The sequence below is a fragment of the Coregonus lavaretus genome, assembly GCF_964263955.1.
Source record: "Coregonus lavaretus genome assembly, chromosome: 14".
Taxonomy (NCBI): Eukaryota; Metazoa; Chordata; class Actinopteri; order Salmoniformes; family Salmonidae; genus Coregonus; species Coregonus lavaretus.
In genome coordinates, this window is record NC_140001.1 from 29,993,461 (window position 1) to 30,046,983 (window position 53,523).

Below are 53,523 nucleotides of genomic sequence, written 5' to 3' on the forward strand. Positions count from 1 at the left end.
TTTTCAGTCCTTGGAATGTCAATCAGTTTGAAGGGAAGGGAAGTGAAAAGTGATTAAGTAAGAGGAAGAGAAAGAGAAGAGGGGAGGAGGAGGGAGGAGATGAAAAGAGGGGAGGGAAGAGAGAGACCTGATGGAGGGAGGAGAGAGATGATGGAGAGAGGGGAGGGTGAACGGGAGAAGAGTGACCTTAGGAAGACAGTGCTCTACTGGCAGGCCTCATATAGATGAGTCAGCTTCTGTACATTTAACATTTAGGATGTTATTACATTGTACTGGTGTGTGTAAGAGCGTGAGCAAGACAGAGATCTCAACCATTTCCAGGTCCATCGACATGTCCTAGTCTTTGGTGACCTAAACACCAGAACTGGACAAGAACCTGACACCCTCAGCACACAGGGGGACAAGCACCTACCTGGAGGGGACAGCATTCCCTCCCAAATATGCCCCCCTAGACAAAACTACGACAAAACAACCAAGAAAAAGTATTATTATTATTATTATTATAGCTCATCTCTTGGCCGTAGTACTGTAGACTACTTTATCACCGACCTCAACCTAGAGTCTCTCAGCGCGTTCACAGTCAGCCAACTAACACCCTTATCAGACCACAGCAAAATCACAATCTTGAACAGATCAATACTCAACCATGATGTAGCAAAGCCGAACAAACTGCATGCTATTAAGAAATGCTATAGATGGAAGGAGGGTAGTGTTGAAACGTATCAAAAAACAATTGGCCAACAACAAATCCCTCCTAGACAACTTCCTGGACAAAATGTTTCTCTTCAATAGTGAAGATGTAAACTTAGCAGTAGGAAACCTGAACAGTAAATTTGATCTATCAGCTAACATATCATCGAGAGCATCCTGACCGGTTGCATCACCGCCTGGTATGGCAACTGCTCGGCAACTGACCGTAAGGCGCTACAGAGGGTAGTGCGTACGGCCCAGTACATCACTGGGGCCAAGCTTCCTGCCATCCAGGACATACACTACCATTCAAAAGTTTGGGGTCACTTAGAAATGTCCTTGTTTTCGAAAGAAAATCAATTTTTTTGTCCATTAAAATAACATCAAATTGATCAAAAATGCAGTGTAGACATTGTTAATGTTGTAAATGGCTTTTGTAGCTGGAAACGGCTGATTTTTAATGGAATATCTACATAGGCGTACAGAGGCCCATTATAAGCAACCATCAGTCCTGTGTTCCAATGGCACGTAGTGTATTTTTTTAAATCTTATTTTATTTTATATTTTTTTTAGGGGTAGATCAGCTTAATATTGCAGATAGATTGTAACTTCCATCAATGTAATTGTCTGCATCACTTCCAATCCCCCATGTTTATATATATATATATATATCATACATACATACATACATACATACATACATACATACATACACATACATATCCTTTTTTTAAAAATTATTTTTTACCCTTTATTACTTTCCAACCCCACCACCCTTTCCCTAATTGGAGTAAACTAGTGAACAACAATGCTTAGGCCTCTACTTCCAGCTTATGCTTACTACACTGCTAAAAAAAATAAAGGGAACACTAAAATAACACATCCTAGATCTGAATGAATTAAATAATCTTATTAAATACTTGTTTCTTTACATAGTTGAATGTGCTGACAACAAAATCACACAAAAATTATCAATGGAAATCAAATTTATCAACCCATGGAGGTCTGGATTTGGAGTCACCCTCAAAATTAAAGTGGAAAACCACACTACAGGCTGATCCAACTTTGATGTAATGTCCTTAAAACAAGTCAAAATGAGGCTCAGTAGTGTGTGTGGCCTCCACGTGCCTGTATGACCTCCCTACAACGCCTGGGCATGCTCCTGATGAGGTGGCGGATGGTCTCCTGAGGGATCTCCTCCCAGACCTGGACTAAAGCATCCGCCAACTCCTGGACAGTCTGTGGTGCAACGTGGCATTGGTGGATGGAGCGAGACATGATGTCCCAGATGTGCTCAATTGGATTCAGGTCTGGGGAACGGGCGGGCCAGTCCATAGCATCAATGCCTTCCTCTTGCAGGAACTGCTGACACACTCCAACCACATGAGGTCTAGCATTGTCTTGCATTAGGAGGAACCCAGGGCCAACCGCACCAGCATATGGTCTCACAAGGGGTCTGAGGATCTCATCTCGGTACCTAATGGCAGTCAGGCTACCTCTGGCGAGCACATGGTGGGCTGTGCGGCCCCCCAAAGAAATGCCACCCCACACCATGACTGACCCACCGCCAAACCGGTCATGCTGGAGGATGTTGCAGGCAGCAGAACGTTCTCCACGGCGTCTCCAGACTCTGTCACGTCTGTCACATGTGCTCAGTGTGAACCTGCTTTAATCTGTGAAGAGCACAGGGCGCCAGTGGCGAATTTGCCAATCTTGGTGTTCTCTGGCAAATGCCAAACGTCCTGCACGGTGTTGGGCTGTAAGCACAACCCCCACCTGTGGACGTCGGGCCCTCATACCACCCTCATGGAGTCTGTTTCTGACCGTTTGAGCAGACACATGCACATTTGTGGCCTGCTGGAGGTCATTTTGCAGGGCTCTGGCAGTGCTCCTCCTGCTCCTCCTTGCACAAAGGCAGAGGTAGCGGTCCTGCTGCTGGGTTGTTGCCCTCCTACAGCCTCCTCCACGTCTCCTGATGTACTGGCCTGTCTCCTGATAGCGCCTCCATGCTCTGGACACTACGCTGACAGACACAGCAAACCTTCTTGCCACAGCTCGCATTAATGTGCCATCCTGGATGAGCTGCACTACCTGAGCCACTTGTGTGGGTTGTAGACTCCGTCTCATGCTACCACTAGAGTGAAAGCACCGCCAGCATTCAAAAGTGACCAAAACACAGGCCAGGAAGCATAGGAACTGAGAAGTGGTCTGTGGTCACCACCTGCAAAACCAGTCCTTTATTGGGGGTGTCTTGCTAATTGCCTATAATTTCCACCTGTTGTCTATTCCATTTGCACAACAGCATATGAAATGTATTGTCAATCAGTGTTGCTTCCTAAGTGGACAGTTTGATTTCACAGAAGTGTGATTGACTTGGAGTTACATTGTGTTGTTTAAGTGTTCCCTTTATTTTTTTGAGCAGTGTATATACATTTTATGGACACAGTCAATTTTACAATAATTATATTTTGTTTGTTTTTTCTCCTGAACTTCTTCTACTCTCAACCTTTATGAAAATTAGTATTTGTGTCATTCTCAAAACTTTTGACCATGACTGTACTGTATTCTAGTCAAGGCTCATCCTATATATCTACTGCTGTACACACCTTTTCTATTCATACTGTATACTGTCCATACAGTCTATATAAACCATTTTACACACACACACACACACATATATATATATTTACAGTATATTCTGGACTCTGACGTTGCTCGTTCTGATATTTCTTAATTTTAATTGGGGGATTTATCCTTTTGAAACCTTTGAGTGCAATGTTTACTGTACACGTATGTTTTTTTGTTGATGTTGTTTTGGTTTCTTCTCACTTGTTTATTTCACTTGTTTTGGTAATGTAAACATATGTTTCACATGCCAATAAAGCCCCTTTGAATGGAGTCGAGAGAGAACTTCATAACGTATCAGTTATGGTCAGTTGCCTGCTTTATCCAGTAGGCGGCAGTAGAGCAACATGGACGCCTGACAGAACATTCTTCCCTGACAAATAGCTTCCTCTTTGACTCCAGGGAGGGAAAGTTCGAAACAACAACAACAAGACATGAGTGGTTGTATTTGTTGTATTCTGAATGATTTGTAAAGGATTTGTGACAACGATGTCTCACGTATCGGCTCCATGTTTGCTGGACAGATGGATTGAAGAAAATAACGCTATCGTAGACAAGTGGAAGGTGAGCTACTATAGCTAGCTAGCTACTGTTAGCTAGCTAGACAACAAAATAATGGTAATGTCTAGATGTATCGAACTTTTGTCAAATTTTCCTAACCTTAACCTAATTCCCCTAACCTGCAGCGTAAATTCTCCTAAACCTGCTACGAAAAGTCAATTCTGCCAAAAGCTGGATCCTTTCTAGCCTTGTCCACGAAGTGTTGCTCTCTATCAACTGAATTTCTACAGCTATACTGAACAAAAATATAAACACAACATGTAAAATGTTGGTGCCATGTTTCATGAGCTGAAGTAAAATATCCCGCAAATTTTCCATATGCACAAAAAGCTTATTTCTCTAAAATGTTCTGCACAAAGGCGTTTACATCCCAGTTAGTGAGCATTTCTCCTTTGCCAAGATAATCCATCCACCTGACAGGTGTGGCATATGAAGAAGCTGATTAAACAGCATGATCTTTACACAGGTGCACCTTGTGCTGGGGACAATAAAAGGCCACTCTAAAATGTGCAGTTTTGTCACACAACACAATGCCACATGTCTCAAGTTTTGAGGGAGTGTGCAATTGGCATGCTGACTGCAGGAATGTCCACCAGAGCTGTTGCCAGAGAATTGAATGTTCAATGGGCAAATGCTCACCTTTGATGGCCACTGGCACGCTTGAGAAGTGTGCTCTTCACAGATGAATCCCAGTTTCAATTGTACTGGGTAGTTGGCGGCGTGGGGGTGAGCGGTTTGCTGATGTCAACATTGTGAACAGACTGCCCCATGGTGGTGATGTGGTTATGGTAAGGGCAGGCATAAGCGACAGACAACAAACGCAATTCGATTTATCGATTGCAATTTGAATGCACAGAGATACCCTGATGAGATTCTTAGGCCCGTTGTCATGCCATTCATCCACTACCATCACCTCATGTTTTAGCATGATAATGCACAGCCCCATCTCGCAAGGATCTGTACACAATTCCTGGAAGCTGAAAATGTCCCAGTTCTTCCATGGCCTGCATACTCCCCAGACATGTCACCCATTGAGCATGTTTGGGATGCTCTGGATCGACGTGTACAACAGTGTGTTCCAGTTCCTGCCAATATCCAGCAACTTCGCACAGCCATTGTAGAGGTGTGGGACAACATTCCACAGGCCACAATCAACAGCCTGATCAACTCTATGCGAAGGAGATGTGTCGCGCTGCATGAGGCAAATGGTGGTCACACCAGATACTGACTGGTTTTCTGATCCACGCCCCTACTTTTTTTTAAAGGTATATGTGACCAACAGATGGATATCTGTATTTCAAGTCATGTGAAATCCATAGATTAGGGCCTAATGAATTTATTTCAATTGACTGATTTCCTTATATGAACTGTAACTCAGTAAAATCTTTGAAGTTGTTGCATGTTGCGTTTTATATTTTTGTTCAGTGTAAATGCTTCCGTAGCCCTCATGTCTAAGGGTTTTTTCTCATATAGTCTTATTTAAAGTGAACTCTGGGGTAAAAAAAAAGCAAAATAACTGTTCTCTTTGTATTCACACCTTTGCCTTTGAATGAGGACTCAGCTCTTTTGCCAGTTTACTTCACCTATTTTGTGGTCTGAGTTCTCTTTGCTTTCACATTTATTGCTGTGTTTAGAAAGTAACCAAGATCTTTTTCCAACATTAACTCAATGCACTCTGGGTTTTTATAAAGTGCAGGACAAGCTATTCCATCAGCATGTGTTTTCGGACAGCTAGCCCAATAATGCACTAAAGGAGCCTAACGTTACTCCTTAGTCCAAGGACCTTACATGTTCTGTTTAAAGGGAGAATTGGCTCTGGAAGCCAAAACAGCCAAATACTCCATCTAAACGTGAATCGATTCTCAATTGCGGTACGGTTCTAGAAACATAAATCCCTCTACTTTCATATCACATCAAAATAATTTCACAAATGCCGCCAACAGTATTTTTCAGTGATAACACGTTTGTGATGTCGGTCTTCTGTTTACACACAGATGTTCGGAGATGCAGAGAGCTAATTAGCACATCAGTCTGTTTTCCGTAAACAAGTACCCATAACATGGAAATACGGCTGTGTGGGAACCCTACCCCTTACCCTATAAAGGTGTATCAATTTAACCTTTTTAAAATTTATTTTTATGTATTTCTCAATGATATGAAAGATAAGTCCTTATGCTTCCAAAACCGTACCGCAAGCGATGCGTGTTAATGTTCAGACCGAGCGCCACGGCTCGTAACAAAACTCCCCTCTACAGAAGACGCCTTCGTCCAATGACTCTTGTGTAATGTAATGGATCTGAGAGTCATTATCAAGGGCTATCAGATAGCTAGATATATAGTGCATTCGGAAAGTTTTCAGACCCCTTCACTTTTTCCACATTTTGTTTTGTTACAGCCTTATTCTAAAATGGATTTAAAAAAAAGAATAATCCTCATCAATCTACACAAAATATCCCATAATGAAAAACCGAAAACAGGTTTTTAGAAATGTTTGGCAAATGTATTACAAATCAAAAACTAAAATACCTTACATAAGTATTCAGACCCTTTGCTATGAGACCCGAAATTGAGCTCAGGTGCATCCTGTTTGCATTGATCATCCTTGAGATGTTTCTACAACTTGATTGGAGTCCACCTGTGGTAAATTCAATTGATCGGACATGATTTGAAAAGGCACACACCTGTCTGTATAAGGTCCCACAGTTGAAAGTGCATGTCATAGCAAAAACCAAGCCATGAGGTTGAAGGAATTGTCCGTAGAGCTCCGAGACAGGATTGTGTCGAGGCACAGATCTGGGGAAGGGTACCAAAACATTTCTGCAACATTGAATATCCCCAAGAACACAGTGGCCTCCATCATTCTTAAATGGAAGATGTTTGGAACCACCAAGACACTTCCTAAAGCTGGCCGCCCGGCCAAACTGAGCAATCGGGGGTGAAGGGCCTTAATCAGGGAGGTGACCAAGAACCCGATGATCACTCTTGACAGAGCTCCAGAGTTCCTCTGTGGAGATGGGAGAACCTTCCAGAAGGACAACCATCTCTGCAGCACTCCACCAATCAGGTCTTTATGGTAGAGTGGCCAGACGGAAGCCACTCCTTAGTAAAAGGCACATGACAGCCCGCTTGGAGTTTACCAAAAGGCACCTAAAGGACTCTCAGACCATGAGAAACAAGATTCTCTGGTCTGATGAAACTAAGATTGAACTCTTTGGCCTGAATGCCAAGCGTCACGTCTGGAGGAAACCTGTCACCACCATGGGTATGTTCTTTCAGTGGCAGGGACTCGGAGACGAGGGAAAGATGAACGGAGCAAAGTACAGAGAGATCATTGATGAAAACTTGCTCCAGAGCACTCAGGACCTCAGACTGGGGCGAAGGTTCACTGTCCAATAGGACAACGACCCTAAGCACAGAGCCAAGACAATGCAGGAGTGGCTTCGGGACAAGTCTCTGAATGTCCTTGAGTGGCCCAGCCAGAGCCCGGACTTGAACCCGATTGAACATCTCTGGAGAGACCTGAAAATAGCTGTGCAGCGACGCTCCCCATCCAACCTGACAGAGCTTGAGAGGATCTGCAGAGAAGAATGGGAGAAACTCCCCAAATACAGGTGTGCCAAGCTTGTAGCGTCATACCCAAGAAGACTCGAGGCTGTAGTCGCTGCCAAAGGTGCTTCAACAAAGTACTAAGTAAAGGGTCTGAATACATATGTAAATGTGATATTTCCATTTTTGTATTTATTATAACTTTCAAAAAAATTATAAAAACCTAAAAAAGGAAACCAGACCGCGGAATTCAAGCATACCAAACTCAGACCACCTCTCGAGATGGTCTCAGTTCTGTTCGCTTCGGGGCTCTTTTGGAGGGGTCTGAGTTCCATTGGAGTATTCACGCTGCTCAAAAAATTAAGCGAACAGCACTGTTCACAAAAATTGGCTGAAATGGACCATGTGTGAAAACATACTAACAAGCGTGTCTTTTCAGCAACATAGTGACAGAGGAGACGCAGTAACTCGGGAACAGGGTCTGACACTACTGAAATGGTGCTACGTGGAGAGTCACAAGCTACTACAGAAAATACAAGGTGCAATATCTAAGATGGCATTTAATTTAAGCTAGCACCCCCAAAAAATGTCATACAGATAATAAAGTCTCACTGTGGTCCTCTGTAGCTCAGCTGGTAGAGCACGGCGCTTGTAACGCCAAGGTAGTGGGTTCGATCCCCGGGACCACCCATACACAAAAATGTATGCACGCATGACTGTAAGTCGCTTTGGATAAAAGCGTCTGCTAAATGGCATTTTTTTTTTTTTTTTTTTCTCATCCCCCCTCTCTCCTCCCCTCCTCTCTCTCCACCCACCCCATATTCCCTCACCTCCTCTCCATCCCTTTCCACCCCCTCACCTCCCTTTCTCTGCAGGTGTACCTGCGGTGCCGGCCCATGTCCAATTGGAGTTGACAGTGGTGTATAACTGCTGTCTGTTCTCCTTCAGTCAGACACAATTCACTGAGGCAGAGCATCTCCTCACACACAGCCTGGAGAGAGGTACGAAACACATGCACGCACACGCGCACACACCCACACTCACTCACACAGGTAGGAAACACACACATCTATCATTGCCCTCTCCCCCATCTGTCTCACCTCACCCCCTACCCTTTGTGCAGCTCTAGGGGCTGTAGGTTGTGATCGTCCTCCTCCCGAACCCCGAGTGTTCTGGTGTACGGTTCTAAAGTCCCTGGGTTCCACATCTTCCCTGCGCTCCTGCACTCTGCAGCTGCTCTGTCTGCACTGGGCTCTCTGGCTGTCTACCTGCAGACTGGGGCACATACAGGAGTTGCAGGTAGTGTGTGTGTGACCAACCTGTTACTGGATTTCTCTGTGTGTGAAACACTAGTATTAGCGTATTAGGTCATGATGAAGTAATCAGAAATGAGGTCTTGAAACAATAACTCTTTGACAGTTACACACTGACCTCACATCACAAATGTTCATGTTGTTTTTCTGGTTCTCTCTGTCTGCAGGAAGAGCTGCGATCTCTCTCTGAGGGACTGGGGGCAGGAGAAAGGGATGACAGGAGGGCGGCAGGAGAGGTGGCTGTGGAGATGAGTGCAGTGAGGCCAGCGGTGCTAGTGCACCCCAGGGATCTAAAGGATCTCCTTCTCATCTGCACTGTCATCGCTCAAGGTCTGAACCATTCAGCGCTTCCCATGCTGGTTAGTTTAACCCTTACCTGTCCAAGGTCAGAGAGGTTAACCGTTACCTGTCCTTACCTTTGCAGGTGCTGAGCTGCTGTGTGAGGGGCAGTGTTCAGAGGCCCTGACTGTTCTTCAGAGAGACCCCTCCCCGTTGGCCCCCAGAGACCTGCTGGCCCAGATACACACTCTCACAGGCCTCTGCCTCAGCCGCACGGTAAAAACACACACACACACACACACACACACACACCTCACAAGCCCTTCAGACGCATGGTGAGAGAGCGAGTGATGACCACGGAGATGTGTGTGTTTATGTGCAGGGTCGTCCCCACAGTGCTGTGCAGTGTTATAGGAAGGCGTTGGAGACCGACGTGAGGTGTGTGTGTGCGCTGCACCAGAGCATCCTGGTCTACAGGCAGCTGGGAAACACACAAGCAGAGATCCAGGCTCTACGTCTGCTACACTCAGTGAGTGACACACACAGAATAAAGGCATCTGTCTGAGGCAGTACTTGACTGAGATGTGATGGGTCTTGTGTCTGTACCAGGTTCTGATGATGCCACCTGCCACCCAGCCTGCAGTGGCCCCACCTCCTATCGTCTGCCCCGCCTCTCTGCTCCCTGGCCAATCCCTGTCCAGCCTGCTTTCAGTCCCTTCCCCGCTCAGCGTACTACACAGTCTGGCTCAGAAGTGTGTGCTCCACGGAAGGCAAGTTCCCTGACAGCCAACATTGTTGCTCAATTCCATAACGACACACCTCCTAGGAATTTCTTCAGATCTGAGAGGGTTACATTTGTACCACTATGTTGTTTATCTTGTAGTGTGCTACCCTATTGTTGTGTGTTTGTGTTGTAGTGTGTCAGAGGGAGTAGAGCACTACCTGGACCTCCTAGCTTTTCTTCAGTCAGACCACCAGCTGTCTCAGGGGTTCTCTGAGGCCCCTCCCCTCCCCAGGTTACCTGAGCTCTACCTGGAGGCTGGCTCCTCCCTGCTGACGGCCCAGCGGCCTGCCGACTGCCTGGCGCTATGTGATGAGGTCATCAGTACGACTCTGGAGCTGGTCCCAGAGAGGCTGTTGCTGGAGGAGCCCATGGAGGCGTCTGTGCATGGGTCTCCAGACAAGCTGGGGTTAGGCCAGGACAGGCTGGGTGTGGTGCTGTGGTCTGGGGCTGCCTACCTTCTCCAGGCCCACTGCTACTCCCACCTCAAGGACTGGAAGCAGGCTGTCACCCACTACACCAGGTGAGTCTCATATCACATCACACTTCTTCCACTGCACCAGGTGAGTCTCACATCGCATCATCAAAATTCACCCACTACACCATGTGACATCACATCGATGTTCCCATTAGACTGGTCGGGTTACCGACTCCACCAGGTGATCATCAGTCCTTACACCTGAGTGCTGAAACTGTGTCTTCTAGTTCTGAGGGAGTGTGTTGTGGGTTCCAGTTCTGAAGGAGTGTGTTGTGGGTTCCAGTTCTGAAGGAGTGTGTTGTAACGTGTGGGTTCCAGTTCTGAAGGAGTGTGTTGTAACTTGTGTGTTCCAGTTCTGAAGGAGTGTGTTGTAACTTGTGTGTTCCAGTTCTGAATGAGTGTGTTGTAACTTGTGTGTTCCAGTTCTGAAGGAGTGTGTTGTAACTTGTGTGTTCCAGTTCTGAAGGAGTGTGTTGTAACTTGTGTGTTCCAGTTCTGAAGGAGTGTGTTGTAACTTGTGTGTTCCAGTTCTGAAGTAGTATGTGTGTTGTGTTTCAGGTGCATCAACCTGCTGATGAAGGTGTGTATTAAACAGAAAGGTGAGTATTCAGACTGGCCGCTTGGACATGTATCAATTCATGTTGTGTGTGTGTGCATATATATATATATATATATATATATATATATATATATATATATATATATATATATATATATAGTTTGTTGATTTGTGTATCTGGAGGTTGTCTTGACGTGGGATGGTGTTGTATTGATGTTGGGTTGCAGGCTGTGTGAAGCAGGAGCTAGGTGTTAGGACCCTGCAGAGGCTGAAAGGGCTGGCTCTGGCAGGGAGAGGAATCAGCTTCACACACAGAGACCAGAAGAGGGAATCCCTGAGAGACCTACAGCTCAGCCTGCAGGCTGCACCAGGTAACTACAGGGTTAAATTGTCTTTATGTAGACTTGTATCTAGTAGTCTAGTAAGTAATACATTATTGTAATCCAGCCCCTGGGTGTGCATACATACATACATGCATGCATGTGGCTGTCTGTCTGTGTCTTCAGGGTGTGTGAGCGCTGGGCAGTGGCTGACCGAGGTGCTATGGAGGCTGGGGAGGAAACAGGAGGCTGCAGCCTGTTGGGAGAAGACCCAGAGCTCCAGCACAGCTCCATCATTAGAGTAAGACGACATCCGTGGTCAATGGTTCACTACAGATGTTCACCTGGATTTACTCGCAATACAAATGGAAAAACATGTAGAAAAACGTTGTTTTGAGTATAAGATTGAGAGTTATAGGTGTCATTTGAGACACATCCTAACCCTCTGCTTGTCTGCATTCTCTCCTTCAAGAGGTGTTCCCCTGTACCTGCTGGACCGCCAGACTGGCCCCTCCCTGGACCTCACTGACCTCCGACGCAGAGTGGAGGAGTTCACCAACACTCAGCACAGCTAGGGGGTGTCTCCAGAAACACTGGCGTGTCCTCATAAACTCTGGGATGTCCTCATAAGGCTTAGTAAGCCCTGTACCTGGGACAAGCAGGTTTTACCCACCCAACATAGTGTGAGGTTCATACCCTGGATGAATTGGAGTTCCAATTAAGTGGAGTTTAAACTCTGTTAACCTCTGAAGCCCAGCCGAGATTTGGGAGGATGGCCACTCGAGACTAGAACTCTGTAGACCAACTGTGCCACTGTGAGCCATAGCCATACTGCCTGGTGAGGTGAATTGAGTTCACTCATACAGAAGGAACAGGACAGGCAACTCTTTGGGAATGCCACAGTGCTCTGTCTGAGTGACTTGTGTAATAATGTGTCAGTAGTACATTATTGTGATATGACAAATATGATACTGTGTTGCCTAATTTCTGTAAATATGTAATATTTTTGTTTGAATTTATTTCATATTTAGTCAGCAGCATAAAGAGTGTGGTTTATCTCTACTCTGTTGGTTATTGTTTTAATGAATGTTCAGCGTGGGAGATTTGGAGCTTGCAAGCTACTGTTACCGGTAAAAAAAAAACATTGTGAGATGTCTCTCTATTTGGATATTAGGATGAACTTGTGCTATAAGGTTAGATCTAGAGAGATAATGTTATAAAGCAATACAGTGATGATATAAAGTCGGCGTGAAATGGAGGATTGCACTTGTTTTACGCCCCAGCAAACCGAGGCAGGAGTCGAGGTATGGACCATAGAATGGACCGATTATGCACCTCTAAGCCGGTTTGAATAAATCGAGTGCATCTGCTGGGTCGCTATAACCTCAACGCGGTGCACTCTGATTGGAATATAGCAGTTTAATGACAGGCGCCTTAGCCAATGGGTCTGAGCACATGGACGTCCCCACTGACTGTCTGAATCCAATTGGTCGTGAATTTCACTATGTTCTCTAGAACATCCAATGTGTTTGGTTTCTCGTATGCAGGAGGTTTGTCCTTTTATGCATCGCTTTGAGAGCGAACTGTGTTTGTGAGCTCAAATCGAGTCGATAACAGTAGCAATAGGAACTGAAGAGAACGGGTGTGAAGTTACTTTGCCAGTGACGCTTCACAAATAGCTAGCTACTTTTTATTTATACATACTATTTCAGAATACCATGGCCTCGGGAGGAGAGTAAGTAGAAATGTGTTACTAGTTGGCTAACTAACGTTAGCTAAAAAGCCAACATATCTAGAAAAGTGTATTTTCACAAACGAATTACTAAACTCGGGTATTTTACCTCAGACATCGTTAGCTAGCTAACGTTAGCATAGTACATGTCATAACGTTACGGTTTATTTAAGAATTTACTTGGCTAACTAACGTATAAGCTAATATACAGTGTTATTGGGAACAGTTATTGGAATGACCCAAACTACTGTTCGTGATTGACAAACGTTTGTAGGTAGGTAACTTAGTTAGCTTACTTAGCTTGACAAAGCGTAGTTAGCTGGGCCTACCGGCACATTTTAGTATGTTAGCTAACTAGCCCGTGACTCGCTGGCCTGCTGGCTTGACAAACTCATCCAACGACCATGATGATAAATTAGAGGCAGGAAATGTCTAAGTCACTGCCAACTCAATTCGTTAACGTTAGTTAGCTAACTAGCTGGCTAGCTACCTAACGTTAGGTAACGTAAGTAGCAAGCTAACTCAAAGCTGGGTGTAAATGTCGGCCTTGTCACTGGCTTAGCTAACATACTAGCCTAACGTTACCAGCCTAGCTAACTAATAAACTGCTCTTTCAAAGTGGTATGATGGTTTAGGTAATTTAGGAATATGGCATATTGCGAAAATGTAAACTAGATATCTAGCTAATACAATAAGGTTACCATACCGAACTAACTAACGTTAGTTACATCAATCTTTAGCTGGTTTAAATATCCGTAGCTTGCCAGCTCGGGATCCCAAAAGTTGTCCTTTTGCTGTGTCATCTGCTCGCCGCTGCTGGGATAACGGTAGCTAGTTAGCCAACATTAGCTAGCTGGCGATGAAATAACAGCATTGATGCTAGCTATTATGGCTAGCTGATTATGAAACTGAAAATGACGTTGCTGGATCAATATTAGGAATAGGACATGTACTGAATGTGTATGGAGTAACAACTGCGAATTATCCGACGGTCAAGTTTGAGTTTTAACTTGTCGCTTTTGTTTCTGTGTTTGAACTAGATCCAAAAATGATGACCTTTCCACTGCGATTCTGAAACAGAAGACCAGACCAAACAGATTGATTGTCGATGAATCCATCAATGAGGACAACAGTGTGGTCTCTCTCTCTCAGGTAGGCCTAAATTACAGGTAATTGGGTGGATTTGTGTTCACATTTAGAATCCCAGAATTTGATTATTCTGGTTCAAAGAAACCATGTGTTATTTTGATACTGCTTCTTGTGTGGAAAAGATCTGGTCCTGCAGTCTACGTATTTAGTACACTTAGTGAAATTAATGTAATTCATGCTCTGTTTTTAGGCAAAGATGGATGAGCTGCAGCTGTTCCGTGGAGACACAGTGCTGATGAAGGGGAAGAAGCGCAGGGAGTCTGTGTGTATCGTCCTGTCTGACGACACCTGCTCTGATGAGAAGGTCCGCATGAACCGTGTGGTCCGCAACAATCTCCGTGTCCGTCTGGGGGATGTCATCAGGTACACACACACACACCTGTATATGTACATAATATGCCCAAAGCAAATTGAGATGAGTGATGTGTCTCTATTTATCCTGCTACAGTATCCAGCCGTGTCCTGATGTGAAGTATGGGAAGAGGATTCATGTTCTGCCTATTGATGACACAGTGGAGGGGATCACTGGCAACCTGTTTGAGGTCTACCTCAAACCCTACTTCCTAGAGGCCTACAGGCCCATCCGCAAGGGTCAGTACACACACACCTGTTACCAATCATTTGGTTTCAAAACTGAGACCGTGAACAGTAGTGTTTTTTCCGTATTTAATTCTGTAATATGTAATTGTGTGTAGGTGATATCTTCCTGGTTCGGGGGGGTATGCGTGCGGTGGAGTTCAAGGTGGTAGAGACAGACCCCAACCCCTACTGCATCGTCGCCCCAGATACAGTCATCCACTGTGAGGGAGAGCCTATCAGGAGAGAGGTGGGTCACAACCTACACCATCACTTGTGGGCAGAGCACACTTCATTTAGCCTATGGAAATCTAGGAGTTGTGCTTTTAGCCAATTGGCATTGCTTTCCCGAAGTCCACAGCACCAGGCTTGGGGGGGGGAGAATCTGTATTGAATCGGGACCTATGCATCCTGAAGTCCCTGCCAATACATTTTTTGTCATTTAGCAGACGCTCTTATCCAGAGCGACTTACAGGAGCATTTAGGGTTAAGTGCCTTGCTCAAAGGCACATCGACAGATTTTTCACCTAGTCGGCTCGGGGATTAGAACCAGCGACCTTTCGGTTACTGGCACAACGCTCTTAACCACTAAGCTACCTGCTGCCCAATACCCGGCAAACGGTAAGCAAACCTACTCTCAAACCTCAGACTTACTTCTGTGTGTGTTTCCTGTGTGTGTAGGATGAGGAGGAGTCCCTGAATGAGGTGGGCTATGATGATATCGGAGGAGTGAGGAAGCAGCTGGCTCAGATCAAGGAGATGGTTGAGCTGCCTCTAAGACACCCTGCACTGTTCAAGGCTATAGGAGTCAAGGTAAAACACACACAGAGCTCCTATCTTCTAGGCCAGGCGTATTCAACTCTTATCCTACGAGGTCTGGAGCCTGCTGGTTTTTGGTTCTACCCGATAATTAATTCCACCCACCTGGTGTCCCAAGTCTAAATCAGTACCTGATTAGAGGGGAACAATGGAAAAAATAAGTGGATCTGGCTTCGAGGTCCAGAATAGAGTTTGACAGAAGGCCTAGAACCGTCAGCCTCTACCCACTGTTTCTTGAATAGTAGAGTTTAAATCATGCTTTCTAAAGTCAAGGAATTCAATTGGCTTAAGCATAGGAAGCATTTTGTTGTATTGGAAACGTGTTCTAATGTCCCCTGTCAACAACACTAAGGAGATTGACATGTACCTCTACTCTCCTCCAGCCCCCCCGTGGTATCCTGCTGTACGGACCTCCCGGTACAGGAAAGACCCTGATTGCCAGAGCTGTCGCTAACGAGACCGGAGCCTTCTTCTTCCTCATCAACGGTGAGATGCTAAACCTTACCCTTTCCCTGGTAGAGGATCACTGTCCATGAATTACAATTTAGTCATTTAGCAGACGCTCTTATCCAGAGCGACTTACAGTTAGTGAGTGCATATATATTTCTTCATGATGTCACTACTCTTTTGTCATTTTGTGGTAGCTGTTTTGATGTTGCTCTGTTTGACCCTTTTCTCGCTGTCTCTGTGTCTGTCCGTGTGTGCGTAGGTCCTGAGATCATGAGTAAGCTGGCTGGAGAGAGTGAGAGCAACCTGAGGAAGGCCTTTGAGGAGGCTGAGAAGAACTCTCCTGCCATCATCTTCATTGATGAACTGGATGCTATCGCTCCCAAGAGAGAGAAGGTGAGGAGAGGGGGAATGGGTATTAACGGTGTGTGTCGGTTGATGTGCAGAACAGAATAATCAAAATGGAATACAAAGGAACCTGAAATCCCCTCTAAAGGACCATAATAGGTCACCCAACAATGACATTGTATCACTTTTCAAAAATGACCCAAGTGTAGCAGCTATAAACAGTGATCTGACATTTTCTGTAGACCCACGGTTAGATGGAGTGGCATATCATGCTTTTATGTTAACCGTGTGTGTTTGTAGACTCATGGAGAAGTGGAGAGGCGTATCGTGTCTCAGCTGCTGACCCTGATGGACGGGCTAAAGCAGAGGGCTCATGTCATCGTCATGGCAGCCACCAACAGACCTAACAGCATAGACGCTGCACTTAGAAGATTTGGTACGTATACACACTTTATCTGTTGGTTACAAGGTGTTTTGATGTTTTATTGGTCAGACGTTGTATACTGGTTGCAATAATATGTGTGTGTCCAGGGCGTTTTGACAAGGAGGTGGACATTGGAATCCCTGATGCTACAGGCAGACTGGAGATCCTGCAGATCCACACCAAGAACATGAAACTGAATGATGATGTTGACCTTGAGCAGGTGTGTGCTGACTATTTTGGCTGTGTCTCAAATGGCACCCTATTCCCCACAGCCCTGGTCAAAAGTAGAGCACTATTTAGGGAATAGGGTGCCATTTGGGACGCCGTCTTGTTAGGTGGCTGACACACATTCGCCTAGGGCTGGGCGATATGGGCCAAATATCATATCACTGTATTTCTCTCGGTATTTGATGTTTCTGAATAATCGTTATATAATGTATGCTTTGAGTAGTTCATGGCAACAAATTAATTCTAAGTAGTTTTAAAGGGTTTTCTCCTTTCTGATTTGCTTTATACCGTTCAACCAAACTTCTACCAAATATAGAGGCCAAACTGACAAAGTATTCCTATTTGTACAACCTTGCATATGAATCAAAATCATTTTTTTTGGCCTCAAACTGGTACTCGACCAATGGTGGCTGTTTGCATTATTATTTGTTCAATTCCAGCATTTTCATCATTTTGAATTTCATGTGCTAATTTATCATTTACAGTGTCACATTTATTTTGTCTTATTTGTCTATTTCTTAAACTCTTTTCCTTTATGAGAATAATTATTCTCCTCTGACTATTTTCGGCTTCAATTGCAGTTGTTACTTTAGCTTCTAGTCGGCCCATTTCTCGGGATCTATTTGGCAAGCTAGAAAGTTAGCTAGCAGTTCTTACTGCCGATTTAAAAACGTATGATTATGGTGATCTTTGAAACATTACTGAACTTTAATGTAACAAATCGAACATAAAAATACTGTTATAGAAGGTAAAGTAAAAATCCAAACCGGTCCGTGATGGATACTAGTATCGTTTTTACGGTTTCTGCCCAGCCCTGCATTTGCCAAACCCATTTAACTGGCAGCATTGTGTTCTGAGGGAGGCCTGCATGTGTTAACTCCCAGTCTTGTGTGTAGGTGGCTAATGAGACCCACGGCCACGTGGGTGCTGACCTGGCTGCCCTATGCTCAGAGGCTGCGCTCCAGGCCATCAGGAAGAAGATGGACCTCATCGACCTGGAGGACGAGACCATCGATGCGGAGGTCATGAACTCCCTTGCCGTTACCATGGACGACTTCAGGGTAAGAAACACACTACCAAGTGTAAACTACGTCACTACGTAGGGTAGACTACACACAATATCACAACCCTGTATATGCTAATTATACATCTACCTGTTATATATAATTAATTAAATGTGTGTTTGTCTTTCAGTGGGCTCTGAGCCAGAGTAACCCATCAGCTCTGAGGGAGACCGTGGTGGAGGTTCCTAACATCACCTGGGGGGACATCGGAGGACTGGAAGACGTCAAGAGGGAGCTGCAGGAGCTGGTGCAGGTAAGACGCGCGCGCGCGCACACACACACAGTTTAACCTTACACACATTGTCATACCTAATTACCTCTATCTTTCTTTTCCCTGTAGTACCCAGTGGAGCACCCAGATAAGTTCCTGAAGTTCGGTATGACCCCTTCAAAGGGAGTGTTGTTCTACGGGCCCCCGGGTTGCGGTAAGACCCTGCTGGCCAAGGCCATTGCCAACGAGTGCCAGGCCAACTTCATCTCCATCAAAGGACCTGAGCTTCTCACCATGTGGTTTGGAGAGTCAGAGGCTAACGTCAGGGAGATCTTTGACAAGGTATGACTTAGAAGTGACTCACCAAAAATAAGTGAACATTTTGTATTAGTGCACTATGGTAGATTCTAAATCAACATGGAGAAAAACTGTGGTCTTAGCATTGAACCCTGCGGCACACCACTACACCCTTTTCAATACTATATGGTTTAATCTCCTGTGTGTTTCTCTGTGTGCAGGCTCGCCAGGCAGCCCCATGTGTGTTGTTCTTTGACGAGCTGGACTCCATAGCGAAGGCCCGTGGCGGTAATGTGGGAGACGGTGGCGGAGCGGCCGACCGTGTCATCAACCAGATCCTGACTGAGATGGACGGCATGTCCAGCAAGAAGAACGTCTTCATCATTGGAGCCACCAATCGCCCTGACATCATCGACCCTGCCATCCTCCGACCCGGCCGTCTGGACCAGCTCATATACATCCCTCTGCCTGACGAGAAGAGCAGGATCAATATTCTCAAGGCTAACCTCCGCAAGAGCCCCATTAGCAAGGTAAAACACAGTTCATAAACGGTACACCCTCCTACGCCTGTCATCATGCCAATGTAGCAAGGGCTGATGATGCAGTTATAATATAAATGTAACAAGATTTAGTGGCTCACACCAATATGTAAGATGTTTCAGGTGCTATAGATCTGTCATATAACCTTGAAGGTCAGTTGTTAAACCCTGTCTCTTCCGTCTGTCCTGTAGGATGTTGATCTGGACTTCCTGGCTAAGATGACCAATGGGTTCTCGGGTGCTGACCTTACAGAGATCTGCCAGCGGGCCTGTAAGCTGGCTATCAGAGAGTGCATTGAGAACGAGATTCGCAGAGAGAGGGAGAGGCAGACCAACCCCTCTGCCATGGTCAGCTCACACACCTCAGTCCTTCACTCAATCTTTCTCTCTCGCTCTCCTTTTCTCTTTTTCAATGAACCTTTCTCCTCCTCGTCTCCAGGAGGTGGAGGAGGACGACCCTGTGCCTGAGATCAGGAAGGACCACTTTGAGGAGGCCATGCGATTCGCCCGCCGCTCCGTCAGCGACAACGACATCCGCAAATACGAGATGTTTGCCCAGACACTGCAGCAGAGCCGAGGATTTGGCAGCTTCAGGTACGTGTGTGACTGCAGGGGTTTGTGTGACTGCAGGTGTGTGTAACCGTGTTTAATGGTTAATATTGTTTTTCTCCCAGGTTCCCCTCCAACGCTGCAGGAGGCAGCGGTCCCAGCCAGGGTACCGGGGGCACTGGCGGGGGGCCAGTGTTTAACGAGGATAACGATGACGACCTGTATGGATAGATGGACAAACAGACGGATGGATGGTGCCACATGGTGGCCAGCTCTGTTATCATACCTGTACAAACACTCAAACCCAATTGACCATTTTTAGGACTCTGTGCTTCTTTCATGTGTTTCTTTTTGTATGATGATTGCTCTCTGGTGGAGAAAACATGTAGCCTGGTTTGATCTGGAAGGGGGGCAGTGGATATAGGTGAAAAGTTAAAGGTGAAAAGTTAAAGGTGATTGGTTGACTGATGTGGGGGGGTAGGGGGGCTTGAGTGGCCTCATTCTGAGTTTATTTCAATCCCATGTGACTGCCTTTAGTGGTGGGATTCTATGCGAGACTATAAGAAAGGGGGGAAAAAAGATAGCTAATGACTTAATTTTTTATGAGTAGTAGCATATAATGTATGACAAGTTTGAAAATGTTGAAAATAAAATCTCACGAAATGACAATGTAGTTTGACGTTATTGATATCTGTTCCCATTCCTTGTTTGACACTTGGTTCACTATAACAGTTGTCTAACCAGTTTCTCATTCCTTTAGATGAGATGTCAGGGAGGGGGGGGGGGGGGCATCAATGTAAATAGTCTGGGTGGCCATTTGATTAATTGTTCAGCAGTCTTAGGGGTAGAAGCTGTTAAGGAGCCTTTTGGACCTAGACTTGGCACTCTGGTACCACTTGCCGTGGGGTAACAGAAGAGTATGACTGGAGTCTTTTGACAATTTTTTTGGGCCTTCCTCTGACACCGCCTAGTATAGAGGTCCTGGATGGCAGGAAGCTTGGCCCCAGTGATGTACTGGGCTGTACGCACTACTCTCTGCAGCGCCTTACGGTCGGATGCCGAGCAGTTGCCATAACAGGCGGTGATGCAACTGGTCAGGATGCTTTCGATGGTGCAGCTGTAGAACTTTCTGGGGACCCATGCCAAATCTTTTCAGTCTCCTGAGGGGGAAAATATGTCTGCCCTCTTCACGACTGTCTTGGTGTGTTTGGACCATGATAGTTTGGCTTGTTGAGTAGGAGTGTCAACCCTAGTGTCCTTCCAAACCTGGTCACCGTACCACCATGGCCACCTACTCATCCCTGGCTTCCAATGGCCTCGTAGCGTTAAATACCTGTAAATTACAATGGACAGGAGTTGAATGCACGAGCTGTCGTTAACATGTATATCCAAAATGGTGGCCATTGTTTCAATGTCTGCAATCCCTTATCTGACCACACTGTGTCACACTTACCTGAACAGACCATCCCAGGGTGCAAATAAAAAACACCATTTAAACTTTGACCACATGAAATTGATGTTGACTGTCTATATTCAAGTGTATTTAATGAGACTATGAGTGCGTTCTTCTGTCTACAAGTGTAAATGGGTTATTTGCATGTGGGCTGTTTCGGGCCCCGTTGTTCCTCTGTAGATGCGTAAAGTCCGTTTTGCATGTTTTCCAACAGTTTGGGTTACAGATCAACAGATCCAGCCAGACTTTGAACTTTGTCTAAAACCAGCGTGACTCCTGAGCATCACACACTCTGGCTGACAGACATCTGATAAGAACTATCACTCCTTACTGTTCCTTACTCTAGCATGTTATACACGGACATAACTTCTCACATTACAGAGAACCTTTACTCTTTCCACAGGTGGAAAGGCGCCAGGATGTTTGTGACTGAGCTGCACTATGGTGTCTTTAATTCTTTCATCACTATTTGCTCACAATGCGGTTCAGCGCAATGTTGAAAGGGTAGCAATCTACTGGAACAAACTCAATTGAAGCTGAAACAAGTAGCGGCAGGGGGTAGGGGGGATTCTGACTTCATGACCTCAGACCACTCAACCTATTTTGGGCATTGTACTTTAATACAATTCTATATCACGTGACATACTGTAGTACAGGATTATAATACTATGATGTTACTTAGTAATGTGCGCTCATCAAGCCAGCCTGTGACTGCTGTCATAGTTGGATCAACTATTTAGCTATAGAAGATAAGTTCATATACTTATATTATGATGGGTTCAGAGAGAGTGTTTGAAAGAGAGACAGAGAAAAGGGAGGATTTGGCTGTTTTAACTGTACTATGGGGTATCATATCCCTGTCTCAGACAGATATATGCGAAAGAAATGAGAAAGCATGTGCATGCTCGCAACTGAAGAAAAAAAATCTAGTGAAATTGCAAAAAAAAGTGTCTGGACACCTATAATATGCCATTGGCATAAGAAATTGAGATTGTCCTTTAATGCTTATTCAAAAACCTTAACCTGTGTGTATGGTTTGATTATCTGCGTCTCTCTGTAGGTGAAGCAGGAGGTGCTGGCGGCTCTAGACTGTGGCTACAAACACATTGATTGTGCTGCAGCTACAGTAACGAGCAGGAGGTGGGTGTGGCACTGGCTCTGAGGCTGGGACCAGGAAAAGTGAACCACACACACACTACGTTTCCAGGGCTGTTCTACGCTTCCGGGACCATTCCGGGACCATTCTGACACAAACACAATAATCAGGTAAAGGAAAAGTAGAAGTTTGATCGAAGAGCATTAGGAAAACTCTTTTGAAAAGCTGTGCATGTACACAACATCACCAAAAGTATGTGGACACCTGCTCGTCGAACATCTCATTCCAAAATCATGGGCATTCATATGGAGTTGGTCCCCCCTTTGCTGCTATAACAGCCTCCACTCTTCTGGGAAGGCTTTCCACTAGATGTTGGAACATTGCTGCGGGGACTTGCTTCCATTCAGCCACAAGAGCATTAGTGAGGTCGGGCACTGATGTTGGGCGATTAGGCCTGGCTCGCAGTCGGCGTTCCAATTCATCTCAAAGGTGTTAGATGGGGTTGAGGTCAGGGCTGTATGCAGGCCAGTCAAGTTTCTGTATTGACCTCGCTTTGTGCACAGGGGCATTGTCACGCTGAAACAGGAAAGAGCCTTCCCCAAACTGTTGCCACTAAGTTGGAAGCACAGAATCGTCTAGAATGTCATTGTTTGCTGGAACTAAGGGGCCTAGCCTGAACCATGAAAAACAGTTCCAGAACTTTATTCCTTCTCCACCAAACTTTACAGTTAGCAATATGCATTGGGGCAGGTAGCTTTCTCCTGGCATCCGCCAAACCCAGATTCGTCCGTCGGACTGCCAGATGGTGAAGCGTGATTCATCACTGCAGAGAACGCGTTTCCACTGCTCCAGAGTCCAATGGCGGCGAGCTTTACACCACTCCAGCCGACGCTTGGCATTGCGCATGGTGATCTTAGGCTTGTGTGCGGCTGCTCGGCCATGGAAACCCACTTCATGAAGCTCCCAACGAACAGTTCTTGTGCAGACGTTGCTTCCAGAGGCAGTTTGGAACTCTGTAGTGAGTGTTCCAACCGAGGACAGACGATTTTTACGTGCTTCAGCACTCAGCGGTCCCATTCTGTGAGCTTGTGTGGCCTACCAATTTGCGGCTGAGCCGTTGTTGCTCCTAGACGTTTCCACTTCATAATAACATCACTTACAGTTGACTGGGGCAACTCTAGCAGAGCAGAAATTTGACGGTGCCACATTGAAAGTCACTGAGCTCTTCAGTAAGGCCATTCTACTGCCAATGTTTGTCTATGGAGATTGCATGGCGGTGTGCTCGATTTTATACACCTGTCAGCAACGGTGTGGCTGAAATAGCCGAATCCACTAATTTGAAGGGGTGTCCACATACTTTTGTGTATATAGTGTATGTGTGTCACGTATTACATGCGCGTGTTGATCCCCTGTGGTGTCCCCCAGGCCCTGCGTCATGAGGATGTGTTTCTGACCTCTAAGCTGTGGAACACCCAGCATCACCGTGACTATGTAGAGACAGCCTGTAGGAAGAGTCTAATACACCTGGGACTGGACTACCTGGACCTCTACCTCATGCACTGGCCCATGGCCTTCCAGTGAGCAATACACCTAATCACACCTCGAATTTGACTTTCCTCACCTCAACAAACACACTTGTACTAGAAACCCTTCCCACACAGGTTGGTCCTCTGAGCTGCCTGTGTGTTCTCCAGGCGTGGGACAGAGCTGATGCCCAAGCGGGCCGATGGGAGTGTGTGTTACGACAACATACACTACTGGGAAACCTGGGTTGCCATGGAGAACCTGGTTGATAAGGGGCTGGTCCGAGCCATCGGTCTGTCCAACTTCAACGGCAGACAAACAGATGATGTCAACACCCTCGCCAAACACTGTGGTCAACCAGGTATGGGACTGTTTGTGTGTGTGTACAGTATGTTTGTGTAATCATGTCTGACTGTGTGTTGGTGTAACTCTGTGTCTTTGTAGGTGGAGTGTCCCAGGCCGAGCTGCTGAGTCACTGCAGGTAGGTGTTTGTGTGTGTGTGTGTATTCCAGGGCGGTAGATGTAGGTGTGACGGCCTACAGTCCCCTGGGTAGTGCTGACCAGCCCAGGGACTCGCCTGACGAACCCTGCCTGCTGCAGGACCCTGGACTGGGGGCTATCGCCAACCACCACAGAAAGACCCCTGCTCAGGTCATACTCACGTAACACTCAAACACTTCAGTGTAACTAACTAGCTGTAGTGTAATAGACAATGCTCATGTGTCTGTGTCTCTCTATGTCTCCAGGTGGCAGGTACAGAGAGGGGTGGTCTGCATCCCCAAGAGCGTCACTCCCTCCAGGATCCAGCAGAACCTGCAGGTCAGGGGGACAGCGCCATCTAGTGGAAACCAGTTTGGAAACTACTCACCTCTTCCCCCAAATGTGACTTTTCGCGAGAGATGGAGCTGGCTGAGTCTAGGAAACTACAGGCTATAATTCTGTGTAGCTGCTGTGATTGTTTTCTTGAATGGGCGTTTGTTTGTCTGATTGACAGGTGTTTGACTTCTCCTTTCGGATGAAGACCTGAAGCAGATCGAGTCGTTCAACAGAAACGAGAGGTACATCGTCCCGGCTGTGGAGGTAAATTCTGATTGTCTCAGATGAGACCTCAGGGTGCAGGTCAATAGTCTTATATACAGCCTCCTTCTTAGACAGGTGAAGAAGAGCAGATGAGGATGATACAGTGGGGAAAAAAAGTATTTAGTCAGCCACCAATTGTGCAAGTTCTCCCACTTAAAAAGATGAGAGAGGCCTGTAATTTTCATCATAGGTACACGTCAACTATGACAGACAAATTGAGAATTATTTTTCCAGAAAATCACATTGTAGGATTTTTAATGAATTTATTTGCAAATTATGGTGGAAAATAAGTATTTGGTCACCTACAACCAAGCAAGATTTCTGGCTCTCACAGACCTGTAACTTCTTCTTTAAGAGGCTCCTCTGTCCTCCACTCGTTACCTGTATTAATGGCACCTGTTTGAACTTGTTATCAGTATAAAAGACACCTGTCCACAACCTCAAACAGTCACACTCCAAACTCCACTATGGCCAAGACCAAAGAGCTGTCAAAGGACACCAGAAACAAAATTGTAGACCTGCACCAGGCTGGGAAGACTGAATCTGCAATAGGTAAGCAGCTTGGTTTGAAGAAATCAACTGTGGGAGCAATTATTAGGAAATGGAAGACATACAAGACCACTGATAATCTCCCTCGATCTGGGGCTCCACGCAAGATCTCACCCCGTGGGGTCAAAATGATCACAAGAACGGTGAGCAAAAATCCCAGAAACACACGGGGGGACCTAGTGAATGACCTGCAGAGAGCTGGGACCAAAGTAACAAAGCCTACCATCAGTAACACACTACGCCGCCAGGGACTCAAATCATGCAGTGCCAGACGTGTCCCCCTGCTTAAGCCAGTACATGTCCAGGCCCGTCTGAAGTTTGCTAGAGTGCATTTGGATGATCCAGAAGAGGATTGGGAGAATGTGATATGGTCAGATGACTTTTTGGTAAAAACTCAACTCGTCGTGTTTGGAGGACAAAGAATGCTGAGTTGCATCCAAAGAACACCATACCTACTGTGAAGCATGGGAGTGGAAACATCATGCTTTGGGGCTGTTTTTCTGCAAAGGGACCAGGACGACTGATCCGTGTAAAGGAAAGAATGAATGGGGCCATGTATCATGAGATTTTGAGTGAAAACCTCCTTCCATCAGCAAGGGCATTGAAGATGAAAAGTGGCTGGGTCTTTCAGCATGACAATGATCCCAAACACACCGCCCGGGCAACGAAGGAGTGGCCTCGTAAGAAGCATTTCAAGGTCCTGGAGTGGCCTAGCCAGTCTCCAGATCTCAACCCCAAAGAAAATCTTTGGAGGGAGTTGAAAGTCCGTGTTGCCCAGCGACAGCCCCAAAACATCACTGCTCTAGAGGAGATCTGCATGGAGGAATGGGCCAAAATACCAGCAACAGTGTGTGAAAACCTTGTGAAGACTTACAGAAAACGTTTGACCTGTGTCATTGCCAACAAAGTGTATATAACAAAGTATTGAGAAACTTTTGTTATTGACCAAATACTTATTTTCCACCATAATTTGCAAATAAATTCATAAAAAATCCTACAATGTGATTTTCTGGATTTTTTTTTCTCATTTTGTCTGTCATAGTTGACGTGTACCTATGATGAAAATTACAGGCCTCTCTCATCTTTTTAAGTGGGAGAACTTGCACAATTGGTGGCTGACTAAATACTTTTTTTCCCCACTGTATATGAGACTACTGAGATGCAGCCAATTCAGCTGAGCTTCAGTTGAGCCATGGGGTTTTGTGGTTGTACCGAATGGAACTGTGTGTGTTCTTTTCACAGAGGGACGGAGAGTGGAGGGACGCAGACCACCCTCATTTCCCCTTCAACGATCCTTACTGACCTGATCTGGAGACAGATCTACTGACCCCACATCTAGAGACAGATCTACTGACCCCACATCTAGAGACAGATCTACTGACCCACATCTAGAGACAGATCTACTGACCCCACATCTAGAGACAGATCTACTGAATCCTCGTACATACAGTACCAGTCAAACGTTTGGACACACCTACTCATTCAAGGGTTTTTCTTTATTTTTACTATTTTCTACATTGTAGAATAATAGTGAAGACATCAAAACTATGAAATAACATTTATGGAAACGTGTAGTAACCCAAAAAGTGTTAAACAAATGAAAATATATTTGAGATTTGAGATTCTTCAAAGTAGCCAACCTTTGCCTTGATGACAACTTTGCACACTCTTGGAACACTCCAACTGATCCAGTGTTCCGATGTATGGATATTTAATCTGTGAGATCATTGGACAATAAATGATGAATAAATCACCCTTTCCTTCCGCCCTTGAAGTAACCACAGAGCTGAGAGTGATGGATAGGTGAAAGCAGTAGAATGGGGCTCAGGTACAAATAACTCCTCCACTCCTCACATAAACACACAGGACCGTACATAGCTTAGTACTTGGTTTATTGGTTGTCATTGTAAAATTCAACTCACATAAGAATCTTTGTCAAAAGTACAGAAGCTGTGAAACAGTGAGAATCACTCAGTCGCAAGAAAACCCATTCTCACACAGCACCAGGCCAAGGCTCACTTTCTGCTCTAGCCCCACCCCTACCCCCATATCCCAGAGACCCTGTGGCTGCTCTGCTTGACAGGCATCATTATTAGATCCAGATTGAGTCCCTCTGATTTCTGTATCTCTTGGCTGTGTGTGAACATGAAAATATGTTTGGCACCACCTATAGGCAGGGCAGGGAACAACAACAGTATCACCCTGTTTCCTTAAATTCCTTATATTTCCACTATACTGTAGACCAGGGCTTTCCAACCCTGTTCCTGGAAAGCTACCCTCCTGTAGGTTTTCATTCCAAGCCCAGTTGTAACTAACCTGATTCGGCTTATCAACCTGCTAATTATTAGAATCAGGTGCGCTAAATTATGGTTGGAGTGAAAACCCACAGGACGGTAGCTCTCCAAGAACAGGGTTGGAGAGCCCTGCTGTAGACCTTCCTTCAATAGAAAACAAATTACAAGTGGCAAAAAGTGGACCAAGAAAAGGGTCTCCATTTGATATTGATAGTCCTGAAGTGATGTATGATAGTACCAGACTGATAGGTCCCTCAGCGCAGTACAGATCACTGCAGCCCCCATACAGTCAGTGCCAGAACACACTGGTAGAGTACCAGCACCTAAAATGTTCTACTGCTTGAGTAGCAGCACTCTTATATATTTATATACATATCTAATCGCTTTAAAGAATTGCAGCGTTCCAGCTCTTAAATATAAACAGTACTGGCACCCAAAATGAGTACCAGCATCTATTTCACTCCTTCACTTCAAGCACCGCATACAGTATCAATCCCACTACACTCCCCACAGTCAGAAGACAGCATCCACAGTAGATCAGTCCTGGCTATCTGGGCAGGTTTACATTGAATGTGTTTCACAAAACTTATTTTAAAGTTTCATAGAAATGTGTCTTTATATTCTCTGCGTTTAACCTGTGGACACTGAGTGTGTGTGTGTGTCTCCAAGTTAAGGCACTTACCAGTCTCCCATTGAGTCAGGGAGAGCTTAAGGCAGTTATTAAAGACTCAGTCATTCCCTTTGAGACACACACCACAGGGATCAAAGCACCTAGAGATGACGGACAGGTGAATTCCGGTCCTGGAGGGCCAAAACACTTCTGGTTTTGGTTTCTACCTGGTAGTTAATTGCACTCACCTGGTGTCCCAGGTCTGAATCAGTCCTTGATTAGGAGAGGATGAAAACCAGAAGTTTCAGCCCTGACCTAGACGATGATGACCCATAGTGCAGGGGTATTCAACTCTTACCCTACGAGGTCTGGAGCCTGCTCACACCTGATGTCCCAGGTGTAAATCAGTCCCTGATTAGAGGGGAACAATGGGGAAAAAAGCAGTGGAACTGGCTTCAAGGTCCATAGTGGATTACACACTGCTGGGCTGCTGGGGGACTCAGCCAGTCAGGGTGTCTGGATCAGAGACATAGATACACAGAGTTCAGCAAACTGTCCACCATGTTACAACTAAACCTTCCCCAACAATGACATGCTCATTTACGCTTTGAGTGCTGATTATGGCGAGCAAATCCAAATCTCAAGACATGTTTGCCAAACTATACATCTATGTCATTGGTTCTGCACTGGGAGGAGCTGGTAGTAGTGGCTGTTGTATTAGCAGTAGCCGTGTCCAGCAGATAACCCATAGAGTTCACACATGATGCTTTATTAAACATAAGAAACAGAAACAGATGATTATGTTAAAATGGGGAGCAGAGACTGAAGCTGCTGGTTGGGTGTACAATAATAGAATCAACTTTCAACTCCTCTGTAAAATCCTGAACAATCTTCTCTTTTTCAAATAAAGTGTTCCTCTCAACTCATCCATAAGAAGAGAAGAAGAAGAGGATCGGGGGATGTATAAAACCCTTGATAAGTATGTAGAAAAAAGAGCGTTAAGAAAAGGAGTTCCGGTAAAAGCCAAAGCCACGCTGAGCCGTTCTTCCGTATCACTTCGCCATGTCCATTTGTGTGCGCTTGGGCAAAAAGAGAAAATAAACTAAAACATCCTAAAACTGGAGTTCCTCTTGGCACTTCTGTCATTCCCAGAAGAAAAAAACCTTTCCCTTAAAAATATGAGTGTCCATGTAACGTTGTATGGTAAAAACAGTGATTTCTTGAAATGGGGGAAGAGGGGTTGGGTCCAACTGGTAAAAATGGTTTGTGTGTATATGGTGGGGGGGCAATGAGTCTGTGGGGGAGGGGTGTTGTCCTAAGACTGGGGCAGGTGTTGTCTGATGATCTCTCTGGACTGGGGAGGGATCCTGTCTGGGAAGCGAACCGTGAACTCTACGATGAGGTCGCCGCACTGGGTGGGGCTCTTCGGGAGGGGCAGGCCCTCCCCCCTCAGCCGTTTTACTGTTCCCGGCTTTATGACGTCATGGCAGGTTAGCGGGATGACGCGGTTATCCAGGGTGGGAATGTTCACCGTACAGCCACACAGCGCCTGGGGGAGGGGGATATGACAGGGTTTACTACTGTATCATATAGCACAAACATCTTCACTATATTTACTATATGACTGCTTCATTACAACAGTGATTCTCAATCCGTTCCTCTTGGCGTTGCACATATTTGTTCTATTCACACCCGATAATGACAAAGTCATATTTTGTTAGTTGTTAATTAATTCAGTGATTAAGAATAGGTGATAACGTGTTTCGGGAGCTATGGAGGTAGAACACTAGTATCTGTTCCAGTTCAGCAGTCTAGAACACAGGTTCAGCTGGATAACATTAGGGAACATGACTTGGCGCTCAGAGTGGAACAGAATGACATCATCAGCTACAATGGATCACTCCCTCTCTGACACTAAAACAAGATTCCTAGTCTTGGAAACCCCGGTGTGTGTGTGCTTGTGTGTGTGTGTAGGGTTGATGGTTGGGGGGTTGTAGAGTGCACAGGGGGCTAATTTTAGAGTGTGGTCTCATTTCTACAGCTAATGAAGTAAGACTGAATCAGCTGAGGTCGTAGACACGCACACACAAACACACACAAACACACACACACAGAACCTGAAACCTGAGCGCCCAAAGAAGTAGGATGAAGTGTCCTATAGCCACTGATCTAAAGTCAGTTTTGCACCCTAATGATCAAGCTTAAAATTAAGTAAAAGTAAACTGATCCTAGATCTGCAACTCCTACCCAGAGCAGGCAGCACACCATATTAACTCCAACCCTAACCTAGGGCCAGGGTTGGGTAGTAACAGATTACATGTAACAGGGATTACTTAATCCGAATACAAAAACTAAGTAACTGTAATCAGCTTGGATTACTTACAAAAATGAATAATTGGATTATACTTGCATTCTTAAAAACAACTGATTACATTTGGGATTACTTCATCTAATCTCAACAGGAAACATTTATAAAACTTTGTCAGCATTAGCCCACTTTCATTTAGCACACCCAGCAACAAAATGTTGGTGCGACCATATCATGGGCTGGTAGCACCAACTGAAAATGTTAGTATGGAGCCCTGTGACTATGCTCTCACATCAAACATATGTGTTGTAGGATATTTATGCTTTCACAATAGTCCCCAATTTAGAAATAGTAATGTTACTAAATTAAATAATGCTATATTAGATGCACATTTAAAAAATGTTTTTAAATGTCTGGATGTTAGAAGTGAAAGTTATCCCAAAGTAATCCAAAAGAATGCGTTACTCATTTTGAGTAATCCAAAGGATTACGTTACTGATTACTTTATTTTTCATGTAACTGTAATCAGTAACAGATTACATTTTCCAAGTACAATTTGTAAATCGCTCTGGATAAGAGCGTCTGCTAAATGACGTAAATGTAAATGTACTCCGCCCAACACTACCTAGGGCTGGGTTTAATCAGTAGCGTCGAAGATCAGCGTTATAGTGTGATTGAAATTTAAAGGCAATGTTTCCGCGTTCATGGCGACTGCATTCTCGGTAAACGCTGCATATGTCACCTCAATCAAAAATTACCTTTACATTTCAACCTCGCTACAAAAAGTATATTCTGCGCTATGGATTGAATCCAGCCCCTTGACAGGTTGCCATGACACTGGAGGCACACAGACAGCTGACATAAGGCCAGTTTAAGGATGTAAGCCTCAGCTCAGACATGGGAACACCAGAATAATATAGTCCACTCCTGATAAGTGCAAACTCTGATTAAGTGCAGTAGGCCTACAGTTTTCCAGTCCCAGTTCAATAACATGACACTCTTATGAATTGCAAATTCCTCTTAGAGTTAGCCTGCTAAGTATGGATTATGTGTATGTGTGCTTCCTTCCTTTTCTTCACACTGTCACCGAATGACAAACTGTCCTGATTTAGAGAGAACAGCTGAAGACAGCAGGGCTTGAAGCCTGCAGTTACAGGTTAAGGCCACCGGCTCCTCTGATAACATAAAGGTCCAGACTCCAGACATCTTGTAGAGGTCATTGAACGGTCATAGAATGGTCATAATGCAGGGTAACAATTGTGCCAGAACTCCGTAATAATACCTTCCTGTTGGATGGAAGCAGAGCTCTCTGGCAGCTCAAATTAAGCTGTATTTGCTTTGGATAATGATTCAGATTACCCAAATCCCCAATACTCTCTCTACCTTCAACATCTCCCCTTCCTCACCTCTCTCTCTGGTCTCTCTCCTTCACTGGATCTAAGTTAGCATACTGTATCTGTGCATTTTCCGAGGACAATAACTATGTCATTTTACTTTGCACATTCCACTAACTGGACTGGACTGGCTTTATTCTCTTTACTAGATACATTAGGGGCTCGATTCAATCCGTATCGCAGAAGTTCACCGCTATAGCGCGTTTGAAATGTAAAGGCATTGTTCCCGCGTGAGCAAAGACTGCATTCACAGTAAACGATGCATATGTACGCTCAATCGGAAATGACCTTTACATTTCAATCACGCTATAGCGCTGAACTTCCGCAATACGGACGGATTGAATGGAGCCCTAGGTCTCCGTCCCTGATGTTACCCTATTCCCTACATAGTGCACTACTCTTGATGCATTAACTATCTCATAACTAAAACATATTTATATGGCAGTATGTGACACTAAGATAGAACTGTTTATGACAGCAGTAAGACAGGCCTACTGGTTAATGAGCTTATCTGAGCACTGCGGTCCTTGTATAAACTAATACAGTATGTACATAACAAGCGCCTGTTTAGGGTCTGTCATTAGCCAGTCCATGAATATAGGCAGCAGATGAATGGCAGCTATATTGGAACTATAAAATAGTGTTTCATTTCACAGCTGAGCTTGATGACCACACAGGGATAGAGCTTTAATTAAATGAACTGTCTGTCAAGGTACCACCCTCACACCACAATCCTCTCTCTCTTGCTCTCGCTCTCTCTCTCTCTCTCTCTGTGTCTCTCTCTGTGTCTTTTGCTCTCTCTCTCTCTGTGTCTTTTGCTCTCTCTCTCTGCGTCTCTCTCTCTCTGTGTCTCTCTCTCTCTGTGTCTCTCTCTCTCTCTGTGTCTCTCTCTCTCTGTGTGTCTCTCTGTGTCTCTCTCTCTCTGTCTCTCTCTGTGTCTCTCTCTCTCTCTGTGTCTCTCTCTCTCTCTGTCTCTCTCTCGCTCTCTGTGTGTGTCTCTCTCTCTCTGTCTCTCTGTGTCTCTCTCTCTCTCGGTGTCTCTCTCTCTGTGTGTGCGTGTATGAAAGAGAGGGAGAAAAAGAGAGCTGTCTAAGTGTATAAATGCTTTATTGTGTGTTTTTGCAGTACATGACTTAGTGAGTACCATAACGACTGTTGTGATCATTAAAAGAGCTATCATAAAAGAAGACATATGAGGCAGGACAGGGCAGAGTGTGAGTGGGCCTGTCACACAGGGACAACACATTCCTCCATGCTCACTCACACTGCAGTGGCAGATAGACATTCTGCAAAGCACTCAGTCTGCCCACCCAGGGCTCAGCTCACTTCACAGAGACTGGAGGGATGTGATGAACAAGGTAATGTACTCATCAGAGGAACAGTCTCTTTTATGTGGAGTACCAATGTTTAACTGCACACACATACACATCTTCCACCACTGCCCACAGCCTAGTGCTAGAAACATGAACAGACAGAAAGACAGACATACAGAAAGACAGTGACAGACAGACAGCTCCTACCTCCTTCAGACTGATATTGCCAGTGTAGATGATATTGGAGCCGTCCCTCCTAAAGTGGGCGTGTCCTTTGTCTTTGAGCACAAAGGCGATGTCTGCTGGAATGTTCTCTGGGGTCTCGTCCCCCTCCTTAGGGAAGGTGATCTTGGTGCCCTCCTTCCATCCCCTCTTTATCACGATGTTCAGGATCTTATCCTCTGTACGGCTGCTCCTGCCATCAGGGTTCAGCCTCCTCCTGGTGATCTTCATCCGCTTGGTGCAACCGTGGAAGATCTCCTCCAGAGACACCTTCAGCTCGTGGACGACCGGGGGGTCCTGCTGCCTCCTGGACCCCCCCAAACGCTCCGACTGCACCCCCCTCCTCCTGCCCCCACCATGGCCAGGGAAGCCATTGACCCCCCCGGGGAAGCCGAAGTGTGTGAAAGAGGCGAAGGGGTCTTCCTCATTCAAGTCTGTTTCCATGTCATGGTCGTTGTGGACCTTGGAGTGGACGCCGTTGGAGCGGTTATGGTGGTTGCGGTGCGGTCCGAAGAACATATCGAAGGGGTTGGAGCCGCCGAAAAAGGAGGCGAAGGTGGCATGGGGGTCCCCATGGAAGGTGTAGTGGTACGACCCACCAGGGACCCCAGACTGACCACTACTGCCCCCTGCCTTCAGACCTGACAGAGAGGGAGAGAGAGAGGGCTGTGAGTACACTCACGCATCCTACATGCAGCCTAATTCCCCTTCCGTAGAGAAAGGAGTGAGTTACAGAGTTTTAGAGATTCGTTTACAGCAGGTAGGAGGGAATTTGAGGAGCGGAGGCCCTGGAGGCATGAGCAGCAGTCAGAGAGAACCCACGTGGGTGAGAGAGTTCCCACGGGATCCGGTGGGGGGGGTAGCAGTGGTCTAGCAAGAGCCTTGCTGCTACAGAAACTGATAAGACTACCCACAGCTAAACACACACCACCTCACTGCTATTCTTATCTCCGCCTCCGCATGGATTCAGGCCTATCTGAGAGATGGAAACACACTGTGAAAGACCCGGTCAGCCAGGAGGGAACACACAGTCAGACTGTCAGAGTGTAGAGGTAGAGGGGTGAGGTAGGGGGGATAGCTAAATAAATAAAGGAGTTTGCTCAGTGTTCTCTCTCTCACACACACACACATAAAGATAAACGACTTTATGACAGTTATATAATCACACCGACCACACTCTCAGAATAGTGAGCACCCTCTCTATCTTACCCTCCTCTCCTAGCTGGTCATAGATGACCCTCTTTTTGGGGTCACTCAGAACTTCGTAGGCCTCAGCAATCTCTTTGAACTTATCCTCTGCGTTGGCGTCTGTGTTCTTGTCTGGGTGGAACCTCAGTGCCATGCGGCGATACGCCTTCTTGATCTCCTCCTCGTTAGAACCCTTAGGGATACCCAGCGTCTTATAGTAGTCCTTCCCCATGTCAGCGACCCCCAACACACACCCTGGCTCTCTGGAGGTAGAAGGAGAGAAAGGTTACTGGGTTAGGCATATACCTATGCCTGAAAAACTGATCCACACAGACTGGCTCTCTGGTGAGGCACACACACGTGAGTAAAAAGGTGAGTCTTCTAATTAATCTAGAAGTCTTTACTCCATTACAGATTATTTGTGGAATTTGCCATGTTGCTATGCTATGGTAATGTAGTAAGGTGTTGCCATGGCAGTGTAGTAAAAGCTCAAAGTTAGTGAATGTGAGGAACTCCCTACCATCTGGCACCTCTCAATCGGCTACACACACACATATGCTATCAGTAGTCTCATGAAACCGCAGTGCTGTTAGCCTAAATATGACACTATGCGTCTGTCAATGTAGGCTACAGTCTGCCCTGCGAGCTATCTTATAGCTGAATAAACTACAACAGATGGTAGGCTATTTGTAGGCCTATGTATGGTTGTTATTTAGGTTTTCATGTAAATACCCACATCACTGTGAATCTCTACCGTAGAAAATGAGACAAAGAACCAGCACCTGTCACCCAGTATAGTGCCGATCTGTGCCGCACCGAATTTTGCTGTCGTTGTTCCGCCAGTTAGGCAAATTATAGGCTATTACCGGCAAATATGTAAAAAGACAACAACGCCTCTCTAAGTGTGAGAATAGGTTATGTCAAGAGACAACAACGCCTCTCTCAGTGTGAGAATCGAACCTATCGATTGACGAATGCAGAAACCGGAGAGGTGCAACACAACCTATTCCACAGGCTTCAATGAAAGAGGTGGAAACGGATAGTGAGCGCTGCGGAGAACACACAAGAATGGAAGAAGGATGAAATGAAACGTTTCCTACCAGTGATAATTTTCAGCAGAAAAATCGGCAGATCATATGAACATGTCCCGGTCCCTCTCTTCTCTCCCGCGCTGGTATCCCTCTTGGGTCTTTATTATGTGACGTCAGAGTTCAAACGCTCACCGGTTCCGAAATAGTCGGTGACAGAACAACGCTGTGACGTCAATTAGGCTAATAAAACAAAAACCCATGCCATTCAATCAATGACTCAAAATCACATAGTTATGCGATGTGTGTGGTTCTGGTTAAATTAAATAGACATTCAACACTTATTTCCACTTCCAATGTTAAACTTCAGAGGAGAAATACAGCGTAGGCCTACACCAACAACCCAATTCCTGTCCTGGCCATAAGCTGAAATAGCCTAATACATAGGCTACTGGCTCTGGGTCAGAACTAGTCTATATCTACTTCGAGTTAGTCTAGTAAGTTAGTCCGTAGCCGGTGTGTTTTAGTAGCGTCTTACCGAACCCTAGTGACTGTCTCTGGACTTCACCAACTGTCCCTCGCCGCTCCTCCGCGCGACAGCTGAGTATTTGCCGGTGGAACTCTGCCTGTTCAAAGCGCGATGTCAGCCACGGAGGACCCGCCCATCAATCCGTCGGGCAGACGGTCGGATTGTTCCAATCCACAATCCCACCGATGGGAAAAGACAGCCTGACTGTCTACATCATTTGTTGCGCTGACTGAGGCGTTTATCAAATTCAGTTCACCCAATTCAGTTCACCCGAGTCAATTTATCCAATCCATTTAATCATTGATCCACTCAGTGAGGTGTTGGTTTACTTGACTTCCATTCCTGGGAGGAGATAAACAGCCTGGACTAGTCTATATCATGGCTCTGCTTCACTCTGAGAGAGCTGGGATTCTACTCTAAAAGAAAACAGAGACATATTAGGAGTCTCTCTCTCTCCCTCTATGTGAGAGAGTGTGATAGCAGAGCCTAGGCAGATTTTTCCAATGCCCTTGGATGGTACTGGAGGCTGAGGCGGTGTGTGTTTGTGTGTATGCCCCTGGATGGTACTCCAGGCTGAGCTGTGATATAAACAGAGTTGGTACGTGTGATCACTGGCAGTCAGGGACTAGAACCTTCACACACACACACACACACACACACACACACACACACACACACACACACACACACAGAGAAGCCTGAGGAGTGAGTCAGTCTCTCACTCAGCACAGAGACAAGGGCTACATTTCAATAGTCTTAAGTGGCTTCCTCTCCTTGTGTCCTTTCCTTAATTTACATAAATCTTACATCACTTCCATTCATCCAATGTTGTCAGTTCAGTACAAATGAAGAGGAGAGGAGACAAGGAGAGGAGGCCATTTTAGACTATTGAGATGCAGCCTGTGTCTCCTTCCCAATATTCTGCTCTATATATACTGTATTTATATCTGTCCACATGTCTACCTCTTCTCCTTTTCCTTTCTCCTCTTTCAAGAGGATGTGTTATGTCATCAGTAGAGAGTTATGCTGTAAGAATATCTTCTTTGACATTTTTACCGTTAAGGACATTAACCACCTGCTTGGTACTTACATCCCATTTGAAAGAGAAGATGATTATACATGTAAATGTACCTCCAAGAGAGATAAGAGAGCGCAGAACCATTAGGAGGTGGGGGAGGATTGAAGAGGTGGAGATAGGTGGAATGGGTGGAGAGGTAGAGATGCAGGCATGTCACTCAAGGTGGACAGAGAGGAAAGGGGGAGAGACAGAAGCTAAGGGGGAATCTTAGAGAGAGACAGAGACAGAGAAAGTAGAGGAAGAGAGCGAGAAAGTTGTCCCAGGATTAGTCTGGCTATAGCTTGAGTCATCCCTTTCACTTCGGTGGTGAGGAGATGTGAAAGAAACAAGTGACTCGGTAGAGAAGAGCAGCTCTCGTGGGAGGAGTCTGTCTGATAAACCGTGCACATGCATGCATGCAGTATGTACACTGGTTCTGGTGTCAGAGTACATACCATACAGTACAGTTTGTCTTCTGTTGACATTTCCTGAGACATTCCCCTGTGGCCAGTTGGGTTTCCCTGTGGCAGCAGAGATACCCTGTACAGCTGTCAATTGTGTGTATAGTTGTGTTTTACTATAGACATAAATGTGAGTGTGAGAGCAATAGGGTAATTTGAATCAATTTAATTGAATAAACGTTATTAATCCTATAAGGGGATTAACACATTGGGTAACATTTCTGTGAGTGTAATATTTCTGTGAGTGTACACAGGAAGGCTCTAGACACTACACTACTGACTGCTGACCCAATGTTTGTTTCCATGACAACAGGAGGAGCTGCTAGACAGTGGAGCCCTCTGAGTGCTCTCTGTCAGCCTGCTCTCTGTCTGTCTCAGCCCTGTCCTCTGTCTGTCTCAGCCTGGTCTCTGTCTCAGCCTGCTCCCTGTTTGTCTCAGCCTGGTCCTCTGTCTGTCTCAGCCTGGTCCTCTGTCTGTCTCAGCCTGGTCCTCTGTCTGTCTCAGCCTGGTCCCTGTCTGTCTCAGCCTGGTCCTCTGTCTGTCTCAGCCTGGTCCTCTGTCTGTCTCAGCCTGGTCCTCTGTCTGTCTCAGCCTGGTCCTCTGTCTGTCTCAGCCTGGTCCTCTGTCTGTCTCAGCCTGGTCCTCTGTCTGTCTCAGCCTGGTCCTCTGTCTGTCTCAGCCTGGTCTCTGTCTGTCTCAGCCTGGTCCCTGTCTGTCTCAGCCTGGTCTCTGTCTGTCTCAGCCTGGTCTCTGTCTGTCTCAGCCTGGTCCTCTGTCTGTCTCAGCCTGGTCTCTGTCTGTCTCAGCCTGGTCCCTGTCTGTCTCAGCCTGGTCCTCTGTCTGTCTCAGCCTGGTCTCTGTCTGTCTCAGCCTGGTCTCTGTCTGTCTCAGCCTGGTCTCTGTCTGTCTCAGCCTGGTCTCTGTCTGTCTCAGCCTGGACTCTGTCTGTCTCAGCCTGGTCTCTGTCTGTCTCAGCCTGGTCCTCGGTCTCCGTCTCAGCCTGGTCCTCGGTCTCCGTCTCAGCCTGGTCCTCGGTCTCCGTCTCAGCCTGGTCCTCGGTCTCCGTCTCAGCCTGGTCCTCTCTCAGCCTGGTCCTGTGTGTGTGTGTGAGGGTGGTGAGCGTGTGTCCCAGCAGAAGGGGTAACAGAACTTGTCACATAGTCTCACACATAGATCTCCTAGCAACCAATTCCATGAGCAGCAGCACTTAAGAATAGCTCCTCCTTAAATTGCCATTTCTGTAAAAAAGGTGTATTATATGTTAACAGTTTAGTCATTTTAGTGCATTGCTGTGTTCTGCCCATTTAGATGAATTGGAAGATACTTTTCTTTTGTGGAAATAGTTTGGAAAGATTTTGAGATCGACTTGGTTCTTGCAAGACTCATCTGCAGTGCAGAATCCTCAGGCAACACAAGGATAGGGAGACTATAAACCCAACAAGGACAACAATAATTAGGACATAGATAAACAAACACAAAACCAACAAAGGGAGAAAGAGGAAGGATTTCTGAGGAATTTTGGAGGATAGTTCAGGCCTTGATAGGGAAACAAGCATTCAGACGAACAACCGAACAAGGAGGTGGGAACATTCTGAACATTGAGAGAGTATCTTAATTTATGTGTAATATGTTGTTTAATTGGAAAACACATTTCATATCTTTATTTGTATTATTCATAAACGTGAATTGTTTAAAAAGTTAATTTATCTATTGGTGCATTATTTAAATAAGCATTTTTATTAAGAGGCACATGCACATCATTCTAGAGTAGAGTGCATTGTTTAATGAGGTCACCATGGAGATGAAGATGGATGCATTCTCTAAGCATTGTTTCAGAGACCTTGCCATCACATATCTTGAAAATGTTACAAGTGAGTCAGGAAAAAAGAAATTAAAAAAGAAATTGCTAAGAGAATCCCCAGAGACTCTGAGGACAGACTTCATTCTAAAAGCGGATGATCCTAATGCTTGGCACACAGCTTTCCACAAGACCAACAATTAACTTAAAATGTCCGAAAACAGAACAATGAGGCAACTGTAAATTGAGTCCACCCCCAAATTTAACATGAATATTTATAATAACGGCTGATGGTTCAAGGTTCGGAGGCCAGTCTGGATCAATTTGTCCACTACTTCGACCAAATAAAACCTCCTGTTGCTGAACTTAAAACCTCTCCATTGTCACTACCTACAGCTTCCACTCCCTCTGTACCACAGTATGTAGTCCCCAGTGTCCCTCCCTCGCCTGCAGCAGACACAGCCCTGAGCATGTCTCTCTCACACTTGACACATGCAGTACCACAGAACATTATAGAGGAGGAGATCAGCCTGTTGTGTCAGCATAGGGATGAGATCCGAGAGCTGCAGTGTGCAATGAAAAATGGTGAGGAGGACAACCAGGCTCTCAGGATGGAAGTGTGCAGACTTAGAGTGGAACTGTCCAGCACAGTCAACACCAACCACATGCACGTCCTGCAGAAGGAGCTACATGAGCTAAGGAAATCATTTCTCAGCCACCCCCATCCACTCTACAAAGAGTCCCACAAAAACCCAGAACCAAGCCAACAGCTGAATCAGAACCAACCAACCAATGCACCAACCCAGCTGACCCCCTCCATCCCCATCTCACAGCCTATAATTACTCCCATCACTACTGCCATACTCCACAGACCTCACAAGAAACCCGACATTATATTAATGATGGACTCCAATGGAAAGTTTATGCTAGAGAATCAACTTTTCCAAAATAAAAAGGTGGCAAAATTATGATGCCCCACAACAGAGAGAGGTATGGAGCTCTTGACTGTGGCCCAGCATGTCTCCCCATCATTCACATGGGGACCAATGACCTGCGTGCACAACAGGAGAGGGTGGCCACATCACTAAGGGGAGTGAGAGAGGGCCTCCACCATCTTCCCCCTTGCAAAGATTGTAATATCTACCCTGCTCCAGAGGAGAGATTTCTACCACAGGTTGATGGCACCTTAATTGGGGAGGACAGGCTTGTGGTAATGGCTTGAGCGGAAAAGGTGGAATGGTATCAAATACATCAAACACATTCCATACACTCCGTTCCCAGCCATTATTATGAGCCCTCCTCCCCTCAGCAGCCTCCTGTGATTCACTGTGTGCTATGGCCCAACGTACACCCGGCCCACCATACCACCCTCAGCCTGGACTGTCTTTACGACAATGTACACCTGTACAAAGAGACAGTCCCCACCTTCGCCAGGACCTTAGGGAGTTGGTGGCTGAGCAACATCCTTTGAGACAAATCAGACGCTCCTTTAGACATGCATCCAGTGGCGCCTCACAGAGACTGGAGAACAGCCAGCCACACTGCCCCCCACACCAACCTCCACCACTTCTCTCCCAGGAACTGCATGCAGACACACTGAGCTATGCCCAAGCCATACGCAGTCAAAGAGGCCCGACGCAGAGTTTGGGGCATCGCCGGCCACACTGCCCTCCACACCACCCTCTTCAATTCTCCCTACAACCTCCCTCCCATGCTGTCAGACCCGCCTCAGCACAGCTCCCCCAGACCCGGCCCATCACAGCACAGCTCTACCAGACCCGGCCCATCACAGAACAGCTCTACCAGACCCGGCCCGCCTCAGCACAGCTCTACCAGACCTGGCCCGCCTCAGCACAGCTCAACCAGACCCGGCCCATCACAGAACAGCTCTACCAGACCCGGCCGATCACAGCACAGCTCTACCAGACCCGGCCCACCTCAACTCAGCCAAGCACAACACAGCACCGACCACTACCCTAGGGTCTGGCAAAACACTGTTGAGGGTAGTGCACCACATGATGCAGTCCACACTGCCCTCCACACCACCCTCCTCAATTCCCCCCACAACCTCTGTCCCAGGCTAGTTTTGGTTACCCTCCCTACTCCCATCACCAGGACAGGCCTGGGACACTCCTGCCCCCCATGGCAGCCCCAACCCTGCAACAGGAGCCACACCAAGGCCTCCTGTGCACACCCAGAATGGAGCATTGGCAGACACTCCGGTCGGGTGGACTGAGCACTGCCAACACTGCTCGCCCAGTTCCCGCCCCAGCACCTGCAGCCAGCGACTTGAGGGAGGTCTGTCAAATGCTCAGTCTGCTCTGCTCTCACGTGGTTGGCCAGGGACATTGGCAAAGTCTCAGCTCACTCAACAAGTAACTGCAGATGACCCTATGCCTGTGAGCTCTTATGAGCTGAATACCCCCTCTGACTTAAAAAAAAAATGGACACAATTGCCATTTGGGTACAGGACTCATGTCCTGACATTATGTCTCTCTCGGAAACATGGTTAAATGGTTCTGTTGCTGATAAAGACATTGAAGTAAATTATTAATGTATTTAGATGTGACAGATTACAGAAAGGGGGAGGAGTGGCCATATACTGTATGTAAAATCTAATTTCATGGAGTCCCAATCTCAAAATATTTCTGTTCCCAAGAAATTTGAGCTCCTGGTTATAGATGTGTCCATAAACCAGAATATACATTTATTTCTTGGGAAGAGAAATATTTTGAGTTTGGGACTCCATGAAATTAGATTTTACATACAGTATATGGCCACTCCCCCCCCCCCCCCGCCCCTTTTAAACAATTCAGAGTCAAAGATAGATCTAACCCTTGGTTTTCATCTGAGCTCATTCAGACGAGAAATCAGGCCTGGGCCAAAGCAAGGAAAACTGACTCTGTAGGGGACTGGCAATCTTTCAGACAATGAAGAAAGCAAAATCAAGCAATTTTTTAATCTCTGACTCTGCTGGTGATCCTTCTCAATTTTGGAAAACAGTAAATGCACTGAAGTGTACAAATTCCTCTTCTTCCTTGCCTAAGCAAGTTCTGTCTGACTCTGGCATCATAACTGAGAAGAATGGGATAAATTATGCTTTTAATCATTATTTTGGATGAGTTGGACTGCAGAGTGAAGAAAAAGCAGCCAACAAGTGCTCAGCATATTTGGGAACTCCTTCAAGACTGTTGGAAAAGCATTCCAGGTGACTACCTCATGAAGCTGGTTGAGAGAATGCCAAGAGTGTGCAAAGCTGTCATCAAGGTAAAGGGTTGCTATTTGAAGAATCTCAAATATAAAATATACAACTTTTTACTGGTAGTGTATATTTTATATTCTTCAAAGTAGCCACCCTTTGCCTTGATGACAGCTTTGTACACTCTTGGCATTCTCTCAACCAGCTTCATGAGGAATGCTTTTCCAACAGTCTTGAAGGAGTTCCCAAATATGCTGAGCACTGGTTAACTGCTTTTTCTCATCTCATCCCAAACCATTTCAATTGGGTTGAGGTCGGGTGATCTGATGCAGCACTCCAGCACACTCCTTCTTGGTCAAATAGCCCTTACGCAGTCTGGAGGTGTGTTTTGGGTCATTGTCCTGTTGAAAAACAAATGATAGTCCCACTAAGCGCAAACCAGATGGGATGGCGTATCGCTGCAGAATGTTGTGGTAGCCATGAAGGTTAAGTGTGCCTTGAATTCTAAAGAAATCACAGACAGTGTCACCAGCAAAGCACCATCACACCTCCTCCTCCATGCTTCACGGTGGGAACCACAAATGCGGAGATCATCCGTTCACCTACTCTGCGTCTCACAAAGACACGGCGGATGGAACCAAATATTTCACATTTGGACTCATCAGACCAAAGGACAGATTTCTACCGGTCTAATGTCCATTACTTGTGTTCCTTGGCCCAAGCAAGTCTCTTCTTCTTATTGGTTTCCTTTAGTACTGGTTTCTTTGCAGCAATTCGACCATGAAGGCCTGATTCACGCAGTCTCCTCTGAACAGTTGATGTTGAAATGTGTCTGTGACTTGAACTCTGTGAAGCATTTATTTGGGCTGCAATCTGAGGTGCAGTTAACTCTAATGAACTTATCCTCTTCCTTTCATGTGGCGGTCCTCATGAGCGCCAGTTTCATCATAGCGATTGCACTAGAAGAAACTTTCAAAGTTCTTGAATTTTTACGGATTAACTGACCTTCATGTCTTAAAGCAATGATGGACTGTCGTTTCTCTTTGCTTATTTGAGCTGTTCTTGCCATAATATGGACTTTGTCTTTTACCAAATAGGGTTATCTTCTGTATACCCCCCTACCTTGTCACAACCCAACTGATTGGCTCAAACGCATTAAGGAAAGAAATTCCACAAATTAACTTTTAACAAGGCACACCAGTTAATTGAAATGCATTCCAGGTGACTACCTCATGAAGCTGGTTGAGAGAATGCCAAGAGTGTGCAAAGCTGTCATCAAGGTAAAGGGTGGCTACTTTGAAGAATCTCAAATATAAAATATATTTTATTTGTTTAACACTTTTTTGGTTACTACATTCCATATGTGTTATTTCATAGTTTTGATGTCTTCACTATTATTATACAATGTAGAAAATAGTAAAAATAAAGAAAAACCCTTGAATGAGTAGGTGTGTCCAAACTTTTGACTGGTACTGTATATACAGTTGAAGTCGGAAGTTTACATACACTTAGGTTGGAGTCATTAAAACTTGTTTTTCAACCACTCCACAAATGTATTGTTAACAAACTATAGTTTTGGCAAGTCAGTTAGGACATCTACTTTGTGCATGACACAAGTAATTTTTCCAACAATTGTTTAAAGACAGATTATTTCACTTATAATTCACTGTATCACAATTCCAGTGGGTCAGAAGTTTACATACACTAAGTTGACTGTGCCTTTAAACTGCTTGGAACGTTCCAGAAAATGATGTCATGGCTTTAGAAGCTTCTGATAGGCTAATTGACATAATTTGAGTCAATTGGAGGTGTATCTGTGGATGTATTTCAAGGCCTACCTTCAAACTCAGTGCCTCTTTGCTTGACATCATGGGAAAATCAAAAGAAATCAGCCAAGACCTCAGAAAAAAGATTGTAGACCTCCACAAGTCTGGTTCATCCTTGGGAGCAATTTCCAAACGCCTGAAGGTACCACGTTCATCTGTAGTACGCAAGTATAAACACCACGGGACCACGCAGCCGTAATACCACTCAGGAAGGAGACGCGTTCTGTCTCCTAGAGATGAACATACTTTGGTGCGGAAAGTGCAAATCAATCCCAGAACAACAGCAAAGGACCTTGTGAAAAAACCGCCATAAAAAAGACAGACTACGGTTTGCAACTGCACATGGGGACAAAGATCGTACTTTTTGGAGAAATGTCCTCAGGTCTGATGAAACAAAAATAGAACTGTTTGGCCATAATGACCATCGTTATGTTTGGAGGAAAAAGGGGGTTGCTTGCAAGCCGAAGAACACCATCCCAACCGTGAAGCACGGGGGTGGCAGCATCATGCTGTGGGGGTGCTTTGCTGCAGGAGGGACTGGTGCACTTCACAAAATAGATGGCATCATGAGGAAGGAAAATTATGTGGATATATTGAAGCAACATCTCAAGACATCAGTCAGGAAGTTAAAGCTTGGTCGCAAATGGGTCTTCCAAATGGACAATGACCCCAAACATGCTTCCAAAGTTGTGGCAAAATGGCTTAAGGACAACAAAGTCAAGGTATTGGAGTGGCCATCACAAAGCCCTGACCTCAATCATATAGAACATTTGTGGGCAGAACTGTAAAAGCGTGCGCAAGCAAGGAGGCCTACAAACCTGACTCAGTTACACCAGCTCTGTCAGGAGAAAATGGGCCAAAATTCACCCAACTTATTGTGGGAAGCTTGTGGAAGGCTACCTGAAACGTTTGACCCAAGTTAAACAATTTAAAGGCAATGCTACCAAATACTAATTGAGTGTATGTAAACTTCTGACCCACTGGGAATGTGATGAAAGAAATAAAGCTGAAATAAATAATGATCTCTACTATTATTCTGACATTTCACATTCTTAAAATAAAGTGGTGATCCTAACTGACCTAAAACAGGGATTTTTTACTAGGATTAAATATCAGGAATTGTGAATAACTGAGTTTAAATGTATTTGGCTAAGGTGTATGTAAACTTCCGACTTCAACTGTATATTGTATTTAGTTTGTTAAATTCTTTTGTTTCTGTCATTGTTCTTGTGCTGTTTAATTTTTTTGTATGATGGTGTGGTGTGGTGTGGTGTGGTGGGGTGGGGTGGGGTGGGGTGGGTGGATGGGTGGGAGGGATAAGGACTGGGGATGATGTATTGATGTCAATGTCTCCATGTTCTCATATTTGAAAACGTATAAAGTATATATTAAAAAAAGGTGGGGTGGGTGGGTGGGAGGGATAAGGACTGGAGATGTATTGATGTCAATGTCACCATGTTCTCATATTTGAAAACATACAGTGCCCTCCACTATTATTAGCACCCCTGTTTAAGATGTGGTCGAGGACTTCCAAAAATTCTCATTTTTTTTTAAACAACATAGAACCCAAATGCAAAAAAAGAGAAAAATCCAACCTTTTATTTAAGTACATTACTTTGGTGGTAAAAAAAAAATCACACATTTAGAGAAAAAAAAAACTTGAAATCATGTGTCCCACAATTATTGGCACCCCTAACAATTCCGCTGAAAATTTTAATTGATTTTTTAAAAAATATATTTTTCTGTAGTTGCTAAAGTTGGTCAGGGTATCTAGGAACTTTAATTAGTAATTCATGACTTCCTGTTTCCCTGGGGTATAAATATGACGTGAAACAGAGGCCTAATTCTCTTACCCATTTGTCAACATGGCAAAGACAAGAGAACACACCATTCAAGTAAGGCAGATTTGTGTCGACCTTCATAAGTCAGGCAATGGCTACAAGAAAATAGCCACTCGCTTTAACTTGCCCGTATCTACAGTCAGAGGAATCATTAAGAAGTTTAAAACAACTGGAACAGTGACAAACAAGGCTGGAAGAGGTCCCAAGTTTATCTTGCCACAACGCACAGTGAGGAGGATGGTAAGAGAAGTAAAAAAAAGTCCTAAGCTCACTGTCACAGAATTGCATCAAAGAGTGGCATCTTGGGGTCACAAAGTCTCCAAAACAACCATCAGACGCTCTCTACATGCCAACAAGCTGTTTGGGAGGCATGCAAGGAAAAAGCCTTTTCTCACTAACACTCACAAACGTAAACGTCTGGAGTTTGCTAAGCGGCACTGGGACTTCAACTGGGATTGTGTGCTTTGGTCAGATGAGACTAAGATTGAGCTTTTTGGCAACAAACACTCTAAGTGGGTCTGGCGTAAAACAAAAGATGAGTATGCCGAAAAGCACCTCATGCCCACCGTGAAGTATGGTGGAGGATCTGTGATGCTGTGGGCCTGTTTCTCTTCCAAAGGCCCTGGGAACCTTGTTAGGGTGCATGGCATTATGAACGCTTTGAACTACCAGGACATTTTAAATAAAAACCTGATGGCCTCTGCCAGAAAGCTGAAGATGGGTCGTCATTGGGTCTTTCAGCAGGATAATGATCCAAAACATGTGGCAAAATCTACACAAAAATGGTTCAGCAGTCACAAACTCAAGGTCCTCCCATGGCCATCTCAGTCCCCAGACCTCAACCCAATCGAAAACCTGTGGGGCGAGCTAAAGAGGAGAGTGCATAAGAGAGGACCCAGGACACTGGATGATCTAGAAAGATTGTGCAAAGAAGAATGGTCAAAGATCCCTCTCTCTGTGTTCTCCAATCTTGTGAAATGTTATAGGAGGATATTAAGTGCTGTCTTGTTGGCAAAAGGGGGTTGTACAAAGTATTAACATCAGGGGTGCCAATAATTGTGGGACACATGATTTCAAGTTTTATTTTTTCTAAATGTGTGATTTTTTTTTTTACCACCAAAGTAATGTACTTAAATAAAAGGTTGGATTTTTCTCTTTTTTTGCATTTGGGTTCTATGTTGTTTAAAAAAAAAGGAGAATTTTTGGAAGTCCTCGACCACATCTTAAACAGGGGTGCCAATAATAGTGGAGGGCACTGTAAGTTAGTTAAATGGTTGGCCCTCTTTGATGTCACATAGGTTGATACAATGCTATGTTTTCATTTATAAAGCCCTTTTTAAAGTTCCACTGTACGTAATATCTTTACGAAACTTTAGACATACGAGTTACCACACCCGGTCTCAGGGATGGTTAACTGGAAATTCCTTTGGTCTCTACTGAGTTAACTAAAAGCTGATTCACCTTTCTTGCACTTTATTTGTGGATCTTCAAAATGTTCTTTAAATTTGATGTTTTGGTGCCTCTAGGGCAATTCAGAAAGCTGATTGAGTACCTTATTACTGATGAATGTGTTTGTTTTTTATGACCATGTTTTTCTTTCTGCTTGCATTTTGTATTCATATTGATGTGTGTAATTTATGTAATTCAGGGCTCATCTGTAAAAGAGACCGTGGCCTCAGTATGACTCCCTGATAAAATAGAGGTTACATTTTCTTTAATTGTTTTGGTCTAGGTGTAAACCTGACTGACTCACTCATATACAGACCTAATGGAGTCTGGAGTGACAGACTGTGTGTGTGTGTGTAGGTTCTCTCCTCCATCTGATGGGCTCAGTACGGTACACACCATTCTCTTCTCCTCTAAGTTCTATCCAATCCCATTTCCATGGAGACCGCCGGCATCTGAAGTGCAGCATGCTCCTTTCACAGACAGACGAGGTGCCAGACGAGCCACATTAACACATGATTGACGAGACTCAAACACGGTTTCATTTCAGAAAAAGCATTTATTCCAGATCCAAATTGCATTATTTCACTTCTAGACACTATATCACTAGGGGTGGAATTAGGGGAGAATGTGTGTAAACACTGTTCCCAGAGTGAATTCCCTAGTGATTATTTTCCAAATCCACTCCCCGCATAACCCATCAGTATATTATGATCCTCTGCTAGGCATGCCTGTAGACAAGGCTGATCTTATACACATAGCCAGCCAGCGAGGGGTACATTCAGGGGGGCAAGACCCTATTCTAGACTACTGAACAAGGAGTCATGTCTGTTTTACACCTATCTGATCGCCCTATAACATTGCTCCCCCCTGAGCAAGCCCCTGGCAGCCCATAGTCAGTGAGTCATACAGAAACGCTTATGGACCTTAACAACACACAGTCACCACAAAGTGAAGCACAGGCTGACAGTAAGGCAGGTTACATACTGTACAATCATATCACTGCTGTTGTTCCTGCTGCTGCGTCATACCAGAGTACTCGGAATATTTGGTTGCGTCTCAAATTGCACCCAATTACCTATATAGTGCACTACTTTTGACCAGAGTCCTATAGGCCTTGGTCAAAAGTATTGCACTATAAAGGGAATAAGGTGCCATTTGGAACGCTACCTGAATAACTGTACTTCTCCAAAGCGTACAAGACAAGTTGGTTTCTCCAAAGGCTAATTGATAAGTTGAGTGTATTTGGCACAAACAATAAAAGCACTTTTAGCCAATTCAACCATTCACCCTTCACTCTTAGCAGGCCACCTAGCTGATGGGTTGATCCTCTGGCATTCAATATGGGCAATTAATACTGTTATGTAAAAACTTTCTCCACATGCACCACTGGGGATGAACTTAAACAACATGAGTTATAATCTCCATCATTAAATGTTGATCACAGAGAATAAGTGAAATCAGTGGCACTGGTTTATGGTAATGTATGAGAGTTTGTTTCTCATACTAACTCTGCTTCATAATTGTCATCAAACACTTGCAACATCAGCCATAGGCAAAATGTGGAGGAACTGCTGAAGTAATTAAAAATAAAAGGAAACAACCTTTCAAACATTTAAAAAAAGCATATTTGTGAGAGAGAGAGAGAAATAGGAAGCCAAACACAGAGAGTAAGGGCTCTATTCAATCAGATCCGATTTAGCCGACATCCGCATAGTTGTTTTGACAGTGTCTGAGGTGGAACTGCTTTATAGCTGTGAAATCCACAAGTGGCTCCTGGCATTATACCTAAGCTGGCATTGCCATTAAGAGAAATCCCATGCAGCCTTTTTGTTTACAAGTTGGAACACTGGAATGTGAGATGTAATCTCGAATGATTTTCAATTTGAGCTTCATTATTTCTATATAGCCTACACTTTTTCATTCTGAACTAACGTGAGTGGGACGGGTGTGGCTTCGTGACAATGATCAAGAGCAGCTACTCACCGATTTGACAGCTCCAACGCAGTTACACTCCAGACACTGCCAAAACATCAGCTATGCGGTTGTCGGCTATTGCCGGTTAACGCTTGATCTGACTGAATCTATGCCTAAGTATGACACACTAATAAACTAGAGCTTTAACTGATAAACTTATAGTTGTCCCACAATCACTAACAGTCAAATCATGTTCTTTGTTGAGATCCAGTCCAGTCCAGTCAGAGCTAGTCCATTATGGCTATCAGTCCAGCTCCAGCATTCAATGGCTAGTAGGCTACTAGCATATCGGTGCACATCTCAAATGACACTATATTCCCAATGTAGTTCCCTAATTTTGACCACAGGATAGATTGCTATTTCTAACTTTTCCTGTTTAGCATACTGTGTAACAGTAGTAGCCGATGCTAACTGGCACTGCTATCGTATGATGTTGAGGTATCTGTGGTCTGGGTAGAGGAGGTTGGCCAGCAGAGAAAGGAGGCGAGGTCCATCTCTAAGACAGTGTCCTGGGTAGTGGATGAACTGGACAGCTTTTCCTATAGAGTCCTTTAGATCAGCATACTGTTTACTGCTGGGCATGGACTCCAACACAACCAGAGCCTAGAAACACACATGAAACACATAAGCTGAGCAACTGTTGTGTGTGTATGTGTGTGTGTACAGTGCCTTGCAAAAGTATTCATCCCCCTTGGCGTTTTTCCTCTTTTGCTGCATTACAACCTGTAATTTAAATTGATTTTTATTTGGATTTCATGTAACGGACCTACACAAAATAGGCCAAATTGGTAAAGTGAAATTTAAAAAATAACTTTTTTCAAAGACTTCTAAAAAATAAATTGCGGAAAAGTGGTGCGTGCATATTTTTACATTTTATTCATTTAGCATACGCTCTTATCCAGAGCGACTTACAGTTAGTGAGTGCATACATTTTCATACTGGCCCCCCGTGGGAAACGAACCCACAACCCTGGCATTGCAAGCGCCATGCTCTACCAACTGAGCTACAGGGGACATATGTATTCACCCCCTTTGCTATGAAGCCCCTAAATAAGATCTGGTGCATCCAATTACCTTCAGAAGTGATAGATTAATTATTAATGACTAATTATTACACCCTGAAACTGTGTATAATGTGTTAGAAATGTGTGAGTGTAGGACCAGTAAAGGCTATGGCATTGAGCCACTATTTAGCAATGTGAGTAAGAGTTAGGCCAGACAACAAAGACAACTGAGAAACTAAGATAAAGAGGCCTCCCAATTTAGGGAGGGGAGAAACTGTTATGAAAACATGGTGCAGAATATTGTGAGAACGGCAATAACTGAGTAATGCAGGGAGTAGGATATGTGTGTGTGTGTGTGTGTGTGTGTGTATGTATGTGTGTATGCATGTGTGTATATGTGTGTGTGAACTGAAGGTCAGTAGAGCAGTTTTAGAGTGGAAAACTACAGCCCGCCTACAGAGGGGAGGGATTTCTTTTTGTATGACGTATGAGTATAAAAGATGGACTCTGAAATTGTGATGGCAGAATTCTCAATGAATAAATATCTCTGACTATGCAGACCGGGACTCTGGCCGTTACTTAAATCCCAAAAGACTTACAACCTTTTGGGAGACGCACAGAGACACTAAAATAGTTTGTTAAATAATTCACATAACAAGAAGTCACATAATTAGTTAAATAAAGTCCACCTGTGTCACATGATCTGTCACATGAGCTCAGTATATATACACCTGTTCTGAAAGGCCCCAGAGTCTGCAACACCACTAAGCAAGGGGCACCACCAAACCAGCTGCACCATGAAGACCAAGGAGCTCTCCAAACAGGTCAGGGACAAAGTTGTGGAGAAGTACAGATCAGGGTTGGGTTATAAAAAAATATCAGAAACTTTGAACATCCCACAGAGCACCATTAAATCCATTATTCAAAAATTGAAAGAATATGGCACCACAACAAACCTGCCAAGAGAGGGCCGCCCACCAAAACTCACAGACCAGGCAAGGAGGGCATTAATCAGAGGCAACAAAGAGACCAAAGATAACACTGAAGGAGCTGCAAAGCTCCACAGTGGAGATTGGAGTATGTGTCCATAGGACCACTTTAAACTGTACACTCCACAGAGCTGGGCTTTACGGAAGAGTGGCCAAAAAAAGCCATTGCTTAAAGAAATAAATAAGCAAACACGTTTGGTGTTCACCAAAAGGCAGGTGGGAGACTCCCCAAACATATGGAAGAAGGTACTCTGGTCAGATGAGACTAAAATTGAGCTTTTTGGCCATCAAGGAAAACGCTATGTCTCGCGCAAACCCAACACCTCTAATCACCCCGAGAACACCTTTCATCGGCAGGGACTGGGAAACTGGTCAGAATTGAAGGAATGATGGATGGCGCTAAATACAGGGAAATTCTTGAGGGAAACCTGTTTCAGTCTTCCAGAGATTTGAGACTGGGACGGAGGTTCACCTTCCAGCAGGACAATGACCCTAAGCATACTGCTAAAGCAACACTCGAGTGGTTTAAGGGGAAACATTTAAATGTCTTGGAATGGCCTAGTCAAAGCCCAGACCTCAATCCAATTGAGAATCTGTGGTATGACTTAAAGATTGCTGTACACCAGCGGAACCCATCCAACTTGAAGGAGCTGGAGCAGTTTTGTCTTGAAGAATGGGCAAAAATCCCAGTGGCTAGATGTGCCAAGCTTATAGAGACATACCCAAGAGACTTACAGCTGTAATTGCTGCAAAAGGTGGCCCTACAAAGTATTGATTTTTTTTTTGGGGGGGGGGGGGTGAATAGTTATGCACGCTCAAGTTCTGTTTTTGTAGTATTTCTTATTTGTTTCACAATAAAACATATTTTGCATCTTCAAAGTGGTAGGCATGTTGTGTAAATCAAATGATACAAACCCCCCAAAAATCCATTTTAATTCCAGGTTGTAAGGCAACAAAATAGGAAAAATGCCAAGGGGGGTGAATACTTTCGCAAGCCACTGTATGTGTACCTGTTGTGCTTTAGCAGTCAGCTGCTGGTCAGTGCTGGGCTGGAGGCGGACCTGGTCCTCTGAGGGAATCTGGACTGAGAGAAACGCAGACAGACTGCGCACCACCACCCTGAACCTAAACATGCACACACACACCGGAGTTACCAAAAGATACACACAGTAAACACAGAAGGTGTATATACAGTGCCTTCGGAAAGTATTCAGACCCCTTGACTTTATACACACATTTTTTTAAAATCTCAATCTACACACACTACCCCGTAATGACAGAGCAAAAACAGGTTTTTAGAATAGTTTGCAAAATTATTGAAAATAAAATATCACATTTACATAAGTATTGAGACCCTTTGCTCAGTACTTTGTTGAAGCACCTTTGGCAGCAATTACAGCCTTGAGTCTTCTTGGGTATGATGCTACAAGCTTGGCACACCTGTATTTGTGGAGTTTCTCCCATTCTTCTCTGCAGATCCTCTCAAGCTCTGTCAGGTTGGATGGGGAGCATCGCTGCGCAGCTATTTTCAGGTCTCTCCAGAGATGTTAGATCGGGTTCAAGTCCGGGCTCTGGCTGGGCCACTCAAGGACATTCAGAGACTTGTCCCGAAGCCACTCCTGCATTGTCTTGGCTGTGTGCTTAGGGTCGTTGTCCTGTTGGAAGGTGAACCTTCGCCCCAGTCTGAGGTCCTGAGCGCTCTGGAGCAGGTTTTCATCAAGGATCTCTCTGTACTTTGCTCTGTTCATCTTTGCCTCGATCCTGACTAGTTTCCCAGTCTCTGCCGCTGAAAAACATCCCCAC

At 45.0% G+C, this 53,523-nt stretch overlaps 5 protein-coding genes across 6 annotated transcripts in view; 3 read left to right on the forward strand and 2 right to left on the reverse strand.

Moving 5' to 3' along the window:
• The first annotated feature begins 3,709 nt into the window (after positions 1–3,709).
• On the forward strand, positions 3,710–12,213 carry fancg (FA complementation group G). The gene is made up of 13 exons (XM_084176320.1): positions 3,710–3,879; positions 7,862–7,961; positions 8,298–8,423; positions 8,546–8,721; positions 8,903–9,065; positions 9,160–9,290; positions 9,397–9,543; positions 9,624–9,784; positions 9,932–10,318; positions 10,832–10,872; positions 11,060–11,203; positions 11,339–11,453; positions 11,625–12,213. Exons 1-13 carry the CDS (start codon positions 3,778–3,780, stop codon positions 11,725–11,727), a joined length of 1,896 nt encoding a protein of 631 aa, XP_084032446.1. The 5' UTR covers positions 3,710–3,777; the 3' UTR covers positions 11,728–12,213.
• Positions 12,214–12,706: 493 nt separating this feature from the next.
• Positions 12,707–20,204, forward strand: vcp (valosin containing protein). Its single transcript, XM_084177111.1, has 17 exons — positions 12,707–12,887; positions 13,925–14,036; positions 14,224–14,396; positions 14,482–14,624; positions 14,729–14,859; positions 15,291–15,422; positions 15,812–15,914; positions 16,138–16,271; positions 16,524–16,659; positions 16,755–16,867; positions 17,772–17,936; positions 18,070–18,192; positions 18,280–18,492; positions 18,669–18,977; positions 19,179–19,334; positions 19,426–19,580; positions 19,661–20,204. Exons 1-17 carry the CDS (start codon positions 12,871–12,873, stop codon positions 19,764–19,766), a joined length of 2,421 nt encoding a protein of 806 aa, XP_084033237.1. The 5' UTR covers positions 12,707–12,870; the 3' UTR covers positions 19,767–20,204.
• A 614-nt stretch (positions 20,205–20,818) lies between these two features.
• akr1a1a (aldo-keto reductase family 1, member A1a (aldehyde reductase)) lies at positions 20,819–26,554 on the forward strand (the record flags this gene model as incomplete). The annotated part of the gene is given in 11 exon segments (XM_084176373.1): positions 20,819–20,854; positions 22,049–22,106; positions 22,109–22,167; positions 23,510–23,661; positions 23,779–23,996; positions 24,053–24,089; positions 24,121–24,270; positions 24,355–24,427; positions 24,603–24,612; positions 24,615–24,688; positions 26,480–26,554. Coding segments are annotated over 11 exon segments (927 nt in total). The 3' UTR covers positions 26,540–26,554.
• Positions 26,555–27,112: 558 nt separating this feature from the next.
• dnajb5 (DnaJ heat shock protein family (Hsp40) member B5) lies at positions 27,113–36,200 on the reverse strand. 2 transcript variants are annotated; one of them, XM_084177186.1, is made up of 5 exons: positions 36,133–36,200; positions 35,667–35,837; positions 34,588–34,829; positions 33,364–34,019; positions 27,113–29,690 (listed from the first exon to the last, which is right to left on the reverse strand). In XM_084177186.1, exons 3-5 carry the CDS (start codon positions 34,796–34,798, stop codon positions 29,457–29,459), a joined length of 1,101 nt encoding a protein of 366 aa, XP_084033312.1. In that variant the 5' UTR covers positions 34,799–34,829; positions 35,667–35,837; positions 36,133–36,200; the 3' UTR covers positions 27,113–29,456. The 2 variants fall into 2 exon arrangements, with proteins under 2 accessions (XP_084033312.1, XP_084033313.1); XM_084177187.1 differs by lacking the exon at positions 35,667–35,837 and having other exon boundaries at positions 36,133–36,192.
• A 13,948-nt stretch (positions 36,201–50,148) lies between these two features.
• epg5 (ectopic P-granules autophagy protein 5 homolog (C. elegans)) overlaps positions 50,149–53,523 on the reverse strand; it is a gene marked incomplete at its 3' end in the record, with an annotated part of 20,672 nt that continues 17,297 nt past the window's right edge. Inside the window, 2 exon segments of the mRNA XM_084176374.1 lie at positions 50,149–50,331; positions 52,731–52,799. Coding sequence (XP_084032500.1) covers positions 50,149–50,331; positions 52,731–52,799 — 252 coding nt within the window.

Bases quoted from the DNA above. Each gene is read 5' to 3' on its own strand.
- fancg (XM_084176320.1), top strand. From the start codon at position 3,778: ATGATTTGTAAAGGATTTGTGACAACGATGTCTCACGTATCGGCTCCA. The intron at 8,722-8,902 runs GTAGTGTGTGTG...CTCTGTCTGCAG, and splicing joins GGCACATACAGGAGTTGCAG to GAAGAGCTGCGATCTCTCTC. The intron at 10,319-10,831 runs GTGAGTCTCATA...GTTGTGTTTCAG, and splicing joins GCTGTCACCCACTACACCAG to GTGCATCAACCTGCTGATGA.
- vcp (XM_084177111.1), top strand. The intron at 15,423-15,811 runs GTAAAACACACA...ACTCTCCTCCAG, and splicing joins TCAAGGCTATAGGAGTCAAG to CCCCCCCGTGGTATCCTGCT. The intron at 18,978-19,178 runs GTAAAACACAGT...TCTGTCCTGTAG, and splicing joins GCAAGAGCCCCATTAGCAAG to GATGTTGATCTGGACTTCCT.
- dnajb5 (XM_084177186.1), bottom strand. From the start codon at position 34,798: ATGGGGAAGGACTACTATAAGACGCTGGGTATCCCTAAGGGTTCTAAC. The intron at 34,020-34,587 runs GTAAGATAGAGA...CCTCTCTGTCAG, and splicing joins TGACCAGCTAGGAGAGGAGG to GTCTGAAGGCAGGGGGCAGT. The intron at 29,691-33,363 runs GTAGGAGCTGTC...CCCCTCCCCCAG, and splicing joins GCAATATCAGTCTGAAGGAG to GCGCTGTGTGGCTGTACGGT.